General features: G+C 43.6%; 1 protein-coding gene and 1 pseudogene across 4 annotated transcripts; both read left to right on the top strand.

Annotated features, from left to right (window-relative positions):
• The first annotated feature begins 1,033 nt into the window (after positions 1–1,033).
• On the top strand, positions 1,034–6,293 carry LOC136398257 (zinc finger protein 211-like; annotated as a pseudogene).
• Positions 6,294–11,344: 5,051 nt separating this feature from the next.
• On the top strand, positions 11,345–29,898 carry LOC136399441 (zinc finger protein 814-like). Of its 4 annotated transcripts, none has more exons than XM_066374588.1 (4): positions 11,345–11,612; positions 11,817–11,902; positions 16,126–16,252; positions 23,773–29,898. In XM_066374588.1, the coding sequence occupies exons 3-4, from the start codon at positions 16,219–16,221 to the stop codon at positions 26,079–26,081; spliced, it is 2,343 nt and encodes a 780-aa protein (XP_066230685.1). In that variant the 5' UTR covers positions 11,345–11,612; positions 11,817–11,902; positions 16,126–16,218; the 3' UTR covers positions 26,082–29,898. The 4 variants fall into 4 exon arrangements, with proteins under 4 accessions (XP_066230685.1, XP_066230684.1, XP_066230686.1 ...); XM_066374590.1 differs by lacking the exon at positions 11,345–11,612 and adding an exon at positions 11,661–11,666; XM_066374587.1 differs by lacking the exon at positions 11,817–11,902.
• The last annotated feature ends 31,050 nt before the right edge of the window (positions 29,899–60,948 follow it).

The following is a 60,948-nucleotide window of genomic DNA, read 5'->3' as shown; positions in this document are numbered from 1 at the left end:
GTGGAGAAGCAGATGGGTGCTTCTCTTGTGTGCCCTGGCTGGGAATCGAACCCGGGACTTCCACATGCCAGGTGGATACTCTACCACTGAGCCAACTGGCCAGGGCTGTTCACTCTTTTCTGTAGTACAACAAACACCATGTAGTCTTGTGTGGTATCCTCCCCTCCCAGGCTGTGACTAGGTGTGATTGATTCAATCTCATCTCTCCAGAGTCAGATGTCATATATTTGGTTTCCCTAGGGCAGGATCCCACCTGCAGGAGTGTGGTGGAGTGGAGGTCATTAAATTATGGTAACATGGGGGGAGGATAGGGAAAGGCCTATGGCAGTGGTCAGCAAACCCATTAGTCAACAGAGCCAAAAATCAACAGTACAATGATTGAAATTTCTTTAGAGAGCCAAATTTTAACTTTATAATTTAAACTTAAATTATATAGGTAGGTAAATTGTTGTTAACTTAATTAGGGTACTCCTAAGCTGGCCTTTGCTAAAAACTCAAGGGGCCAAAGAGCCACATGTGGCTCGCGAGCCACAGTTTGCTGACCACTGGCCTATGGTATGGGCCGGTGAGATTGGTGGTGGCCGTGGGCATGTGGTGGTGCTGTCCAGAAATGTAATGGATGTGCAGTCTAAAGAACTGGTTGCACTTGGAATGGGAGTGTGTCTACTTATTCCAAGGCCCTGGCATTGACACTTGCGTGAACTTGGCCATTCCAGGGGAACTGCCTGGTAGGAGCTGGTAGAATTCTCTATGTCTTGTCCACAGCCTAGCTACCTATTTGTTCACCTGCCTCTTATTTCCAATGGCTGGACCTCAAGATCAATGAGTTCATGAGGAGACAACAGTGTCACTGGTACCACGGCCTGGCTTTTCCATTTAATTCGGGAGTTTGGGAGGAGAATGGGCGTGGGCCAAATATAAGGGCAAGGATTTATAGGTGCTTAGGAAGGAGCTGTCTTTGGTTTTATCTGTCCCTGTTATGATAGGGCAGGGTGACCTTTGAGGATGTGGCTGTGTACTTCTCCGGGGAGGAATGGGAGCTCCTGATGAGGCTCAGAGACGTCTGTACCTGGATGTGATGCTGGAGAACTTGGCACTTAAAACCTCCCCGGGTATGATTCTCGCACCTACCTCTGTGCTCTGAGCTAAGTCTCTGTCCAAAAGTCTGTCCTTCTCACATAGGGCAATGGCAATGGTGGGATTCAAATAATTTAACAACCGGTTCTCTGCCCTAATGACTGTTTTAAGTATAAAAACCCAGAAAGGTAGTATATTATTTCATCCATTTAATACTTGAGAACAACAAAAGAGTATAGAAAATTAGATTATGTTATGAGAAAGAATTTTAAAATATTAAATAATACCTGACAAAAAAAACAATAAAACTGTTAAGATATTTCCATATTGCTGCTTGAATTTTGGGTGTAACACAAGCTGAAACAGCCTGACCTATGGTGGCGCAGTGGATAAAGCATCAACTTGGAACGTGGAGGTCACTGGTTGAAACCCTGGGCTTGCCTGGTCAAGGCACATATGGGAGTTGATGCTTCCTGCTCTCCCCCCCTTTTCTCTCTCACTCCCCTTTCTCTAAAATAACTAAATAAAAAAATAAAGCTGACACAATAACAGCTTGTCACTGCCTGGTTGTTTGGTACTTTTTATGTTATATGATTGTTTACTGAAGTAACAAACGTGAGGGAATTAAAATGTGGTATTTCATCAAAGGTATAATGAGTTTTATGAAATGAATAAATAAATATTACAAGCATAGTTCTGTCAAATTTTTTTCCCCTACAGACAGAATGAACATGACTGCGGGTGCGTAGAATATGCTGTTGCGCAGATGAACGTTAAAAAAGAGTAAGGAATGTAGGTAAATTTGTGATGTCCACATTGGCGGCCCACCTTAGAGAGAACCCTGATGACAAGTGCCATTTTAATAACTGGTTCGCCAAGTGCAACAAAAAATCAGGTATCATTCTGCTGAACTAGTGCAAACCAGCTGAATCCACCAATGGGCCATGCATGGGCTCTGCTTTCTTCCACAGTTTCCTGGATCAGTGCTGTGGTTAGTTGGGCTGAATTGTATGAACTGCCCTCTTGAACATGCCTAACACCTGCTACCTGTAAGTCTGTCATGGAAGGTTCCAGAGTCAGTCATCTTGAAGTCACTGTTACAGATCCCACCTTTCTTGTTGTCTTAGCCAGGCACATTTTCCAGAATCCAAATCAACTCTCTGCCCAAGGCTTGACTTCTTTCCCCTTGCTAACATTTTTTTGACACCTGCCTGTGCTGGGAATTGTCATCAGTTACACTGTCACCGCTTGTGTGGACTATGGGCTATTCTTTCTTGTAAGACCCTCCTTGGAAGTTGTCTTTGTAGCATTTAGTTTTCTTTCCCATGGCTATCAATGTGCTCATGGCTGCTCATCTGTCTTTTACTTCCCTGAGGACTTGTTTTGTGTGGGTGCCGTGTCGTTGCTCCTCTTGGGAGTGGGGTGGTGGTTCTTTTTTTTTTTTTTTTTGAGACAGAGAGAGAGGGACAGATAGGGACAGGCAGACAAGGAGGGAGAGAGATGAGAAGCATCAGTTTTCTTTGCAGTACCTTAGTTGTTTATTGATTGCTTTCTCATATGTGCCTTAACCGGGGGGCTACAGCAGACTGAGTGACCCTTGCTCAAGCCAGCAACCTTGGGCTCAAACCAGATGAGCCAGCGCTTAAGCTGGTGAGTTTGGAGTTTCGAACCTGGATGCTCTGTGTCCCAGTCCGATGCTCTATCCACTGTGCACCGCCTGGTCAGGCCCCTTGGTAGTTCTCAGGATGGGTATGAGTCCACCCACAGTGAGATGGGCTCAGCAGGAGCCTGGTCCTGGATATTGGCACCCCACGGGGACTGCATGATGTCAGGGTTGTGTTGAAACTATATCAGCAACTTACTCCATTTGAGTCCTATTTTGTTTCCAAGACCAATCGTTAAACATTTCATTTCAGCCTTTCCATCCTCATTTTTGATTTATTTCTTTTTTAAAAATTTTATTTATTGATTATAGAGAAAGAATGGGAAAGAGACAGGGACATGGGTATGTTTCTGTATGTGCTCCCTGTCCATACAGGGGATTGAACTGGCAACCTCTGTGCTTTGGAGCAATGCTCTAACCAGCAGAGCTATCTGGCCAGGGTTCCATTCTCATTCTTGGCATTTTTCCAACTAAAATTTTTTCCACATGTCACTTCTCCTCTTATATCCAACCTGTGGGCTAATCCTCACCCCTCTGGACTCCACATCTCACCCTTTGTTTTTGCCTCTCCATTGGCAGTGCTCTTCAACATTGGCCTCTATGTATGGGTTGTTTTTTTTTTTTTGTTGTTGTTGTTTGTTTCTTTTTTTGAGAGAGGCAGGGAGAGAGAGAGAGATAAGAACATCGAGCTGCTCCTATACGTGCCCTGACCAGGGTATCGAACCAGCAACCTCTGTGCTCTGGGACTACACTCCAACAAAACGAACTATCTGGCCAAGGTTTAATTTTTACTGAGTTTTGAGAGGAAGAGTGTGGGGGAGAGGGGGATAAAGGAAGCATTTATTTCTTGTTCCTCTCAGTCGTGCATTGTTTGGTTGCTTCCCATGTGTGCCCTGACTGGGGATCGAACTTGCAACCTTGTCGTTTCAGGATGACACTTTTAAGCCACTTAACTAACCAGCTAGGGTAAGGCTCTATGTATTATGTCGCAACGTGCACACATATTCTTAGGTGGCCATTAAACACCAGCTGCTTTGGTGCATTTAGTTGGATATTCTTTATCCCAGACACACCCTTCACAGCACTCATGGGTCAGCTGCAGAGGTCTTGCTGAATGTTTTCAAATAAATGACCAAGTAGCCCTTTCCTTGCGATATCCTTGAGTATCACCTTGCGATATCTCCCACTGTGTTTTGTGCTTTTTGTAGCCTCATATTTTTCTACCCAGCCTTCCGATGGCTACCGCGAGCAGACAGGTCCTGCTAAAATTTGTTTTACAGAGAAGTGAGTTACAGGTCCTGTCTCTCCTCCCTGTGCTGTGTCCTTGGTTGTGCCCTTCACTTCATGAGGCTCCCCATCTTCTGTGATCTTATAGCCTGGTACTGTGCTAAGTAATCCTCAGCCTGAACCACCCTCCGTGGACTCTGCTGATGGTGTCAAACACGCACGTGTGTATAGAGACTGCCTTTCCCACCACAGCCAACATGCACTTGACCAGTATTTATTTATTTTTCTAGGTTGTTGGTGTGGGGCAGAGGATGAGGTCCCCGAGCGGAGTGTTTCTATAGAAAGAGTGTCACAGGTCAGGCTTCTCAAGGCAGGTCTATCTTCCCTGCAAGACCTTTCGCTCTCAGCTGAACACCAGGAAACGCATCAGGGACAGAAGCCGTGCAGTCTTGGCTCGTGTGGGAAACAAATATATGTCAGTGCAAACCTCGCTCAGCACCAGAATCAGAACTCTGGAGAGAAACCCTTCACAATTGATCTGAACAGTCTCCTTTGGAAACGACTGCATATTTCATGTGTCTGGGAAGCCTTTTACCTGCTGGGAGGTTGGGAAGGGCTTCCTGGCCACTTCAGGATTTCTCCATGTCAAACCACTAAAACTGAAGAGAGTTCAAACACCGGAAGCAATGGTGTGGCAGCCTTTCCCAGGCAGAAAACTCATTACTGCCCTCAAGAGATACCAAAGCTTTGAGGTATAAACACACATTTGTTCATCACCAGAGAGTCCTCAGTACAGAAAGATGTTACATGTGCAGTGAGGGTAAGAAATCCTTTAGCCAAAGGTACAGCCTCATTAGACATTGGAGAGTTTCTCATGGAAGAAAGGCCCTATGAGTGTGGGGAATGTGGGGAATCCTTTAGCAAAAGCTGTACCCTCCGTACAGCTCCTCCATAACCATCAGTGAGTTCGCACTGGAGAAAGGCCTTATTCATGTAGGGAATGTGGAAAAACCTTTACCCATAGCTCTAACCTCATGACACACCAGAGAGTTCGCACCACAGAAAGGCCTATGAGTTCAAGGCATGTGGGAAATTCTTTATCTATAGGTCCATTCTCTTAGAACACCAAAGAGTTCACACTGGAGAAAGGCCTTATGAATGCTATGATTGTGGGAAATCCTTTAGCCATAGCTCTAGCCTTATTAAACACCAAATAGTTCACAGTGGAGAAAGACCTTATGGGTGTGGGGAATATGGGAAATCCTTTTACCAAAGTTCTGGATTCACTCAACACCAGAGAGTTCACACTGGAGTCAGGCCTTATGAGTGTGGTGAATGTGGAAAATTATTTAGTAACAAGTCCAACCTCAATAAACTGGGGAGTTCACACCAGAGAAAGGCCTTAGGAGTGCTGTGAATGTGAGAAATCTTTTAGCCAAAGCTCTAGTCTCATGCACCACCAGAAGGTATGCACTAGATAATGGCCTGAACGATGGATATTAAGAGCTAAATGTTTATGTCCCGCAAAATTCATATGTTGAAACCCTATCCCCTCATGTGATAGAATTAGGTAGAGGTGAGGTCTTTGGGAGTAATTAGGATGAAAATTGGTAATGAGGGTAGAGCCCTCATGAATGGGATTAGTGTCTATATAAGAGTCGGGAGAAAGCTTGCTTCCTCTGTATGCTATGTGAGGACCCTATGGGAAGATGGTCCTCACTAGACATGAGATTGGACCATACGGGGACCATGATGTCAGATGCCCAGTCTTCAGAAGTCTGAGGAATTTCTGTTGTTTATAAGCCACTCAGTTGATCACAATATTTTATAAGTAGCCCAATCTAAGGCAAACGTGCAAAATATGGGTCATCCTTTAGCCAAAGGTACACTCTCATAGGAATCAGAACTCATACTGGAGCCAGGCCGTGATGAGTGCAGTGAATGTCACAATTCCTTTAGCCAGTCATCTGTCTTCATTCTACACTACAGAGTTCACACTGCCAAAAGGCTTTAAAATAGCAGAGAACATGATATTTCTGTGCTTAGTATAATTACACTGGGGAAGAACCTTAGTGAGGCAATTGTTTTTACCAGAATTGAACTTGGTTCATCTGAATTTCCAACATCAGGTGATTTCCCATACGTTCCAGCTGCTTGGAAAATGTTCAGAAGCTGCATTGTGCTTCCTTACCTCCCTGGATTCCTGGCTAGATTTAAGTTATTGCCAGTTTCTGTGGCAGAAGTCATCTCACCTCTGCCATCTGGCAGGTCCCCACAATGTACATCAGTCACCACCCCACATTGCACTGAAGGAAGCTGACCTGTGTGTTCTATCATTGCCTGTGGAAATAAGTAAACAGACCTCACAGGGCTGCTCATTGCCTTCTAACTTAGGGCATGGATGTGACTATGTTGGCCCAGCATGTCCGATCGGAGTTCTGGGTGGTGCCTTGCAAAAAAAGGCTACATTTCTTAGGAACATTGTTGGTGTCACATGAGGCTTGTGAAAAAATCTTTGCAGCTTCAGAGTCACCATCCAGGAATTGTGTGCCACATGTTTCTCTGGCTTAGGCAATAATAAAGACCTTTCAGTTTAATCACCTTGAATCTTGGGTGTTCTCTTCAATTTGAGGGGTAGTTTCATAGCAGAATTGAACTCTGTCAGCATGAAGGGATGAACAGATTTCATTGGATCTCAAGCTTCGTGTTGTAGAGAGGTCAATATAATTGCAAATGAATGAATGAAGGCTCTCCACTTTTTACTTTTTTTTTTTTTTTTTTTTTAGTGAGAGATACAGACCGACAGGAAGACAGAGAGATGAGAAGCATCTACTCAGAGTTGCATTACTTTAGTTGTTCATTGATTGCTTCTCATATGTGCCTTGACCCAGGGGGCTCCAGCCAAGCCAGCGATCTTTGGGCTCCTGCCAGCTACCGTGGGGTCATATCTATGATCCGACGCTCAAGCCAGCGACCTTGGGGTTTCAAACGTAGGTCCTCAGCATCCCAAGCCAACACTCTATCTACCGTGCCACCACTGGTCAAGCTCACTTTTTAGTCTTAACTTGCATTTTTTAAAAAATTAAGTGAGAAGCAGGGAGGCAGAGACAGATCCCCACATGTGCCCCGACTGGGATTCACCAGCAAGCCCCTACCAGGCAATACTCTGCCCTGCTGGGCCAAAGCTCTGTTGCTCAGCAACTGAGCTATTTTAGTACCTGAGGTGGAGGCCATGGAACCATCCTCAGTGCCTGGGTCCAGCTTGCTCCAATCAAGCCGTGGCTGCAGGAGGAGGAGGAGGAGAGAGAGAGATGTGAGAGGGGGAGGGGTGGAGAAGCAGATGGACCCTTTTGTGTGCCCTGACTGGGAATTGAACCTAGGACTACCACATGCCAAGTTGATGCTCTACTATTGAGCCAACCGGCTAGAGTCCTGAAAAAGCCTTTGTTGTAGGCTGAGTTGTGTACCCCAGAATTGATGTCAAAGTCCTAACACCCAGCACCTCCAAATGTGACTGTATTTGGATATGACATTTTAAAAGAGATAAGTTAACATGAAGTCATTAGGGTAGACTCTTATGAATTATGAGTGGTGTCCTTACAAAAGAAGTGAGGACACAGCCACAAATAGAAGGAAGACCACCCTCTGCAAGCCAAGAATAAAGGCCTCAGAGGAAACCAACCCTGCTGACACTTTCTTTTCAGATGTCTAGACTATGTGTGGGAAAATGCATGTCTGTTGTCTAAGCTATCCAGTTGGCGGTACTTTGTTATGGCAGTTCTAGCTGACTCATACAGTCTCCTGTGATACATATCGGGGCTTTGTGGTCTGGATGCCAGGATTTTTATGTGGGCTCCAAGGTCATCCTGAAGAGGGACGATTGTGACAACCACCAGTGCTTCTGAAAACACCATGAGTCTTTTGCTTGTTCATAGTTGATGTAATGCTAGGTCAAGTTGAGTGGACTCTCATCCCCCAGATCCTTGCAAAAGACCCATGTGCCCTGATGTTCAGAATTCACTTGTAACACTTTTTATAGGGTAAGATTCAGATAAAAACAATCTAGAGGTTTTTGGGGTCCCATTTCCCTTCCTGGGTTGTCCATCTCATCAAGGCCATTGCTGTGCAGATAGTAAAGCAAAGAGGAAAGAGAACATATAGTAGTCCAGGGATGTGGCTTTGGTGACCCAGCCTGTTGACACAAATGGAAATAGCCTTCATTGCTTGCCAGCTGCCACTGATACCAGACTGACCTTGCTAGGACATGAGGAGAGCTTGTAGAGTCAATAAACAGTTACCAAAGCTTGTTTTTCTGAAAAGAGAGGGAGTTCAAGACTTTTATTTTGAACACTTTTTGAAGGACTGCTGGGTATAATTGATATTCACTAAACATTTAAAATGTACAATTCGGTAACTTTTCCCATACATATAAACCTGTGAACACAACCTAACCATGATAATGAGCATCTGTCACTCATATATTTGCTTCTTATTCTTTTATAATCTCTCTCAATGCCTTTCCTGGTCTTCCCAGCAACCATTGATTTACTTTTTTTTTTTTTTTTTTTACAGTAAATTAATTTGCATTTTCTAGACTTTTATGTGATTCTAATAAAAAAGTGTTCACTCATTTTTTTCCCTCTGAGTTTCTTATGTGCAATCTTGTTTTGAGATTCATCAATGGTGTTTATATAAGCAGTTCATTCTTTTTATTGTCAAGTACTATTTAGTCTCTGGATACATCCCCCCCCCCCATTTTTTAGAGAGAGAGGCAAGGAGAGAGAGTTAAATAGACAGGAACATCGAGCTGTTTCTGTATGTACCTGGACTGGGGATCGAACTGGCAACCTCTGTGCTTTGGCATGACGCTCTAACCAACTTAGCTATCCAGAGACAGAGAGAGAAAGGGAGAGAGGAAAGGGACGGGGGTGGTGGAGAAGCAGATGGTTGCTTCTCCTGTGTGCCCTGACCAGGAATTGAACCCAGGATGTCTGTATGCCAGGCTGATACTCTATCCACTGAGTCAACCAGCCAGGGCCACATTTTTTTAATTTAATGATTTTAGAAAGTAAGAGAAAGGGAGGGAGGGAGAGACATAGAGACAAACAGAGAGGGAGAAACATCAATTTGTTGTTCAACTCATTTATGCAATCATTGGTTGCATCTTGTGTGTGCCCTGACTGGGGATTAAACCCGGAACTTTGGTGCACTGGAACAACGCTAACCAACTGAGTCACCCATCCAGTGCTATGGGATGATTTTTTTGAGAAGGAACGTTACTGAGAGCAGACAAGCAAGGACACATGGGGTGGGGGTCACTGCCCAAAGCAGCATGTCTTCGAACAAAGAATCAGATTAGTCTTTCTTTAGAGAAATCATGCATAAACATCAAGTTGAGTTTTTCATCACAAATATAGGTTGAGACATTCCTTCATAGGCATGTCTATACACACATGGAATGTTAGAAAAACTCCACCCCCGAGGGGAGATCTTTATTATATGCGGCTTAAGTGTCTGTTTGTCACCGATAGTTTATTGGTTGCTTGCGTAACTGTACTAGCCAATGGGATGAAGTTGCCACGGCATTCAAATAGTCCCGCCTTCTGGCATGCCACCTCACAAATTGAGGTTAAAGATTGGCGCAATTATTATGCTGTTAAGAAATCTTAACACCAGAAGAGGTCTTTGCAATGGTACAAGACTATTTTTCCAATTGAAAAATAATGTTATAATAGCTAAGTCTTTGACTGGATCCTCTAAAGGTGAAATATCAATACATGTCATTCCAAGAATTGATTTGGCTCCATCTCAAACAGGGTTGCCGTTTCAATTGAGACATAGACAATTTCCTGTAAAACTTGCCTTTGCTATGACCATCAATAAGTCTCAGGGCCAAACGCTTAAGCGTGTTGGCATTTTTTTTACCTGAGCCTGCATTTGGACATGGTCAACTCTATGTTGCCTGTTCAAGAGTTCGTGAAAGAACGGACGTAAAATTAAAAATAATTGATGGTCCTCTGCAAGGCGAGCTTAAAAATGATGGAAAGATCTACACAAGAAATGTTGTGTACAAAGAGATCTTTGACATGTGAATTAACATTTTATTATTTAAATCACCTTTATTTACTGAGCTAGCTGTGGCTCTTAAGAAATGTACCGCCAGTGGTTTCCTTCATTGCACTCTACTTTAAGCAATTAAGCAAGTAGAAGGGGGAAACCCCGTGGGCAGAAGCAAAGGGGCGTCCTCGACGCCTGCCCTGGGTAATTCAGTTTGAATTAGCAGACACCTTTGCACAAATCATTTTAATTACAATTTCTAATATCTAGAACAGCGGTCATTTCGTATGACCGCCGGGCTTTCTAGTTTTAGTATAACTGAAGGTATAATGAAATATGTTCATGAGGAGATTATAAGAGGGTCCTCCTTGCAGATTTGGCCAGTCTTAGGTGGTTTCCTCAGGATCAACCCCCTGGTCCTCTAAAACATCCTGGGCTTCCTGAAAAACAGCTGTGGCAAAATTACCAGTGTCAGGGGCAGCATTGGTATGGAAGGAAGTTTAACTTAAGTCTCAGACTTTATGTTAGAGTCTTGTAAAATTACAGTATATGGTTACACAAACCTTATAAAATGATCTAAATGGGTGATCTAAGTGGGTTTACAGTTTAAGCAAATGAAAAAAATTTTTTTTTTTGAGAGAGAGTGAAACAGGGAGATGAGAAGCACCAACTCATAGTTTTGTGCACTCACCGATTGCTTCTCATATGTGCCTTGACTTGGGGGGGGGGGGGGCGGCGGCAGGAAGAAGGATGGCTCAAGCCAGCTACCTTAGGCTTCAAGCTGGTGACCTCAGGTTCTCCAACTGGCCACCTCAGCGTCCTGGGGGAGGGTCTATCCACAGCGCCACCAAGGCTCAGGCAAGACTAGGTTTTATAATGCATAGCGATTGCTTCTTGGCCTTTTGCCTAAGAGCAAGTGTATATAATACAAATTAAAAAAATTTAGCCTGACCTGTGATGGCGCAGTGGATAAAACGTCGACCTGAAACCCTGAGCTTGCTGGGTCAAGGCACGTATGGGAGTTGATGCTTCCTGATTATCCTCCCTTCTCTTTCCTTCTCTAAAAATACATAAAATCTAAAAAAAAATTAAAAGTATATCCACTTTATTCCCGTCCTCTCCTCGCCTCCACGCTTCCAAATCTCACCATTTCTCAGGATCACTGAAGGTGCTACGTGGCCAATGCTCTCCGTTGTGGCCTTTAGCGCGCTGGGAACTACATTACCCAGAAGCCAACGCGCGAGACAGTGATGAGCCAATGACGGGTTTGTCTGACCCATTTCCGGCCTTCCGAATCCCGCCCAAGTGGGACTTCCGGTCTCTTCTAGGTGGTGGTCATTTTGCTCCTCAGTGGTCTTTTCATCTATCTGGTCGGAAGCCTGGGAGCGTTGAGTCTGGAACGAACTGCTGGAACCTAGAAGGCGGGAGAGTCTTGCTGTCCGCCGTACAGACGCGGGTCTGAGTTCTCAGCGGGGTCTCGCGCCTGTGCCAGAACCGGGACCGGGATCGCCGTGACCAGGGCAACCTCCCCGCCCGCCCCCGCCCGCAGAGTCCGATGGCGGCGGCCGCGCTGAGGCGCCCGGCTGAGGTGAGCGCGTCCCCCGGGCCCTCACCGCCTCACCCCTCCGAACCTGGAGCCCCGGTGCGGGAACCGGTCACGTCGGGCAGCCCAGGCCCCGGCGTCCCGGACCGTGAGGCGCTCGTGGGTGACACAGGGGAGGATCCAGACCCCTAGGGTCCTTCTTTATTTATCTATCTATATATCCATCTATTTTTATTTTTTTATTTTTAGAGAGGGGGGAGCAGGAAGCATCAACTCCCATATGTGCCTTGACCAGGCAAGCCCTGGGTTTCGAATCGGCGACCTCAGCGTTCCAGGTAAACGCTTTATCCACGGCGCCACCACCGGTCAGACATACCTAGCGTCCTTCTTAAGGCCCTCAGGGAACAGAGAGAGTGCGGAGCGATGGGACTTGGCCTAGCAGAGGTTATGCCTCCATGCTGAGGGTCCCTTGTAGAAAATTGGGAACCAAGAAGGATCGTCCAAGCGTTTTAAAATCTCACTGAGAGCCTGACCAGGCGGTGGCGTAGTGGATAGAGAGAGGGTCGGATTGGGACGCTGAGGACCCAGGTTCAAAACCCCGAGGTCACCAACCTGGTTTGAACAAGGCTCACCAGCTGGAGCCCAAGGTCGCTGGCTTGAGCAACGGGTCACTTGGTCTGCTGGAGCCCCCTGGGTCAAGGCACATGTGAAAAAGCAATCACTGAACAACTGAGGAGCTGCAATGAAGAACTGATGCTTCTCATCTCTCTCCCTTCCTGTCTGTTTGTCCCTATCTGTCCCTCTCTCTGTTTCTGTAACACATACACACACACACAAAAAAACAAAACTATGAGAGAATTGGCTGCCATGGGGTGATGAGAACAGGGAGGCCCAGAGAAGTTCCGTCCTTGTCCAGGTCACAAAGCTGGTCAGAGGCTGCGCTGAAGCCTTGAGTCCCAAAGAACAGACCATTTTGGCCTGAGGTCCCTGGATTCCAGGGCTGGGCAGGACTTACAGAGGAGACCTGCTTACCTGGAGATAATTGTTGTTTTTCTGCATCTTCCCACAGGTTCTGAAGGTTGAAAAACCACTTATGGAACCTGCACAAGGAAAGACAAGGGTGTCCCACTCTCTCTCTGGTCCTGACATTAACCTAACTATAGGGTGTTTGGGACTGTGATGCTTTGAAACTTTCACCTATTTTCACAGATACCTGAGACCTTTTAAGATACCACCACGGGATACCTGTCTGGGATTGTGGTGTCTTCAGACCCTTCCCTTGGTATTTTCCAACTGTTGGATGTGGGGGACCCTCGGATACCCCCAATTCCTATATCCTGAGTGCACGGTACAGGTGAAATGAAAGTCCTCCCATTTCTGGCAGGGTTAACCCAGGGCCAGACCCCAACATGCACATGCTTGGAGTTGTACTGAGCTGGGATTAGGTTCCACAGGTTTCCATTCTTTGTGTTCAGAACAAAGAGCAGGGTGGTTGGTAATCATACCTGCAATATGGCTGCCGAAAAAATTGGGCATCTATTATGGAGGTAAAAGGAATGTTTGGACAAGAGGAAGGAGTTGGTTTCTTCCTGATGTAATAGGCTCCTGTCTGGCTGCACTTGAAGAACAGATGATAGGGTTAAAGGGAGGAAGCAGGGAGCTCAAGGGAAGGCACCTGCTCTAATCCAGGCAAAAGTGGAGGGACAGGGATGGAGACGCCAGAGGTTGGATTCTGGGTCCATTTTTAAATGAAGGCCACGTAGATTTCTGGATATTGTAGATTTCTGGTGCAAATGTGGTCATTTTGAAGGAAGAAAAGGAGGAGTTGTGAACAACCCTAGGATTTTTGTTCTTAGCTGTTGTAGTGATGGATGCTCCATCAATTGGCCTGGGGAAGATGGTGATATGTTCATTTTACTTTGGGAAGTATCTTTAGATCCTGTGAAGACCCTGAGAACTTTCTTTTATTTTTGATAGAGACTGAGAGAGAGTCAAAGAGAGGGGTAGATAGGGACAGACAGGAAGGGAGAGAGATGAGAAGCATCCATTTTTCGTTGCAACACTTTAGTTCATTGATTGCTTTCTCATATATGCCTTGATGGGTGTGTGTGGGGGGTTACAGCAGAGCGAGTACACCTTGCTCAAGCCAGTGACCTTGGGCTCAAGCTGGTGAACTTCGCTCAAACCAGATGAACCCGTGCTCAAACTGGTGACCTTGGGGTTTTGAACCTGGGTCCTCCACGTCCCAGTCTGACACTCTATCCACTTCGCCACCGCCTGGTCAGGTGACCTCGAGACCTTTCAGAGATCATTGAGTGGAGGCATCCAGTAGGCAGGTGGACACACAGATCTGGACATCTGAGGAGGTTGTCAGTAAGAAGACTTGCAAAAACTGGCGGCTCTTGTATAGACCGGTACAGAGCTGTGAATTGGGAGATGAGGATCACACGTCAGAGGGGAATGCAATAGATGGTGGTAATGCTAATTAGCGGGTCTGATAGAACCCTTCACGATGATTATGGGAATGGTGTGGGAGGGAAGTTGATTTGGCAGGCGCCTGAGGCTTCTGTGGGAAGAGTGGACTGAGATGTGGAGGCAGAGGAGTAATTGTGAGATGACACGAGTGGACAGGGCTCCTGGTTATCCACTACTGTCTGGATTCACCAGAATGTCATGGTGAGTTTTGATGGGATCTGGGGAGTTTGAGTCTTAGCGGTGGTAAGGTCTGGTGCAGATGTGGTCATTTTGTGAATATACTTATTTTATAGATCAATAGGATTAGGCCAGTGGTCGGCAAACTCATTAGTCAACAGAACCAAATATCAACAGTACAACGATTGAAATTTCTTTTGAGAGCCAATTTTTTATTTTTATTTTTATTTTTTGTATTTTTCTGAAGCTGGAAATGGGGAGGCAGTCAGACAGACTCCCGCATGCTCCTGACCGGGATCCACCCGGCATGCCTACCAGGGGGCGATGCTCTGCCCCTCTGGGGCGTCACTCTGTTGCGACCAGAGCCACTCTAGTGCCTGAGGCAGAGGCCATGGAGCCATCCCCAGCGCCCGGGCCACCCCTGCTCCAATGGAGCCTTGGCTACGGGAGGGGAAGAGAGAGACAGAGAGGAAGGAGAGGGGGAGGGGTGGAGAAGCAGATGGGTGCTTCTCCTGTGTGCCCTGGCCGGGAATCAAACCTGGGACTTCCGCACGTCAGGCCGACACTCTACCACTGAGCCAACCGGCCAGGGAGAGAGCCAAATTTTTTAGACTTAAACTATATAGGTAGGTACATTTTTTTTTTTATCTAGATAGCGCCTGCATGTGGTATTTTGTGGAAGAGCCACACTCAAGGGGCTAAAGAACCGCGCAGGTGGCTCGTGAGCTGCAGTTTGCCGACCTAGGCTTTTAAGGAAGATTGGGTGGAAAGAAAAGGGTTGTGGCTTCTGTGATAACAGCAAATGCAGTGCAAAACTGGTCGAGGGGTTATTTGCATCTGAAAAATTACATGTGTTTCTGGATAGCTAATCTATCTATCTATCTATCTATCTATTTAATTTTAATTTAATTTTATTTTACTTTATTTTATTTTATTTGTTAGTGAGAGGAGGGGAGACAGAGACAGACTCCTGCATGCCGCCTACTGGGATCCACCCAGCATGCCCACCAGGGGGCGATGCTCTGCCCATCTGGGGCCTGTTCTCAGTTGCAACCAGAGCCATTTTTTTAACTGCCTGAGGCAGAGGCATTAGAGCCATCCTCAGCTCCCAGGGCCACTCGCTCTAATTGAGTCATGGAGGAGGAGAGGGGAGAGAGAGAGAGAGAGAGAGAGAGAGGGAGAGAGAGAAGCGAGAGGGGGAGGGGTGGAAAAGCAGATGGGCGCTTCTCCTGTGTGCCCTGATGGGGAATCGAACCTGGGACATCCACATGCTGAGCTGATGCTCTACCACTGAGCCAACGGGCCAGGGCCTCTGGATGGCTAATATTGAAGTAAAGATCAGAGGTAGGCAGGGAAGTCTTCAGAGCCTAAATTGGGATGTGTTCCTGCTGTGGGATCCATCAGAGGACTGAGGTTGTGCTGAATCCTGCTCGAATATGTTATACACTCTGGATGCCCTGTGCCAAGTATAAGGGTGAGTCAAGAGAGAGATGCTTGTGGTATGAAACAGGAAAGGGGCAGAGCTTTTGGAATGAACCTGCAGTCTAAAGTGAGAGAGTTTCAACTGACTAAATGATGTATATGTACATCAAGAGGAAGGTGAGCTGCGTGTGCTGTGTTTGGCTGCGTCTTGGAGGCACAGTGTGGGAAACCCAAGGTAAATAGTTTGTATGGAGGGATGCAGGCCAGGTTCAGAGCTTAGATGAGATTTACCTGCCCCCCCCCCCTCACTCTTCCTGTTTTTGCTGAGGGCTGTTACAGTGATTAATGGGCCTGTGAGCAGATACCATCACTGGCACCAGGGTATCTCTGTAGAAGGATGAGCAACGGGAAGATATTTCAGGACTTAGGAAGTAGATTCTCAGAGAGATGATGTTCATGGGTTCCTTTGTATTCATCCTGACAGGCTGGTGTGACCTTGGAGGATGTTGCCGTGTACTTCTCCCAGGAGGAATGGCGCCTCCTTGATGAGGCTCAGAGATGCCTATATCTTGATGTGATGCTGGAGAATTTTGCTGTTATATCCTCACTGGGTAAGACCCAACAGCCTCACCAGTGACCTGAACAAGTCTTTGCATTATTCATGCCTTTCTTTCCCAAGGTGGTGCTCTGTCCTCACATGTAGACTGTGGGCACTGCTTGCATCCCCGGGTTTCTGGGTGATTGCTTTTCTTGGTCGGGCTGGTATGTTTACACACCCTCTGTAATTTCTGCAGCCCCAATATCTGCTGTACTGAATGAATGCTCATAGGGAAGGATTTGAGGTCAGTAGTCTTGCAGGGAGCCTAATGAATCTATCTTGTTTGCCCTCTTTCTGGTTGGGTCATATGTCCACACAGATGTTACTTCTGTGTCCCAGTTTTATTTTTCCTCTTTTAAAAAAAAAAAAAAGATTTTATTTATTCATTTTAGAGAGGGGAGAGAGAGAGAGAGTGAGTGTAGGGGCAGGAGCAGGAAGCATCAACTCCCATATGTGCCTTGACCAGATAAGCCCAGGGTTTCGAACCAGTGACCTCAACATTCCAGGTCGACACTTTATCCACTGCGCCACCACAGTCAGGCATATTTTTCCTCTTTTTTATTTGACATTTCCTTGTGCCAGTCTGTGCTAGCAGTTACAGGTTTTGTCATGGTCATTACTGAACGGTACTGTGGACTCTAACAAGACTGTCCGGTGCAGTTCTGTTTGTAGTATTTAGGTCTTTCTTCTTTTTTCTAGCTTGATTGAGGTATAATTGACAAATAATATTGTATATATTTAAAATGTATAATGTCGTGGTTTACTGTGCACATATATTGTAAAATGAGTACAGTCAAATTAATTAACATATCTATGATCTCGTATACAGGGCTGGGTACTATTCATGGTTTTGGGCATTATACTGGGGGTCTTGGAACATGTCTCCAGTGGAAAGGAGGGGACTGTTGTTTGTTGTTGTTGTTGTTGTTACTGTTTTAGTGAGAGAGACAGACAGGAAGGGACAGAGATGAGAAGCATCAACTCATAGTTGAGGCACCTTAGTTCATTGTTTCCTTTTTTATATATGCCTGACGGGGCAGGGATAGCTCCAGCTGACCAGTGACCTTGGACTTCAAGCCAGCGACCATGGGGTCATGCCTATGGTCCTATGCTCAAGCTGGCAACCCTGTGCTCTAGCCAGATGAGCCTGCGCTCAAACCGGTGACCTTGGGGTTTTGAACCTGGGTCTTCAGGGTCCCAGATCAACAGCTTTATCCACTGTGTCACCACCTGGTCTGGCAGGAAAGAATCATGGTATTTATTTTTTTCATGGGTGAGATAACACTTAATATTGGATCTCTTAGCAGATTTTCAGTATATAATACAGTGTTATTAAATATGGTCTCCATGCTTTACATTAGATCCTCAGAACTTAATCTTAAAACTCTCCAACATCTTTCCATTTCATCCCTTACCCCAAGCCCCTGGCATTCTACTTTTTGTTTCTATGGTTCAACTCTTCTTTTTTTTTCTTTTTTCCTCTTTATTTTTAAGATTTTACATATAAGACATACCGAACAGTATTTCTTTCTCAGTCTGTCTAATTTCACTTTGAATTATGCCCTTTCGTTTTCTCAATTTTGTGACAAATGCACGATTTCCTTTTTTATGGGTGAATTAATTCTGTGTGTGTGTGTGTGTGTGTTTGTGTGTTTGTGTGCGTGCATGCATAAGGCTTAAAATTTTAATTTATTCTGGAGCGAAACACCAATTTGTTGTCTTATGTATGCATTCATTGGTTGATTCTTGTATGAGTTCTGATCAGGGAGAACCTTGATATGTTGGGATATCCCTCTAACCAACTGAGCGTCCCAGCCAGGGCTATACCAGACTTACTTTATTCGTTAATTTTAGACAGATATGTACGTTGTTTCTGTACCACAGCTGCTGTGAATAATTCTGCAATAAACCTGGGAGTGCAGATTTCTTTCAGATATAGTATACACAGAAAGGATTGTTGGACCATATGGTAGTTCTATTTTTAATGTTTTGAGGAACTTCCATACTGTTTTTAGTGGCTGTATCAAGTTACTTTCCTACAAACAGTGTGTAGACATTTTCTTTTCTTTACATCTTGGTCAATACTTATCATCTCTTGTCTTTTTGATAGGATTCATCCTAAAAGTTGTGTACATCATTGTGGTTTGAATTTCCATTTCCTTGATATTAATGATGTTGAGTACTTTTTCATATATTTTCTGTCCTTTTGTCTGTCTTTGGAATAATATATATACATCCTTTACTTATTTTTTTAAATAATTGTGTTTGTTTCTTTGTTTTTGTTAGAGCGAGAGAGAGGGAGACTGGCAGAGAAAGGGAGGGTTAGAAGCACCAACTTGTAGTTACTTTTTACTGTAGTTGTGCGTTGATTGCTTCCAAGGGAGGAGAGACAGCAAGAAGCACCAAATCGTAGTTGCTTTTGCTTTAGTTGTATGTTGGTTACTTCTAGTAAGTGCCTTGATCTGGGCCAAGCCAGTGTTCCCTTGCTCAAGCCCGTTACCTTGGGCTTTTCACGCCAGAGGCCTTTGGGCTCAAGCTGGTGAGCTTTGGGATCCTGTGGATGATTTCCCTGCTCAAGCCACTGACCCTGTGCTGATGAGCCTGTGCTCAGAGCCAGTGACCTTGGGGCTTCAAACCGGCGACCTCAGTGTTTCAGGTTGAGGCTTTATCCACTCTGCCACCACCTGTCAAGCTCCTTTGCCCATTTTTAATTGAATTTTGTTGTTGTTTTCAAGGTGTCTGAGTTCTTTATATATCTGGATATTAACCCCTTAACAGGAACATCTTTTCTAAATATTTTCTCTTCTTTTTATTTTTTTGTATTTTTCCTGAAGTGAGAGGTGGGGAGGCAGACAGACAGACTCCCACATATGCCCGACTGGGATCCACCCAGCATGCCCACCAGTGGGCAATGCTCTGCCCATCTGAGGCGCTGCCCCGTTGCAACCGGAACCATTCTAGCGCCTGAGGTGGAGGCCGTGGAGTCATCCTCAGCACCTGGGCCAATTTGCTCCAATCTGAGCCTTGGCTGCGGGAGGGGAAGAGAGAGACAGAGAGGAAGGAGAGGGGGGAGGGGGGAGAAACAGATGGGCACTTCTCCTGTGTGCCCTGGCCAGGAATCGAACCCAGGACTTCCACACACTGGGCCGATGCTCTCCTCTTAGGTTGCCTTTTTTGTTGATTGTGCCTCTGCCTGTGCAGAAGCTTTTGGTTTCATATAGTTCCACTTGTTTATTTTTGCTTCGGTTGTCTATGTGTTGGTTTCATATCTAAAAATTCATTGCCAACACCACTGTCAAGGAGCTTTTTCTCTACCTTTTCTTCTAAACGTTTAACAATTTCAGGTCTTTTTTTTTGTTTTTAATCGATTTTTAGGGAGACAGGTGGGGGGAGAGACAGGAAAAGGAAGAGATTAAGAAACATTGATTTTTGTTTGTTTAGTTCACTTATTTATTAATTGTGTCCCTTTTGGGGTTTTTTTTGTGACAGAGAAAGGCAGAGAGAGGGACAGATAGGGACAGACATACAGGAAGGGAGAGAGATGAGAAGCATCAGTTCTCTTCATTGCAGCACTTTAGTTGTTCATTGATTGCTTTCTCATGTGTTCCTTGATGGGGGGCTACAGTAGAGCCAGTGACCCCTTGCTCAAGCCAGCAGCCTTGGGCTCAAGCTGGTGAGCCTTGCTCAAACTAGATGAACCTGCTCTCAATCTGGTGACCTTGGGGTTTTGAACCTGGGTCCTCCACATCCCAGTCTGACATTCTATCCACTGTGCCATCGCCTGGTCAGGCATTTATTTGTTAATCGGCTGATTCTTGTATATGCTTTATCTGGGGAAACAAAGTGCAAGCTTGGCATAATGGGATGACACTATTCAACTGAGCTGCCTGGCCAGGGCATTTCAGAAAAATAAACTTTCATTACATTCAAGTTACTTTTAAATTTTGTAAATTATGTAAGATAGGGGGTCAGTTTCTCTTTTTTTTGCATTTGAATATCCATTTTTTTCATCATTTATTAAGTAGACCAGCTTTTCCCCACTGTGTGTTCTTGGGTTCCTAATCAAAGGTTATTTGACTTTGTACACGTGAATTGATATTTGAGCTGTTTATTCTCTTCCTTTGGTCTGTTTTTATGCCTGCAGTATAGTATTTTGATTACTTATATCTTTGTAATATTTTGAAATAAGTGTGTTACCTGCAGCTTTGTGTTTTTTGTTTGTTTATTTCAAGATTGCTTTGGCTGTTTGGGTCTTTTTGGTGCTTGCATATGGATTTTAAGATTTTTTTCCTATATCTGTGAAAACGGTCTGCAAGTTTGACATGAATTACATAGAATCTAAATCATACTGGGTTGATTACTTTGGGTAAAATGGACATTATAACAATACTTTTCTATCCAAGAACACTGGATATTTTTCTTTTTACTTGTGTCTTTAGTTTTTTTCATCATTGTCCTATAATTTTCAGAGTACAGATTTTTGTCTCTAGGTTAAATTTATTTCTCAGTATTTTATTCTTTTCATGCTATTTTGAATTTTCACATTGTTTTTTGTATATTTTTTATCTTTTTAAAAAAATATTTATTAATTTTAGAGAGGGGTGTGGAGAGAGCAGGAAAGAGACAGAAACATCCCTTCCTGTATGTGCCCTGACCAGGGATCGAACCAGCAACCTCGTTTTTTGGGATGATGCTCCCACCAACTGAGCTTTCTGGCCAGGGCTGTTTTTTATCTTTTATATTGAATATATGTTATTTTTCTAATTATGTTCATGTTTATAAACACAACTGAGTATTGTATATTGACCTTTTTATCCTGCAACTTTACTGAATTCATTGATTAGTTCTGATAGTATATTGGTGGAGTTTTTCGGGTATTCTATATTTAAGATGATGTCATCTGCAAACAGGTAGTTTAGCTTTTTTTGTTATAATTTGGGAACTCCTTATTTCTTGTGTTCCATGTTTACTCTGGCTAGGACTTCCTGTACTATGTTAAATGAAAGTGGAGAGAATAGGCATTCTTGTCTTGTTCTTGATGTTAGAGACAAAACATTTAGATTTTGATCATTCGATATGATGTTCGTTTTGTGGTAGCTTCTATACCTAATTTCTTGAAGGGTTTTTTTTTTCATGAAAGGATATTGAATTTTTTGAACTGCTTTTTCTGCATCTATTGATATGATTATATGATTTTTTGATCCTTTATTCTGTTACTCTGGTGTACCACATTTATTGATTGGTACATTTCAACCATTCTTACATCCTGGGGATAAATGCTACTTGATTGTGGTGTATGATTCTTTTAATGTTTTGTTGGATGTGGTTTATAGCTATTTTATTGAGGGATTTTGCATTTGTGTTTATCAGGGCTATTGGCTTGTAGATTTCTTCTCTTGTATTTTCCTTAAATAGCTTTGATATCAGGGTAATGCACCTTATAAAATGAGTTTGGATGTGTCCCCTGTTCAACTTTTTCAAAGATTTTCAGGATTCATAAGTACCGTATTTCCCCATGTATAAGATACTCCCATGTATAAGATGCACCTTAATTTTGGGGTCCAAAATTTCAAAACAAAGGTATTACATAAAGTTAGTGAACTCAAATTGAATTCATCATAAAATTCATACAACTCCTCATCACTGTCAAAACTCCCATCCATTAGCTTGTCCTCATCTGTGTCTGATGAAGAATCACTGTCTTCAACAATGAGCACAAAAACAAGCATGAAAACGTGGGAAATGCAAGTTAAAAAAATCTACAACCACTGTATAAGACACACCCAGTTTTTAGACCCCAAATTTTTTGGAAAAAGGTGCATCTTATACATGGAGAAATACAGTAACTCTTTATTTAGTAACATCACCAGTGTTTCTACATGGTACTGGGTTTTTCTTTCTTAGGAGATTTTTGTTGCTGATTCAATTTTCTTACCTACTATAGATCTATTTAGATTTTCTCTTTATGCATGACACAGGTTTTTGTTTGTTTTTTGTGACAGAGACAGAGAGAGGGACAGATAGGGACACACAGACAGGAAGGGAGAGAGATGAGAAGCATCAATTCTTTGTTGCGGCACCTTAGTTGTTCACTGATTGCTTTCTCATATGTACCTTGACTGCAGGGCTACTGCAGAGTGAGTGACCCCTTGCTCAAGCCAACGACCTTGGGCTCTAGCCAGCAACCTCTGGACTCAAGCCAGTGACCCTGGGGTCATGTCTATGATCACATGCTCAAGCCAGCGACCCTGCGCTCGAGCTGGTGAGCTTGTATTCAAGTTGGATGAGCCAGCGCTAGAGCTGTCAATCTTGAGGTTTCGAACTTGTATCCTCTGTGTCCCAGTCCAACACTATTTACTGTGCTACTGCCTGGTCAGGCTGCATGATACAGTTTTGATGGTTTATATGTTTCTGGGAAATTTTTCATTTCTTCTAGGTTATCCAGTTTGCTGGCATATAATTGTATCAAGTAATCTTTTCTGATTGATTATATTCCTGTACTAGCAGTTGTGGTGTCTTCTTTTATTTTTGATTTTGAGTCTTTTCTTAGTTTATTTAAAGGTCTGTCAATTTGTGTTTTTTTTTTAATGTGAGCTCTTACTTTCATTGATCTTTTCTGTCCGTTTTACTGTCTCTCTTTCACTGATTTCTCTCTGATCTTTGTTATTTGCTTTCTTCTGCTAACTTTGACCTTAGTTTGTTTTTTCTTATACCTTAGGGTATGAAAGTAGGTGTTTGTTGTTGATTGTTTTTATCTGCAGGAATTTATCACTAGAAACTTCTTTCTTACTCTTCCTTTTGCAGCATTTTGCATGGTGTATTGTGTTTCCATTTTCATTTGTATGAATATATATTTTTGTTGTCTTTTACCCATTGATTGTTCATAAATATGTTGTATAAATTTTACATATATGTGATTTTTCAGATTTCTTCCTCTTACAATTTCCAGTTACATGCCATTTTGGTTGGAAAATATACTTGATGTGATTTTAGTGTGTTTAAATTTTTAAAGACTTGTTTTGTGGCCCTGGCCAGTAGCTCAGTTGATTTGAGTGTAGATCTGATATACCAAGGTTGAGGGTTCATTTCGGGTCTGGACACATACAGGAGTTAACCAGGGAATGCCTAAATAAGTGGAATAACAAAATGATGTCTCTTTTTTTTTTCTTTCTCTAAAATAAAAAATAAAATAAAAGGACTTATTTTCTGACCTGTGGTGGCGCAGTGGATAAAACGTCGACCTGGGACGCTGAGGTTGCCAGTTCAAAACCCAGGGCTTGCCTGGTCAAGGCACATATGGGAATTGATGCTTCTTGCTCCTCCCCCCTTCTCTCTCTCTGTCTCTCTCTGTCTCTCTCTCACCTCTCTAAAATGAATAAATAAATAAAAATATTTGTTTTGCAACCTAACATGATTTGTTCTCTGACATAAGTTAACCCTGCTATGTTTTGGTTTTCATCTGCATGTTTGTGGTTGGGTTTCCCATTTCCAATAAAGTCAACATGTACTTTACCAGTATTTCTTTGCACTTAGGGTGCTGTTGTGGAGCAAAGGATGTGGAGGCACCATTTGAACAGAGCTTTTCTGTGGGCGTGTCACAGGCTAGGACTCCCAAGGAACCTCCATCTTCCCAGAAGTCTCACTCCTGCAAGATGTGTGGTCCGGTCTTGAGAGTTATCTTCCACTTGGCTGACCAACAGGAAACACAACACAGAGTGAAACGGTTAAGGTGTGGGGCATGTGCGAAACAGTTTTATTTCAGTGCCAGCTGTCAACAGAACCAGGAGCAGCAGCTGGGAGAAAATGTGGACAGAGCTTCAATTCCAAAGAACTGTAATTTGCACATGTCAGGGAAGCCCTTAACCTGTGAGGATGTTGAGAAAGACTTGCTGACCACCTCAGGACGTCGCCAGCAACAGGCCCCTCACACCAGAGAGAAGCCAAACAAAGTCTCCAAATGTGGGGTAATCTCTCAAAACATAAACACCCATCCTACTTCGGAAGAATGCAAAAAAGCGTTCAGCCCAAAACACACATTTGTTCAGGACCGGGGTGTGCACACTAAAAGACAGTGTTTTGTGTGCAATGAGTGTGGGAAAACATTCAGGTACAAATCCTCATTTGTTATTCACCAGGAAGTCCACACTGATGATAGAATTCATGTATGCGATGACTGCGGAAAGTCCTTTAAGGGTCGCTCAGCCTTCAATCAACACCGAAGAATTCATTCCGGGGCAAGGCAGTACAGGTGTGGCAAATGTGGGAAATCCTTTAACCAAAAATTTGTCCTCATTTATCCTCAGAGAAGTCACACTGGCGAAAGTTGTTACGTGTGTTGTGAATGTGCCCCATCTTTCAGTCACAGCTCCGTTCTTATTCAGCAACAGCCAGTTTATACTGGAGAAATGAGTTTTGAGTGTACAGAGTGTGGGAAATCCTTTAGAAGAAATTCTGACCTCATTGAGCATGGGAGAGTTCACACAGGAGAAAGGCCTTACGAATGTAACGAGTGTGGGAAATCTTTTACCTCTTGCTCTGCGCTTCGTTACCATCAGAGAGTTCACAGCGGAGAAAAGCCTTATAAATGTAGTCAGTGTGGGAAATCTTTTACATCCAGCTCTGGGCTCCGTTATCATCAGAGAGTTCACACAGGAGAAAGGCCTTATGAATGTAGTGATTGTGGGAAATCTTTTACTCAAATAAATCACCTCATTATACACCGAAGAGTTCACACCGGAGAAAGGCCTTATGAGTGCAGTGAATGTGGGAAATCCTTTAGCCACAAATCTTACCTGTCGCAACACCAGAGAGTTCATACTGGAGAAAGGCCTTTTGAATGTAGTGAATGTGGGAAATCTTTTACCTCTGGCTCTGCCCTCTGTTACCATCAGCGAGTTCACTCAGGAGAAAAACCTTATGAGTGTAATGAATGTGGGAAATCTTTTACCAATGGACCAATACTTATTCGACACCGTAGAGTTCACACAGGAGAAAGGCCTTATGAGTGCAGTGAATGTGGGAAATCCTTTACCCAAAGAAATCACCTCAATATACACCAGAGAGTTCACACAGGAGAGAGGCCTTATGAATGTAGAGAATGCGGAAAATCTTTTACCTCTGGCTCTGCCCTTCGTTACCATCAAAAAGTTCATGTTGGAGAAAGGCCTTATGAGTGCAGTGAATGTGAAAAATCTTTTACCTCTAGTTCTGCCCTCCGTTGCCATCAGAGAGTTCATACAGGAGAAAGGCCTTTTGACTGTAATGAATGTGGGAAATCTTTTAGGGATAGTTCCCAATTGAATCAACATCAGAGAGTTCACACTGGAGAAAAACCTTATGAATGTAGTGATTGTGGGAGATCATTTAGCCAGAATTCATACCTCTCTAAACACAGGAGAGTTCACACTGGAGAAAGGCCTTATGAGTGTAGTGAATGTGGGAAATCTTTTACTTCTGTCTCTGCCCTTGGTTACCATCAGAGAGTTCACACTGGAGAAAGACCTTACAAGTGCAGTGAATGTGACAAATCTTTTACCAATAGCTCGATACTTATTAGACACCGGAGAGTTCACACAGGGGAAAGGCCTCATGAATGCAGTGAATGTGGGAAATCCTTTACCCAGAGAATTCACCTCATTATTCACCGGAGGGTTCACACAGGAGAAAGGCCTTATGAGTGCAGTGAATGTGGAAAGTCTTTTACCTCTCGCTCCACTCTCCATTACCATCAGAGGGTTCACACAGGAGAAAGGCCTTATGAGTGCCGAGAATGTGGAAAATCTTTTAGCCGAAAATCAAACCTCTCTCAGCACATGAGAGTTCATACTGGTGGAAGGCGGTAGATGTAGAGGAAATTTACAGTTTCCTTGTTCAGTGTTAATAACACTGGAGGAAACTGAGATCTCGTTTGTCTGAACTTAATCTCATACATTCAAGTGTCCATGGTAGGGAGATTTTCCATAAATTTTATGTGGGAAGCATGTGTGTCTTTCACTTTTTTTATGTGTGTGTGTTTTTCTGAAGCTAGAAACGGGGAGAGACAGTCAGACTCCCACATGCGCCCGACCGAGATCCACCCGGCACGCCCACCAGGGGGCGACACTGCCCACCAGGGGGCGATGCTCTGCCCCTCCGGGGCGTCGCTCTGTTGCGACCAGAGCCACTCGAGCGCCTGGGGCAGAGGCTAAGGAGCCATCCCCAGCACCCGGGCCATCTTTGCTCCAATGGAGCCTCGCTGTGGGAGGGGAAGAGAGAGACAGAGAGGAAGGAGAGGGGGAGGGGTGGAAAAGCAGATGGGTGCTTCTCCTGTGTGCCCTGGCCGGGAATCGAACCCGGGACTTCTGCATGCCAGGCCGACGCTCTACCACTGAGCCAACCGGCCAGGGCTGTCTTTCACTTTTTAACCTGCCCAGGGCTCTTGCCTGATTTACATCACTGCCACTTTCTATGGTTGAAGCTTTTTCACTTTTACTACCTAGCAGGTTCCTACATTTGCATCCAGTCACCATCTTTATGTGCTCAGAGAAGCTGACTTTTTTCTCTGATTTGTTGGGAAAAAGCAGACAGCCCTGAGGCAATGTGCATTTTCTTCCCACTGACTGATTACAGAATGGACCTGACTCAGTGTTGACCTCAGAGAACATCATCTGAGTTCAGCTGGCAGCTTGCAGATGGACCTTCTTTTCAGGGATTTGGTTTCCCTAGAGACTTGTGAATATTTCTAGTGTTAAGTCACCAGTTCAAGAGCTGCCTGGTCCGTGTTCCTTTGGTTTGTAAAATACTGAAGGCCTTTATTATTTTGGTCCTCTTTAATCTTGGATGTTTTATTTACTCTGTGGGGTTTTTTTTATAAGCAGATTTGGGCTCTACAGAATGAAGAGGTGAAGTTTTTTTTCTGGAATTTCAACCTTTCACGGAGAGATGGTATGGTGGCAGAAATGAGCTCTCCAGTTTTTGCCAAATTTGCATTGCTGTCCCCCATCCTCCTGGGAAGGACTGCAGGGCTCTCTGGTCCTCACAGGGATCCTGGATGTTTTGTTTCAGGAAACTCAGAAAACACTTTTGGGAGGAGCAGGTGACAAGCTCATGTGCTCTGAGAGCAGCATGAACTTGTTTAATGTGGTGTATCATTGTTTTGGGTAGTATCTTCCAGATTTTATAAAGAGCCATGTGACCTGATGCCTACAATTCCATGGGAGATGGTCACTGGCTGTAGAATGGTAGGAGTTAGAAGAAACCATGATTGCTTCAGAAGTAATGGCCCAGTAGGGGTTGGAAGAGACTGCAGCCTGCTACATGGAATGTGCCTTTCTACACATGCATCCAGAAATGTTCTTGTGAAAAAGATGGCAGGATCAATATGTTCACAAATCTGAAGGTCTCCAGGCATGTTTATCTTCTGTGGCCAAAGTCATTCTCATCAAAAATAATGTTAAGATTTTGTGGCTTTCTGTAGGGGCTTAGATGTTTACATGAAGACAATGGGTTCCCAGGCCGGAAATCAAAGATAAAAAGAGTATCTGGGAGTATTTTGTGACCCAGACAGCATTCCTGTTGATTTGGGTGAAAGTCCTTGTTTGATCAATTTGCTGTCACCAAGGAAAGGGTGACCTTCAGTGGGCATGAGAATGTGGATTGAATATACAGTTGCCAAACCTATTTTTGAGGAAGAGTTGGACATACGCATTATTTTAAATCTTGATTCACTTTTAATGAGCTTAAGTATGGTATCATACATGTAGTAAACGACATACTTCAAGTATTGTATCTGATGAATTTAATCATTTGTGTACAACTGAAACCATAATCATAATCTGACCACATCTGTCACTCTACTTCATGGTTTTTTCCCCCATTTTTATTTAGAAAATTAAATTTAACAGGGTGATATCGGTCAGTACAGCACATAGGTTTCAGGTAAACATTTCTATACCATTTGAACTGTTGATTATGTTGTATACCCATCACTCAAAGTCAATCATGTTCTTTTATAATCTCTACCTACCCTTCACAACTCTCCAAGTAATAATTGATTTACTTTTCATTTTAATACATAACTTTGTATTTCCTAGAACTTGTATGATGGGAAAAAAAGTATCCCCCCCCCCTTTTTCCTTTTAAGTGAGAGGAGGGGAGATAGACTGCCGCATGCACCCTGGCTGGATTCCACACAGCAGCCCTATCTGGGGCCAATTCTTGAATCAACAGAGCTATCCTCGGACCCTAATCAAGCCACTGCCTGCAACAAGGGAAGAGAGAGAGAGAAGAGAGGGGAAGAGAAGCAGATGGTTGCTTCTCATATGTGCCCTGATAGAGAAATGGACCCAGGTTGTCCTCATGCTGGGCCAAAGCTCTATGCACTAAGCCAATCAGCCAGGGTGTCAGGGCTTGCCTCTTTTTTTTAAAAAAAATTTTTCCAAAGTTAGCAGCGAGGAGGCAGGCAGACAGACTCCTGCATGAGCCCAACCAGGATCCACCCGGCATGCCCACCAGGGGGCGATGCTTTGCCCATCTGGGGCATTGCTTCATTGCAACCGGAGCCATTCTAGCACCTGAGGGGAAAGCTCTGGAGCTGTCCTGTGGGAGAGGAAGAGAGAGAGAGAAAAAGGAGACTGGAAGGGTAGAGAAGCAGATGGTTGCTACTCCTGTGTGTCCTGGCTGGGAATTGAACCTGGGACTTCCACACACCAGGCTGACAGTCTACCTCTGAGCCAGGCGGCCAGGGCACTTGCCTCTTTTTAAAAAAAAAAAAATTTTTTTTTTTTTTTCATTTTATTAGAGAGAAAGGAAGGGAGATGGGGACATCAATCTGTTTCTGTATGTGCCCTATCCAGGGATTGAATTCTCAGCCTCTGGGTATCTAAATGATGCTCAAACCAACTGAGCTATCCAGCCCAGGCCAGCAGTATTTTTTTTTTTTGCTTTCATTTATGTTGCTTAAATACTTGATTTATTTAATGGTATATTAATAGCTCATCTTTTGTTACTGAGAAGTATTGTTTTGAATGCTTCATTATCCATTTATTGACATTAGGTTATTTCTAATTTTTGACTATTGAAAATAAAGCTGGTACAAACATTTGTGTGTAATTCTTTACATAGATACAGTGGTATCTTGAGATACGAGTTTAATTCGTTCTGTAACCGAGCTCGTAAGTTGGCCAACTTGTATATCAAACAAATTTCTCCCATTTAAAATAACTGAAATAGATTTAATCTGTTCCAGCCCTGTGAAACATCCCCAAACTATCCTAAATTATGAAAAAAAGACATTTTAATTATGAAATGCATATGTATACTTTACCAATGCATAACAAAATATATGAAATAAAATGTTATTTAGTACTGTATTCTTACCTTGGAGACAGATGAATGCAGCTAACTGGTGAATGGCAGAGGGGGAGGGAGGAAGGGATGCAGGCACTGTAGACATGTAAACTAAAACTGCACTTTCTTAACTAAATGTAAACTAAAACTGCACTTTCTTTACTTAAAATGAAACCACAAAAACTTAATTGTAAAAGAATGCACTTTATTAGCTTTAAACTTAACCTAAGCTTAACACGTATTTTTCATTTAATCATCACCCATTTTTGCCTTGTTGGCTGCACTTTTGGCACTTTGACTTGCAGGACTTTTGAATAAAAATCTATCCAAAGAGGTTTGCTTTTGCCTGCCTTTTAAAATGTTATGGAAATGTGACAAACAAGTGTCATTAAAAGTGCTGAAGCACAACCAGTTGAAACTTTTTCTGGGTGTTTCTTTTCAATGAAACTTGAAAACTTCTCCCACATTGCCAGCATGTCTTTAATTTCACTTGTAGAAATCACTTTCTCTGACTCTACCTTCTCCTCACTACTAATCTCTTGCAGAAGCTCCATATGTTGTATCATCTGTAGCTCCTTCAACTCCTCAGTTGAGAGTTCCTCCTCATGCTCCTTGACGAGCTTGTTTATGTCACCCTCATCTACTTCCAGACCCATCGACTTTCCGAGGGACACAATCTACTCCAACGCTTCTACCTCAGTCTTTTTATTTATTTAATTTATTTTTACAGAGTCAGAGAGGGATAGATAGGGACAGACAGGAACGGAGAGAGGTGAGAGGCATCAATCATTAGTTTTTCGTTGTGACACCTTAGATGTTCATTGTTTTCTCATATGTGCCTTGACCATGGGCCTTTAGCAGACTGAGTAACCCCTTGCTCAAGGCAGCGACCTTAGGTCCAAGCTGGCGAGCTTTGCTCAAGCCAGATGAGCCCACATTCAAGCTGGCGACCTCAGGGTCTTGAACCTGAGTCCTCCGCATCCCATTTTGACGCCCCATCCACTGCGTTACCACCTGGTCAGGCTCTACCTTAGTCTTGGTCTCTGGTTCAAATCCTTCGAAGTCCCTGCCTGCAGCAACATCAGGCCATAACTTTTTCCATGCTGAGTTCAAGGTTCTTCTTGTAACCTCTTGCCATGCCAAGTCAATAATGCGTAAACATATCATGATGTAGTGATCTTTCCAAAACTCTCGAAGGGTTATACTTGTATTTTCAGTCACCTCAAAGCAGTGGCAGAACAAGTGCTTTGTGTAAAGCTTTTTAAAGTTGGAGATGACCTGCTGATCCATAGGTTGCAAAATTGAAGTCATGTTGGGTGGGAGGTAGAGGACTTTCACAAATTTGAACTCATTGAGAATGTCATCTTCAAGACCAGGTGTGTGGGCTGGAGCATTTTCAAGGATTAGTAATGCTTTCATCGGGGGTTTATTTTCTTGAAGATATTTCTTCACTGCAGGACCAAAGACGAGATTTACCCATTCAATAAAAAACTACCGCGTAACCCATGCCCTAGCATTGGCGCGCCACATAACCTGCAGTTTTTCTTTAAGAATCTTGTGAGTCTTAAAGGCTTGAGGATATTTGGAATGATACACTAGCAGTGGCTTTACAGTCACTGCTAGCATTTGCACACAATGCAAGGGTCAGATGGTCCTTCATGGGTTTATGGCCTGGCAGCTTCTTCTCTGCGGTGATGAAAGTCCTCCGGGGCATTTTTTCCCCCAAAATAACCTGTTTCATCACAGTTGAACACTTGTTGGGGGATGTAGCCTTCCTTTGTGATAAGCACAGCAAAACGTGCGATGTACTCCTCAGCTGCCTTAACGTCAGCACTCGCAGCTTCACCATGCCTCACCACCGAGTGGATGTCAGATCTCTTGAAATTTTCAAACCAGCCATGACTTGCCTTAAATGTATCTTCTGCTGCCTCTCTTGAGGTTGATGGTTCTTTCTTCTTCAAGTTGCCATAAATAATACGTGCCTTTTCCCATATTACAGTCTCCGTCACTGTATCTCCTGCCAGCTCTTTCTCTTTCACCCACACCAGCAGAAGCTTCTCCATTTCTTCATGGATATTTGTCCTTACTTGGGACATAATTATAGTTCCTTTTGCTGGATTTGCGCTTTTGATGGCATCCTTTTGTTTAAGGATGGTACAAATTGTAGATGTGTTGCGGTCATACAGCCTTGCCAGTTCAATCACTTGTACACCATGCTCATGTTTTTCTATTATTTCTTGCTTTACTTCTATCGACATAATTTTCTTCTCATCACTGTCCTTTACACTCACTTTCTTCGGCCCCATGATAGCACACAAAAAAAGTTAGTAAAAAATGTAAAAATGATGCAAGAATGAGCACAGCGCACGAGATTCGACTTGGTTCTGTGGGTAACACGTGAGAAAGAACGAGATGCTGGTGTTGTGCTGCCGATACTGGATTCGTGTGCCAACGCACCAACTAGCGGCAGCTTCCCGAATCATGACTCGTATCTTGGAACTTTGCTCGAATCTCAAACAAAAATACAGACCGAGTCACAGCTTGTATCCTTAAAAATTGTATGTTTTTCTGTTCATATCTCAAGGTACCACTGTATATATTTTACTTACCTTTGTCAATAATACATAATGTAACGTTAGAGTTGGAAGGTAGGTGAAGGTTTAAAGAAATGAGCAAATTCTTATCTAAACTGATAGTACCTTTTTAGATTCTTCTAGCAGTTATGCGGATCCAGTACCTCCACATTGCAGAGAATATTTGGTGTAGTCAGTTCTTTATTTCAACCATTTTTATAACCTTGTCGTTTTACCTCACTGTTTGATTGTATTTCCCTAAAGATTTATGGTGAGCTTTTTTTCAGATGTGTGTTTGATAAGTCTGTATATATGCTAAAATGTCTGATCATACGTTCTGCCTAATCTATTAGTTTTTGCAGTGTTCTTTAACAAAAGGACACTGAAACAGCAAAGATGCTTGTTAGAATTTTATTTCAAGCCTTTTCAACTTTATGATGTAATTGATTTTATATTGGAATAATATGTTCTAACATTTAAAAAAATTTTATGCTAGGCACAACTTAATGGACACTTAATTTTAACCTGTTCTATAAATATTTTTCATCACTGTCAGAAGTTTAGATGGTTAGTAATACACTAAGCCTTTTCTTTGTATTCTCACATTTTCCTGGTCTGTTGCCATGGGGTACTTTGGTTGGAATGGGACTTTTTAAGGGGTCTAGATGGCATGAGGACAGGCATGCTGTTATTGAGTCACAAAACCACTGCAGGACGAAATAGGGCAGTGACCAGACTCCCCATGACCTGGGTGAGGAACCCTGGAATTGAGCCCGAGATTTCTGAATACCAGGGGGACTTATACAGGGAAATGTCCCTCACCTCTCTGTTCTGGGCCATCACTTCCTTCTGTGGAAGTAGATATAATGTAGTCTCCATCCCTGAGCTGTTGGGAAGAGGTCAAGCGTTAAGGTGCCCATTCACTGTGCAGTGGCTGTGCATGCAGCCTGCTTGTGCTTGGGAACTCCAGCTTCTGCTCACAGAGATGTCTCCAGGGCAGGCACCCCGCATCCCTCCAGTGCCATAAGGCCCTGTGTTTTTGTGTGCCTTTCAAAGAGAAATGGGGATTTCATGAATCCATTGACCTACTTTGAGCGAGGCACGTGCTTCTAGGTACTGAGGTATCAGTGTGGCATCATCCCCTCCCAGGAATCTTCAAGTGACTTGCTAGAGCGCCTGGAATCTCAGTTGGCTGAAGGTGACAGGTAATGATGGCACTTGGGCCTCTGAGGATTAATAAAAGGAAGACATTGAGGCCCTGGCCATTTGACTCAGCAGTAGAGTGTCAGCCCAGCGAGAGGAAGTCCCCAGTTCGATTCCCAGCCAGGGCACACAGGAGAAGCTCCCATCTGCTTCTCCACCCTTCCCCCCCCCCTCTTTTCCTCCTGCAGCCAAGGCTCCATTGGAGCAAAGTTGGCCCGGGCGCTGAGGATGGCTCCATGGCCTCCACCTCAGGCACTAGAGTGGCTCCAGTTGCAACAGAGCAATGCCCCAGATGGGCAAAGCATTACCCTCTGGTGGCCATGCCATATCCCAATTGGGCACATTTGGGAGTTTTTCTCTGCCTCCCTGCTTCTCACTTCAGAAGAAACACACACACACACACACACACACACACACACACACACACACACACACACTGAGTAGTTCATTGCTTGGGCTGGGATTCCAGGATTAGCTTGTTGAGTATTTTCTCTTTTCATTCTCAGAACCTTCTGAAAAGGGAAACTAATAGAATGGCTGAAAAAATTTAAGATCAGAGAAATGGAGAAGGCTTCCCAAGTTTATCCAGCAGACACGTGTCAGATTCAGGAGGCTGGGTTCCAGTCTGGGATTCTGGTTCCAGAGCCAGGGACAATCTCTACCACTGCTTATAAAGTCCTCACTGGAGGCCCTGGCCGGTTGGCTCAGCGGTAGAGCGTCGGCCTGGCGTGCGGGGGACCTGGGTTTGATTCCCGGCCAGGGCACATAGGAGAAGCACCCATTTGCTTCTCCACCTCCCCCCCCCTCTTTCCTCTCTGTCTCTCTCTTCCCCTCCCGCAGCCGAGGCTCCATTGGAGCAAAGATGGCCCAGGTGCTGGGGATGGCTCCTTGGCCTCTGCCCCGGGCACTGGAGTGGCTCTGGTTGCAACAGAGTAACGCCCCAGATGGGCAGAGCATCGCCCCCTGGTGGGCAGAGCGGTGCCCCTGGTGGGCGTGCCGGGTGGATCCCGGTCCGGCGCATGCGGGAGTCTGTCTGACTGTCTCTCCCCGTTTCCAGCTTCAGAAAAATACAAAAAAAAAAAAGTCCTCACTGGAGCCAGAATACTGTGAAGACCAGGAAGTCTCTGCTGCTGCTGCTGTTTTTATTCTTGGAATTACAATTTCCACCATTCCTCTGAAGTCCCAGGGCACTTAACATCTGCATTCCTCCCTACCCCTTCTTCCGCAGCGGACCACCATCATATATGTCATCGTCAGTGGTTTCTTCAGGGGAAGCTTCTTTGAACTAATCATCTTCAGAGCTTTTCCACCTAAATGACTGGTATTCAACACAGGCGATTTAATTCTTATTCTTGTCATCCTCCACAAATGGGTTCTGGCTAGGGAAGTTGTACCTCATTTTCCCCTCCTCAGGCACTGCTGGGGATGAGTGGTTGATGTCACTTGCTTTCATGGTCAGGTTGTGAGTGAGTTGAAGGAAGTACGTTCATCCTGAGGAGGCTCCTTGGTTGTCACTCACTGTCAGGAGGTCAGTCAGAGTTGTACTTGTCAAAGAAGAGCGTGGGCCCGACCCCCTAGACAACATTGTCTCAGGAATCCAGGGAGTGGAGGCAGCTCAACAGTGTCAGGGTCGTCTGTGGTGGTGACAATGTGAAAGATGGGCTTGTCGCTCCTCGTGGGGATGCCATCAAAATTTTTACCCTAGTGGCCTGACCTGTGGTGGCGCAGTGGATAAAATGTCAACCTGGAATGCTGAGGTCGCCGGTTCGAAAACCTGCACTTGTCTGGTCAGGGCACCTATGGGAGTTGATGCTTCCTGCTTCTCTCCCTTCCCCCCCCCCCCACTCTCTCTCCTCTCTAAATTGAATAAATAAATAAATGAAATTTTAAAATGTTAAAAAAAGTTGACCATAGTGTTCTAGGGCTCTACATCATTTGCTGTCCTGTGGCTCTGACACTTCCAGGCAGGTCATTTTCATTAACTGAGGAAAATTTTCTTCTCTTTCCTATCCCTACTTCAGTGTCTCAGGGTTTCTGTTCAGCGCAGCCCCATTTGTGCCTCCCTCCAAATTGTTTCTGGAATTTTTTTCCACAAGTATACACATTCACTCTGTCTCTGCTTGGCAGATCTTAGGCAGGATGTGCAAGTTCAACGGCTACCTGTTTTGTCAAATGTTGTCTATGTGGAGGTTCTGCCATGCAAAGACATCTGATTCCACTGGTAGACCATCTTCTGTGCGCATACTGTGTCCACCAGCTGGAACCAGTTTCATTGTCCTCGTGCACATAAATACTGACTTCCATCATAAAACTGAGAGAGACAGACTCCCACATGTGCCTGACCAGGATCCACCCAGCATGCCCACCAGGGTGCGAAGCTCTGCCCATCTGGGGCATTGCTATGTAGCAACCAGAGCCATTCTAGTGCCTGAGGCAGAGGCCATGGAGCCATCCTCAGTGTCCAGGCCAACTTTGATCCAATGGAGCCTTGGCTGCAGGAGGGGAAGAGAGAGAGAGGAAGGAGAGGGTTAAGGGTGGAGAAGCAAATGGGCGCTTCTCCTGTGTGCCCTGACCAGGAATTTAACCTGGGACTTCCACATGCCCAGCTGATGCTATACCACTGAGCCAACTGGCCAGGGCTAATGCATGTCCCTCTTAGTATGTGGCAGCAGTCCAGTCTGCAAACTTTGTTGGCTGATATCCTTTGGTGAATGCCTGGTAGGTCATACCCTGAAAGTGCTCCATAACCTCTCAAGGACCCTGACCTAGATCAGCGTGTCATGAATTTTGCTATCTTCTAAAACCTACAAGAACTTCACCCGGTCTGGATGGTGAAAGATGGTTTGAGATGGAGGTCTGTTGTATTCAAAAAAAGGAAAAAGGAATTTTTAATTTTTAAATAAGACAAAGCTTCTTATAGGATTATTGTTGATTTTTAATTAATTTTTTTTACAGAGACAGAGAGAGAGAGAGTCAGAGAGAGGAATAGATAGGGACAGACAGACAGGAATGGAGAGAGATTAGAAGCATCAGTCATTAGTTTTTCGTTGTGACACCTTAGTTGTTCATTGATTGCTTTCTCATATGTGCCTTGACCAGGGGGCTACAGCAGACTGAGTAACCCCTTGCTCAAGCCAGCAACCTTGAGTCCAAGCTGGTGAGCTTTGCTCAAACCAGATGAGCCTGCATTCAAGCTGGCGACCCTGGGGTGGCAACCCCGAGGTCTCTAACCTGGGTCCTCTGCATCCCAGTCCAATGCTCTATCCACTGTGCCACCGCCTGGTCAGGCGATTTTTAATTTTTATTGCATGTATATATACTGATAATTTTTAAGTATAATATTCCATGTGGGCCCTGGCTGGTTGGCTCAGTGATAGAGCGTCGGCCTGGCGTGCAGGAGTCCCAGGTTCGATTTCCTACCAGGGCACACAGGAGAAGCGCTCATCTGCTTCTCCACCCCTCCCCCTCTTCTTCCTCTCTGTCTCTCTCTTCCCCTCCCGCAGCCAAGGCTCCATTGGAGCAAAGTTGGCCCGGACGCTGAGGATGGCTTTATGGCCTCTGCCTCAGGCGCTAGAATGGCTCTGGTTGCAACAGAGCAATGCCCCAGATGGGCAGAGCATCGCTCCCTGGTGGGCATGCCAGGTGGATCCCAGTCAGGCGCATGCGGGAGTCTGTCTGACTGCCTCCCTGTTTCCAACTTCAGAAAAATACAAAAAAAAATATTTCATGTGATGTAAAAAAGATTCTGAGCTATACATAAGTCATCTTTCAGTATGACTATACCACTTCATTCTAAATATAATTCATGAATATGATACTAATCTTATTGCATTGACAATGCCATACATATCATCATCTTACCTATATATTTTTATTTATGTAGATTTTAGAGAAAGGAAAAACATTGATTTGTTGCTCCACTTATTTATGCATTTATTGGTCGATTCTTCTTCTTTTTTTTCAGAGACAGAGAGTCAGAGAGAGGGATAAATAGGGACAGACAGACAGGAATGGAGAGAGATGAGAAGCATCAATCATCAGTTTTTCATTGTGACACCTTAGTTGTTCATTGATGCTTTCTCATATGTGCCTTGACTGTGAGCCTTCAGCAGATCAAGTAACCCTTTGCTCAAGCCAGAGACCTTAGGTCCAAGCTGGTGAGCTTTACTCAAACCAGATGAGCCCGTGCTCAAGCTGGTGACCTCGGGGTCTTGAACCTGGGTCCTCTGCATCCCAGTCCAGTGCTCTATGCACTGCGCCATCACCTGGTCAGGCTATTGGTCGATTCTTTTATGATAAAACCTGCAATCTTGGCCAGGGCTTCACATATAAATCTTTAAGTATGTCTAACTCAGAAGTTATCTTTTTATTTATTGACTTTAGAGAGAGAGAGGAAAGGAAAGAGATAAAGAAACATTGATCTGTTTCTCAATGTGCCATGCCTTGGGATCAAACTGGTGACCTTTGCAAAGAAATGTTGCCCTAACTAACTGAGCTATCTGACCAGGACTAAAGTTCTCTTTCTTTATCGCAATTATGACATTTTCTTTCTTTTTGTTCTGAAGCGAGAGGCAGGGAGGCAGAGACATACTCCTGCATGTGCCTAGACCAGAGGCCATTTGGCAAGCTCCTTACCAGGGTATGCTTGGCCCATCTGGGGCTGCTGCTCCATTGCTCAACAACCGAGCTATTTTAGCTCCTGAGGCAAGGCCACTGAACCATCCTAAGCACCCGGAGCCAACTGCTCAAACCATTTAAGCCATGGCTGTGGGAGGTAAAGAGAGAGCAGAGGAGAAGCAGATGGTTGCTTCTCCTTTGTCCCCTGACTGGGAATTGAAGCCAGGACTTCCAATACCAGGCCGATTCTCTACTGCTGAGCCAACTGGCCAAAGCTTACATTTTCACACTAACAAAAATACCAGTAATTAGGCTTCAAAATGAATTTTCTCCATTTTCAAAAATTTATTTTTCTCAATTGATATATGTTTTGTTTATGTTATTCATCTTAGCTTTTTTATTTCAAATGTTTGTCCTACATTATTGTGTTATATTTTTCATATGTATGATGGTGTAACTAGGTCAATTGTTTAGTAAAAATTTCAAGATTCACCAATGTGGATATGCATTGCTTGATTGTGATGTGTTCAGTTGACCTTCACAGATAACACGTTTTCATAAACATGAAGTCAAGACACTCCATCTGCAACATGATTTTAACTTAATGAAGGCTCAGATGATGGTTTGCATTTTTAAGAAATAAATATTTTAATCAAAGTACGTACATTATTATGTTTGACATAATGCTTAGGCACGCTTAGTAGGCTATAATACTGTATAGTGTAAACATAAATTTTATACGCATTGGAGAACCAACAAATTAGTATGGCTAGCTTTATTACCATTATTCACTTGGTTGCACTGGAACAAAACCCGTATCGTCTCAGGAATGTTCATAATTTCATTTCTTTGATGTCCTCAACATGTTCCCCATTGTATGTAATAAAATAGAGGCAGAGGCCTCAGATCAAATATAGGTTGACTGTAGCCACACTGCTGAATATGCAGAGCTGAGAATTCTGATAGCATCAGGATCAGATGCTTAAGTATTAGTGTGTGTTTTGTGACATTAAGTTTTCATAGTGGGCCCAACTGAGGCAGTACACATATTGTTAGGTGTTTTTTTTTTTATCAATTTTCCCCATGATGTTCTGCTTGAAGGAACCAGACCTAGATGGCCTGATAAACAAGAAACAGGACAGGGTGCCTGACATCAGCAAGAGCAGATCCTGAAGAAAAGTATGCAAGAGCATCTGCTAAAGAAAGTCACACGTGCACACCATACACAACCATGCCCTATAAATAAACCCTGGCCAGTTTGCTCAATGGATAGAGCATTATCCTGGAGTATGAATGTTCCTGGTTCAATTCCTTGTCACAGCACACATTAGAAATGACCATCTGATTCTCTTCCCGTCCCTCTTCTCCCACTCTTTCCCTCTTGCAGCCAGTGGCTCAGTTGTTTCAAGTGTCAGCCCCAGGCACTGAGGATAGCTCAATTGATTGGAAAAACAGCCCCAGATGGAGGTTGCTGGATGAATCCCTGTAGGGTACATGTGGAAGTCTGTCTCATTCTCTCCTTTCCTCACTTAAAACAATTACCTCTACAGAAGGGCATTAGAAAGCACTTAATATTTTTGGTGTATTTTCGTAGTATATGTCCCAATATCCACACTGGGCAGACCAGAAACTGAGAACAAAGCCCATGCACCAGGCTGGAAGCCACAACTGTTCTTAACCTTCTATATCAATCTATCTCTTATGTTATCTGCAAACAAAGCAGTATAAATATCCCAATCCCTTACTCCATCTGACCACTCATTCTTGGGTGAGCCCACACCCCTTTGTTCAATATGTACTGTATTTCTAATAAACTTTCACAATGCTTGTTTCTGCAGTTGTCTTCTCTGTGAATTCTTTCTCCAAAAGAACACAAGACTGGAGGGTTAAGGTTTAAATTCACTTTTGGAACTGCCCTGACCTGAGTGAACTGACAGTACAATTCTTCTTAGGGTTTTGCATCCAATGTCATGTTTATCTAATGGGCTTTTATCTATTGTGCCAGCTGTCAATGAGGGTATTTGGTTGAAGTAATTGAATGATGGTCATTTATTAAATTCATGACTTTTTGTACTGTTTAGATATGCCTGCATTTTACCTAATTTATTTTATTTTTTTATTTTTCTGAAGTTGGAAACGGGGAGGCAGTCAGACAGATTCCCGCATGCACCTGACCGGGATCCACCCAGCACGCCCACCAGGGGGCGATGCTCTGCCCATCTGGGGTGTTGCTCTGTTGCAACCAGAGCCATTCTAGCGCCTGAGGCAGAGGCCATGGAGCCATCCTCAGCGCCCGGGCCAACTTGGCTCCAATGGAGCCTTGGCTGTGGGAGGGGAAGAGAGAGACAGAGAGGAAGAAGAGAGGGAGAGGTGGAGAAGCAGATGGGTACTTCTCCTGTGTGCCCTGGCCAGGAATCGAACCCGGGACTCCTGCACACCAGGCTGACGCTCTACCACTGAGCAACCGGCCAGGGCCATTTTTTCTAATTTTATCAGAACATCTGTGTTTATTACATAGAAATTAACTGTAGAGAAGAAAATTTCCTAATTAAATTTGTTTACCCTAAATAGCAGTCTGTGCATCAAAACAAGGAAAGAGGTTGACAACCGCACATTTTCTGGCCATTTTCTAAACGATTTGGACAGGAACTCCTGAATTTCCTGGCAATACACCTGCTGCAGTACTGGCGTCAGCTGCCAGAAGACAGAATCCCCGCCTTGGACTGCAGAAACTACATTACCCAGAAGGTGCTGCGCAGACAACTGCAGATTAGGCTAGAGAAGGCTGCGAAAAGGTGTTTCCCTCAGGCTTAAGGCTTAGGGGCGGGACTTCCGTGGTTATTTGGGCTAGTGGTTGGTCTTCTCTCAAGATCAGTCAGGGCTTTCAGAGCGCTGATTTGCGGTGGAGAGAGGACACAAATAAATAAAATTAGAAATGAGAGTGGAGAAATAACAACCGACATAACAAATACAAAATATTGTAAGAAAATACTATGAAGAATTGTATGCCAAAAAATTAGACAACCTAGGTGAAATGGACAGATTCCTTGAAACATATCATCTTCCAAAAATCAATCTGGAAGAATTAGGAAACCTAAACAGACCGATTACAACAAACGAGATCGAAACAGTTATCAAAAAGTTCCCCCCCCCCAAAAAAAAACTCCTGGGCCTGATGGCTTCAGTGGTGAATTCTACCAAACATCCAAAGAAGAACTGACTCCTATCCTTCTCAAGCTATTTCAAAAAATTCAGGAGGAAGGAACACTTCCAAGTTTCTTTTATGAGGCGAGCATAATTCTGATTCCAAAACCAGACAAGGACAACACAAAGAAAGAAAATTATAGGCCAATATCCCTGATGAATTTAGATGCTAAAATCCTCAACAAAATATTAGAAAACTGGATCCAGCAATACATGAGAAAAATCATACATCATGATCAAGGGGGATTTATTCTGGGGAGGCAAGGATGGTACAACATTCATAAATCAATTAATGTAATTCACCATATAAACAAAAGGAAGGAGAAAAACCACATGATAATTTCAATAGATGCAGAAAAAGCATTGGATAAAATCCAGCACCCATTTATCATCAAAACTCTTAGCAAAGTGGGAATACAGGGAACATACCTCAACATGATAAAGGCCATCTATGACAAACCCACAGCCAACATTATATTTATAATTAATGGACAAAAATTAAAAGCAATTTCCCTAAAATCAGGAACAAGGCAGGGGTGCCCCCTTTCACCACTCTTATTCAACATAGTACTGGAAGTCCTAGCTACAGCAATCAGACAAGAAGAAGAAATGAAAGCATCCAAATTGGAAAAGAAGAAGTAAAATTATCATTATTTGCAGATGATATGATACTGTATATAGAAAACCCTAAAGTCTCAGTCAAAAAACTACTGGACCTAATAAACTAATTCAGCAAAGTGGCAGGATATAAAATTAATACACAGAAATCAGAGATATTTTTATAAATGAACAATGAACTGTCAGAAAGAGAAATTAAGGAAAAAATCTGTTCACTATAGCATCAATCATTAGTTTTTCGCTGTGCATTGCAACACCTTAGTTGTTTATTGATTGCTTTTTCATATGTGCCTTGTCCGCGGGCCTTCAGCAGACTGAGTAATCCCTTGCTTGAGCCAGCGACCTTGGGCTCAAGCTGGTGAGCTTTTGCTCAAACCAGATGAGCCCACACTCAAGCTGGTGACCTCGGGGTCTCGAACCTGGGTCTCCCACATTCCAGTCTGATGCTCTATCCACTGTGCAACCACTTGGTCAGGCATGAGAGAGATTTCTGTTTGGTATTTATCCTTATTATGTTCCTATTAAAATAGCCCTACGTAAGATCAAGAAGGCCATGTTCTAATCTGTATAATCCCGGGTTTCACTCTCGGTTTGTGTGATTGTATGTGAAGTCTTTGTTTAATGTCTAAATGTGTCTGTTGTTAAGGCCTGAATTAAGTTCTTGCACACAAAAATTGGAAATGCTGGCTTTAATATTGAAAACATAAAATAATTTTATTCCCTACAAATATATCATTATAATTGAAATAAATAAAGCACTCTCATTTAAATTTAAATAAAATCTAATGTAGATCCTAAATACTTGCTAATTTAGCCAGGCTGCTCCAAGCTGCAAGCTGAAAGGCTTGAAGTAGCATAGATTTGCATAATAAAAGTGTAAAGTTTTTTTTTTTACTATAAGAAAATAATGAAAGTCATACTGGAATTTTCCAGCTTTAATATATACTCTTTAAAGTGCCTGTTAATTAATGTTAAGAAAATGTTTTAATAAGTATGGTAATATTGCTTGAAAATGCATTTACTATATTTTGTTAGAAGTTAACTTAAAGACAAGTATTTCTTACAATCTTTGAAGTCAAAATATTATAAAATGTGCTCAACAAATGCTTAAAGGTCAATTGTAAATAATATATATATATGAAAAAGGGGGAGTCATATCCTAGAACTCCTGCAAATCTATCTTATCATACTTTTTACTTTCAAAAATTTCTTTTGAATGCTGATGTACAGGAAATGCCAAATATCTTTCTCCTGCAAACTTCTACCCTCTTTTATTTAATCCAGCTAATAATGCTGTTTTGTCTTTTTCCAAATAGCTCCAGATATATGGAAAAAGTTTATATAGGCAGATGACGACCCTCAAACCCCTCAGTGAGATCTTCTGAGCATGGCTTTTAAGGTCTATAATGACCAAGAGGCAGACAAAGCCCAAAAAAGATCAAGCAAAATACCAACTCTTGGCATATGCCCATAAAGTCTCCAACGCCCTGAAGGGGCCTCATAGGACTCCATCAGGGCCCTGCTTCAAGAGTGGAAAGAAAGGTCATTGAGCTAAAGCCTGCCAGGTTTCTCAGCTCCCACCAGGGACATGCCTTTGCTTTGGGGAAAAAGGGACACTGGAAGGTAAGCTGCCCCCTCGCTCCTCTAAGAAAGGGTTGAGTCTCTTCCAGCCCTGCTCCAGCCACCTGTGACCTAACCTTGCCCATCCTGCTGGGACTTGCCACTGAAGGCTAAAGGTGCCCAGGGCCATTGGCCCCATCTCATGTCACTGTGGACGAGCCTAGGGTATTTCTTCCAAGTAGCAGGTAAACTGATCTCATTTCTTATGGACACAAGGGCCACTTACTATGTCTTACCTGAATATTTGGGTTTTTATTCATCCCTTGAAGATCTCTGTTGTGCATGTTGATAGTCTTATTTTCTACTGCTTTGTTTAATATATAGTGTCTCCTTTAATCTTCTTGCCTCAGTGCCCCTCAATGGTCCATTTTACGTTGGGACCTGCTCCTAATTTAGATGAATTTACCTTTGCCGCCCAGCATAATGTATCCTAAGTTTCTCCTCACTACCTCCACAGCTTCAAAACTCCAGGAAAGGGCCCCCTGGTCTCATCTCTCCAGGCTGAAGAGAACAGGGGCTCCATCTCCACACATGTTTGCAGATGGCTTTTCCAGTCTACCTAAATCATTACCAGCTAGAAGCAGTGGTCATTGGGACTTGGATTCTAGCTACAAAGTGTAGAAATGTGACAAAGATTCCAGTGCCATGAAGACTTTTCCTGGATGTGTTGCTGGACTCCTGGACTTTTACTGGATTACTGGATTTATCCTGGATGTGTTTCCTGGACTCCTGTTTCTTGTGACAGCCCTTAATGGACTGAACTGGGATTGGGTTGCATTTTCAGGGAATGCGGAATGATGATGTGTCAGCATGGACTTGGTGAACATGTTAAGGACATTCAAAACAGAAAAGACTCTTATTATAGATCCAGTTATATCGGCTAAGAATTTGCTTAGAGGCTTTAATCTTTGTAATGTATTAAGACACTCGTTTCGGTTTCTGTTAACATTGGCTATGCTAATTTTCTGTTTATTCTGTATTTTTTCTATCTGCCTCTGTATTAGAATCTGGGAAATCAGATGAGTGCAAATCTCAGCACATGAGCTAAATTTAAAAAATATGAAAAAGGGCCTGACCAGACAGTGGTGCAGTGGATAGAGTGTCGGACTGGGATGTGGAAGACCCAGGTTTGAGACCCCGAGGTCACCAGCTTGAGTGCAGGCTCATCTGGTTTGAGCAAGGCTCACCAGCTTGAGCCCAAGGTCGCTGGCTCGATCAAGGGGTTACTCGGTCTGCTGAAGGCCCGCGGTCAAGGCACATATGAGAAAGCAATCAATGAACAACTAAGGTGTCGCAATGAAAAACTAATGATTGATGCTTCTCATCTCTCCGTTTCTGTCTGTCTATCCCTCTCTCTGACTGTCTGTCTCTGTAAAATAAAATAAAAATGAAAAAGGGGCATATGTGGGAGATGGGCTGTGGGCTGGTGGGGTCGTTTTAACCTAAGGCTTGGTTTGGGACTGAGCCTTTCCCATTCTCTTAATACTAAGATCTCTTAATACAAGATCTTTTAATACTAAGATCTTTTCAACACTAAGCTTTTCTTTACACCCTTGACCAGGGGTCCCCAAACTTTTTACACAGGGGGCCAGATCACTGTCCCTCAGACCATTCAAGGGCCAGACTATAAAAAAACTATGAACAAATTTCTATGCACACTGCACATATCTTATTTTAAAGTAAAAAAACAAAATGGGAACAAATACAATATTTAAAATAAAGAACAAGTAAATTTAAATCAACAAACTGATCAGTATTTCAATGGGAACTATGGGCCTGCTTTTGGCTAATGAGATGGTCAATGTGCTCCTCTCACTGACCACCAATGAAAGAGGTGCCCCTTCTGGAAGTGAGGTGGAGACTGGATAAATTGCCTCAGGGGGCCACATGCGGCCCATGGGCCGTAGTTTGGGGACCCCTGCCCTTGACTGTTGCAAAATGTAAGGTGGTGCATTCTTATGAGGAATCCAATTTATGCCTCAGATGAGTGGCTTTGTATCAGAGACTTTCCTATTTGTATATTGGATTAAAGCTTTAATTGTCTATGCTATATAATAAAGCAAAGATGGGGGGTTTGCTCTCTCTGATATTGCCATCAGCATTGAAGAGGCCTCTAGATCCCACCTTTTTTCTCAGTGAGTCTATTTTCTTAATTCTGCACCGTTCTCCCTCAGGACCTGGAATTACCAGTTGTGCTGGTTTGGGGCAGAAGATGTTCCATAGATAAGAAAAAACTAATACAATTTTCTTGTTTACCTTTTGGCTGAGTGTCAGACCACTTATGTGACAATTGTGCCATTTTCAGGGTACTAGAGATACTTTAAAATTTTTTGGAAGTTAGATTTTATACTTCCCAGTAGGACTTGAGATTTTTATTAAACTTCCATTAGCTAATTTTAATGTTTTTCAATTTTTGTTTATTTTGGTGTAATATTTCCTCAAAAAATTTAAATAGGTTTTGTGCAGAATCATTGATTTTGTGTGTGTGTGTGTGTGTGTGTGTGTGTGTGTGTGACAGAGACAGAGATGGACAGAGTCAGAGAAAGAGATAGATAGAAATAGATAAGAATGGAGAGAGAACAGAGCATCAATCTTTTCTTGTGTTTCCATAATTGTTCATTAATTGCTTTCTTATATGTGCCTTGACTGGGGGGGCTAAAGCAGACTGAGTTACCCCTCACTCAAGCCAGCAACCTTGGGCTTAAGCTAGCAACATCACGATTTTGAACCTGGGTTTTTCTCATCCTAGTCCAATGCTCTGTCCACTGTGCTACCACTTCTTCAGGCTCACCACACATATTAAATGTTTGAACAAACTGACTACTTATGGCGCAGTGAATAGAGCATTGACCTGAGAGTCTGAGGACCCAGGTTTGAATACCTGAGGTAGGTGGCTTGAAGCCTAAGATTGCTGGCTTGAACCCAAGGTCACTGGCTTGAGCAAGATGTCACTGGCTCAGATGGAACACCTGGAGGCTTGATATCTCAGCTCCAACCTCTTGGTGTCAGCATTAGCAAACCCTTCAAAGCTGCCATGAGAAACAAATGGAACCAATGGATGAAGTCTTCTGGGGACAATTTGAGACCAGCAGGAAGAAGGACGAAACCAAATATAGGAGACGTTTATAACTGGGTCAAAAGATCCTGGGATAATATCAAGATTGAGATAGTTGTCAAGTCATTTAAGAAGTGTGACGTTACAAATGCCATAGATGTAACTGAGGACAAAGCTGTATATGAAGAGAGTGATTCGTCATCAGACACAGATGATGACAAACTAATGGGTTGGAGTTTTGACAGTAATGAGGAGTTGTATAAATTTTATGATGAATACAACTTGAGTTCAATAACTTCATGTAATACATTTCTTTCTCAAATTTCATGCCCCAAAATTAAGGTGCATCTTATACAAGCGAGCGTCTTATACATGGGTAATGTACTTTTTAAATTCCTGTAAATGTAATTTGTGACTATGTTCCTAATATTATCACATTGACAATGCCATACATATCATCATTTCACCTATAAATCTTTAAATATATGTGTAAGTCACAAGTTCCCTTTTCTTATTATAATTACAAAAGGATTTTTTAAATTTATTGATTAGAGAGAGAGAGAGACAGGATGGGCGAGAGGTAGGAGATGAGAGAGGGAGAAGAATCAACTCATAGTTCATTCTCTTTTAGTTATTCATGTATGTGACTTGACTTGGAGTGGGGGTGCTCAAGCTGACCCAGTTACCCCTTGTTTAAGGCAGAAACCCTGAGCATAAGGCAGTGACCTCATGCTCAAATTGGGAAGCCTAGTCTAGCTGGTGACCATGTGATTTTGAACTCTGGTCCTCAGCGTTCCAGGTCATCACTTAATCCACTGCACCAACACCAGTCAGACACAAAAGTATTTTCATACTGATCAAAATACCAAAAACTTTGTCAGCATTTAATTCCTTCATTTTTTCAAAAATTTATTTTTCTTAATTGGTATTTGAATTATTATTAAGCACACTCTCATTTATGCTTAGACTCTGCATCCTGTTTTTGTTTTTTACAGAGACAGAGAGAGAGTCAGAGAGAGGGACAGATAGGGACAGACAGGCAGGAACAAAGAGAGATGAGAAGCATCAATCATCAGTTTTTCGTCGCGACACCTTAGCTGTTCATTGATTGCTTTCTCATATGTGCCTTGACTGTGGGCCTTCAGCAGACTGAGTAACCCCTTGCTCGAGCCAGCAACCTTGGGTCCAAGCTGGTGAGCTTTGTTCAAACCAGATGAGCCTGCACTCAAGCTGGTGGCCTCGGGGTCTCGAACCTGGGTCCTCTGCATCCCAGTTTGACACTTTATCCACTGCGCCACTGCCTGGTCAGGCTGCATCCTGTTTTTTATTATTTCTAAAGTTTGTGGCTCTGGACAGTTGATGCAATGGATAGAGCATTGAACCAGCGTGCAGATGTCCCAGGTTCAATTCCTGTCAGGACACACAGGAGAAGTGACCATGTACTCTGTTCCTAACCCTCCCCCCCCCACTTGTCTCCCTGTTTATCTCCTTCAGCCAGTGACTCCAAAGTTGGCGCTGGGTGCTGAGGATAGTTTGTTGGTCAGATCGTCAGCCTCAGACACTAAAAAATAGCTCAGTTGATGCAAGCATTACCCTCAGACAGGGTTGCCAGGTGGATACCAGTTCAGCACATGTATGAGTCTGTTGCACTATCTCCCTTTCTCTCACTTAAAGAGAAAGAAAAAGAAAGAAAAGAAATTGTGCTACATTCTTGTGTTATATTTATTGTATGTATGATGGTGTAAGTAGATGATTTGTCTAGTAAAATTTCCCAGATTGTCTAATGCAGTCAAGCCTTGCTTGATTGTAATGCACTTTATTAACCTTCACAGATAAATGCATTTTCTAGAACATTTAGACAAGACTGTCCACCCACAAAAACATTACATCACAAGAAAGGACAGATGATGGTTTGCTTTGGTTTTTAGTCAGTAAAGTATTATTTAATTATTTTTATTTTGAGAGATAAGCTGGGAGAGACAGAGAAACATTGAGCTGCTCTTGTATGTGCACTGACCAGGGAGTCGAACCAGCAACCTCTACGCTATGAGAGAGGGGGCAAGGAGAGGGAAAGATTTGTTGTTCCACTCAGTTTCACATTCTTTCGTTGCCTCCCACGTGTGTTATGACTGGAGATCAAACCCACAACCTTGTTATTTAGAGACAATGCCCTTAAATGATTGAGCTAACCAGTCAGGGCCTAATAAAGTACTTTAAAATGAATGTATGTACATTACTATTATTATTATTATTATTATTATTTATTTTTATTTTTTTTTTTACAGAGACAGAGAGAGAGTCAGAGAGAGGGATAGATAGGGACAGAGAGACAGGAACGGAGAGATGAGAAGCATCAATCATTAGTTTTCATTGCGACACCTTAGTTGTTCATTGATTGCTTTCTCATATGTGCCTTGACCGCGGGCCTTCAGCAGACCGAGTAACCCCTTGATCGAGCCAGTGACCTTGGGTTCAAGCTGGTGAGCTTTGCTCAAACCAGATGAGTCCGCACTCAAGCTGGGGACCTCAGGGTCTTGAACCTGGGTCCTTCGCATCCCAGTTCGATGCTCTATCAACTGCACCACCGCCTGGTCAGGCTACTATTATTCTTTTTGTATTTTTCTGAAGTGAAAAGAAGGGAGGCAGAGAGACAGACTCCAGTATGCACCCCACTGGAATCCATTGGGTATGCCCACTAGGGGGTGACACTGCCCATCTGAGGCATTGCTCTGTTGCAATCAGAGCCTCTCTAGCGCCTGAGGTGGGGGCCATGAATCCATCCTCAGTGCCCAGGCCGAGTTTCCTCCAATGGAGCCTTGACTGCAGGAGGGGTAGAGAGAGATAGAAAGAAAAGAGAGGGAGAAAGGTGGAGAAGCAGATGGGTACTTCTGTATGCCCTGATTGGGAATTCAACCTGTAATATCTACATGCTGGGCCAATGCTCCACCACAGAGCCAACCCACCATGGCTTGTACATTACTACTTTTTGATATAATTTTATAATACACTTAATACACTACACTAATATATGTTATACACATAAATTTTATATGCTCTGGGAAATTACAAATTAATGAGTCTAGTGTTAGTGAAACCCAACAAGCATTGACTCTGAAATGCTTGTAATTGCATGTCTTTGATGTCCTCAACATGTTCTTTATTGTTTAAAGTAGATTAGAGGCTGAAGCATCAGTTCAAATCCAGCTTAATCCTAGCCACTCTGGCACAGGCAGGGCTGAGACTTCTAATTTCATCAGAGGCAGATGACCTTAAGTATTTGTGTCTGTTTTGTGACATTAAATTTGCATAAGGGTCTGAACTGAAGCAGGATAGATAGCATGAACAACTTCAGCCACCTGCCCCAGTGACATTCTGCATAAAAAATCCTGATGGCAGATGGCCTATTCGTTATAAAACAGGATGCCTTGCAGTCAGAAACAGGACATCCTGAAGAAAGAAAGGCAACACCAGGAGGCAAGGGCAGCCACATGGGAGCATCAGTGACAACCATGCCCTAGAAATCACTTCTACCTGCGATGCTAGAGCACACTTAGTAGTCTGAATGTATTCTCGGGAAGTATGCAGTGGTGAGATTCAGCCGGTTTGCACCACTTCAGCAGAACCTTTATCTATTTTTTTGTTGAGTTTGGTGAACCAGATGTTAAAATGTCACTTGTAATCAGGGTTCTCTCTAAGGTGGGTGCCTGGGCAGCCACCCTATGTGAAAATCACAAATTTACTTTCCTTACTCTTTTTTTAATTTTAATTTTAATTTTCTTTTACAGGGACAGAGTGAGAGTCAGAGAGGGATAGATAGGGACAGACAGGCAGGAACAAAGAGAGATGAGAAGCATCAATCATCAGTTTTTTTGGACACCTTAGTTCATTGATTGCTTTCTCATATGTGCCTTAACCACGGGCCTTCAGCTGATCGAGTAACCCCTTGCTCGAGCCAGCGACCTTGGGTCCAAGCTGGTGAGTTTTTTGCTCAAGCCAGATGAGCGTGCGCTCAAGCTGGCAACCTCGAGGTCTCGAACCTGGGTCCTTCGTATCCCAGTCCGATGTTCTATCCACTGCGCCACTGCCTGGTCAGGCACATTCTCTCTCTTTTTAAATGTTCATCTGTGCAATAGAATATTCTACGGGCTTGTAGAAATGTTCATTCCATCCATAGGTGAAAAAAATTGCAAATTCTGATGCCAATCAAGAAGCAATATGGAGGCTGACCAGGCAGAAGCACAAGAGCATCAGACTGTGACAGAGAGGACCCGGGTTCAAATCCCTGAGGTTGGTGGCTTGAGCGTGGGCTCAGCAGCTTGAGTGCAGGGTTGCTGGTTTGAATGTGGGATCATAGACACGACCCCATGGCTTGAAGCCCAAGGTTGCTGGCTTGAGCAAGGGTTCATTAGCTCTACTGGAGGCCATTGGTCAAAGCACATATGAGAAAGCAATGAATGAACAATAAGGTACCACAATGAAATCTGATGCTTCTCATCTCTCTTTCTTCCTGTCTTTCTGTACCTATCTTTCCCATTCTCTGTCTCTATCTCATTAAAAAAAAGAAGAGGGAGCAATATGGAAATATCTTAACAGTTTTATTGTTTTTTTGTCAGCTATTATTTAATATTTTTTCATTATATTTTAAAACATAACGATCTAGTTTTGTGTATCTCTTTTTATTGTTTTTATTTAAATATTAAATGCATGAAATAATAAACTACAGTTTGTATCTTTTTTAATACTGAAAAGGGTCTTTAAGGCTAAAAACCTTAAGGTTGAATCCCACCACTAGAACTAGGCCCCCAAATCCACTCTTCTAGCAGGCTAAAAAATAAGAGAATCCCCTATTTGGAATGTAGGAATGAAATTACCCAGAATGCTCATTTCCAGGTGGGCAGTACCATAGGGCGGGACTTCCATTGCCTTTCCACCGCCATTTCCTCACCTCCGTGTATTTTTACTGGGTCAGGAGCTACCAGTGATGGTGGAATTGGAAGCAAAAGGCAAAAAAAGCAGAGTTTCCCAAGGAAGTGTGTGGGTGAGCCGCGCCAGGGCCAGACAGCGACCACGGTGCTGGTGCTGGGGCCGCCTCCTCGCCTTCCACTCTCGCCCCGCCCCATCCCCAGAGTCCGATGGTGGCCGCGCTGAGGCGCCTGGCTAAGGTGATCGGGTCCCGGGGCCCTCACTGCCTCACCCCTCCGAACCCGGAGCCCTGGTGCGGGGGCCAGTCATGTCTTGCAGCCCAGGCCCCCGTGTCTCAGACCGTGAGGTGCTGGTGGTGTTGTAAGGTACCAAAAAGCTGAGAAATTAATATTGATATTCTAGGAGGTAAGGTCAGGTTTTCTTGTCCCATCCTTCCTGTGTGGAGGGGAGGGAGAAAAATATAGAAGTTTCTGGCTTGCAAGAACAATAGGCCATTTAGTTTTAAATGTAAAATAAAGGTTAACCGAGAAACTTTTTCTCTTTCAATGGGAGTCATAATTTACATACCACCTTAAATTGATTGTAGTTCCTCCCCCTTCCTGGAATCTTGAGAGTAAAATACCTCTAGGCTAGTGAGGAAAGATGAACCCTAAAAGATTTGTAAACATCTTTGATTGTGTTACCTTGAAAGTCTTAATGTTTCTGTATATCCCCTAAACAAATGTTGTCAGCTTGTGCCTGATAGATATGTGAATTACAAACTGCCCTCTTGATGTTTTGCTTATCTGTCAGACCTCACCCTTACTGGACTATTGCCCCTGAGACAGAGGAATTCTAACCTGCCCCAAGAAGGAGCATTCCAGAAAGCTGAAATCCTAAAACTGTAAAAGGGAACATACCAGAACCTTTGACTCAGTATCCTCTCAGGCTCTCCCAAACACTATATAATTCGCCCCTAGTCTGTAACTGGTGCCCTTCTTCCTGACGAGGTGCCCTGGTAGGTCTTTCTCCTCTTAACAAAGCCTGCACATCTGATGTTCGAGTGCTGTCTCATTCTTATATTTGGTGCCAAAACCTGGGACAGGGTACTAACTGCCTGGACGATCCCTCTTTGCCATCCAAACTTACAACCAGGGAAGGAATGGGCAGCGGCAGCTCATCCCAGGCTTACTCTCTGATTCTGCTTGGACGTGTAATTGTAGGTTGATTGGCCAGCAGTCTAACCCTGTCCTGAACCCCTGCCAAATCAGAAAGGTAAGGAGTTTCTCCCTTCCCCTTCCCCGGTCAGCTTCTCTTTTCCACAAAATTTTCTCCAGTCGGACTGTTTTCTCTGACACACCTCACGTTTTGACGGGTTTGACTTTCAGTCTCAGTAGACTGCATGAAAGACTAGGCGCCTAGCCAAACCTCTCCACTCTCTTGGACTTCTTGTCCTCAGAGCTCCCTGACAGGTGATGATGACCTCTATCAGGGACGACTCCCCCACACAGAGATACTCTCCTCTTGGGACAGTGACAAAAGGTGGGGATGCCCCCTCTTGCTCACAGGTTTCCACTATGGGCTCTTCAGAGTCTAAGCCTTCTGACCAGACCCCTCTAGGATGTCTCATAAAAAACCTCACTAAGTTGGGCCTCTGTTGGGCAAATAAAATGTATTATGCTCACTTTGTTAAAGATGGCGCTGCCCACGTGGAGGCTGTTGCCCAGGTGATATTAATGTGTGTTGGGGGCGGGCTGTGGGCAGGCAGGATCCTTGGAGCCTGGGGCTTGGTTTTGGGATTAAACCTTTCCCACCCTTTTTGATGTGGGGTGGTACAATCCCATCATGCCCCAGATAAGTGACTTTGTATTAGAGACTTCCCTATTTTGTATATTGGATTAAAGGTTTTGATTTCTACACTATAAAATGGGGGCAGAACAGGAGCTTGCCCTCTTGGCTCCTGAGATTAGACTTAGAGAGCAGAGAGCAGAGAGCAGAGAAAGGCCACGTGGAAGAGGCCAGGAGAGGCAGCCAAGATGGCGGAGTGTTGAGTGAGAAGCCAGTTAGTGCAGTTTGTGCAGGGAGAAGGAAGGAGATCGGGAACAGAGGTGAATAAGTCTGGTGAGCTAGAAACCTTTGATTCTAGGAAACTTGGATAAGTCAGTAGCTTTGTGAGCACTGAATGTGAGTGGGTTTTGGAGCCCAGTTTGTGTTTTTTGCTTGCCCGCTGGGTGCAAGCTAGGATTAAAGACTATGGCCCATCAGTTTTTGGCTCCGTTGTTTCTTTACCAACTGTCCGAATCCAATGCAAACCTGCACTGGCCAGGCTGCTGTGATAGTAGCCCTGGCTGCTGGCTTTACAGCCTCTTACTGTAAGCCAAAAAAACTCATTTTCTTCTGTAACATGGAGTGGCTCCAATACAAATTAGACAATGACTCCCATTGGCCTGAAAACGGGACATTCGATTACAATATCCCAAGAAATCTTGACAATCTTTGCCACCGGATGGGAAAGGCTTCTGAAATTCCTTACAAGCAGGCTTCCTTTTCCTTTTGCTCCTGTCCTTAATTTCTGTGCTGCTTGTTCTACATGCAGGCTGTTTTTGGCCAAAAAACCCTCACCTAAAACCTCCGCTTCTAATCTTTCCTTTTCCACAGACTCCCAACACTCTTCCCCTCCTGCTTGACCCCGGGAACACCCCTCTCTCAGGACCCCTCTCTGGTCCCTCTGCAAATTTCTTTCACTCGAGTCTCTTCCCTCCAAGAGCCCCCTCCCTTCGCAGAAACCTGTTTCTTATTCACCTGCAAATACCACACTCTCTTACTCCTCCCCTGCTGGCCAGGGGCCCCTCCCTTCTCCACTGTGTTCTTCATGCCCTCCACCCTCCTTAGAAGCTGTGGCTCCGGCTGCAGTGCCTGTCTGTCTTCTTCGACCCCTCCCACCAGCTTCATCTACAGCTATGCCCTCCTCCCCCTCCTCTTGCAGATTCTGACCCTTCTTCTTTCCATCCAGCTGCTCACACTGTCCATCCGTCTGCTTTTTCTCTTCCTCCCCTCTATGCTGGCAACTCCCTGCTATCTCAAAACACTTAAAAAAGCAGAATTATATATTAAGCTATGTGAGTAAGTAATCTGTCTTGTCTCTTTTTTGTCAGAAAATATCTCTAATATAGTTTAAATTGAAACAAGTAAAGCACGCTCATTTAAATTCCTTAATTCATAATTTATATATAAAATCTTTGTTTAATGTGTAACTATCTTTTTCTAAGGCCTTAAACCAATAATTAACCACCTCTTAAATCAAGGCTTACTCATCCCCATGGACTCTCCCTGCAATACCCCCACCCTTCCTGTTCAAAAACCTTCAGGAGCTTATCGCCTCATACAAGCCTTACACCTAATCAATGAGGCAGTAATTCCCTTCCATTCAGTAGTCTCTAATCTCTACAGGTTACTGTCACATATTCCCTCAAACATCACTCACTTCAGGGTCCTAGACCTCAAGAAATCCTTCTTTATCATTCCTCTACACCCTGACTCTTACTTTCTGTTTGCATTCACCTGGACTGACCCAGACACTAATACAGCCCAGCAATTCACATGGATTGTCTTACCCCAGGGGTTCAAAAACAGCCCACACCTGTTTGGGCAAGCATCAGCTCAGGATTTAACAGTATACAATCTCAAAACTAGTACTCTCTTACAATATGTAAATAACTTACTCCTTTACAGCCCCTGCCTGCCTGCCTCAAGGAGACATACCACCACCCTTCTTAACTTCCTCACTGTAAAGGGATATTGTGTCTTCTCTGCTAAGGCTCAACTTCACTCTTAGTCCATAATCTAGGCATCACCTTAACCTCCACCACCTGAAGTCTCACCCTAGATCAAACTCAGACCCTCTGCAGTCTCCAACCACCTACCACTGCAGACCAAATCCTTTCTTTCCTCGGTCTAATAGGCTTCTTTAAACACTGGATTCCCAATTTTTCTCTCTTAGTCAAGCCCCTCAGTGAGTTCTGAGCATGCCTTTAAGGTCTATAATGGCCAAGGAAGTAACAGAAAAGGCAAATAAGGCCCAAAAGAAGTCCAGAAATACCAGCTTTTGGCTCCAGTGCCCTAAAGGGCTTCATAGGATTCCATCAGGGCCCTGCTCCAGAGTGGAAAGAAAAGTCATTGAACTGAAGCCTGCCAGTCTTCCCAGCCCCATCAAGGGACACATCATTGCTGTGAAAAGAGGGACATGAAAAGGTAAGCTGCCCCCTTGCTCCATGGAGGGAGGGTTCAATCTCTTCTAGCCCTGCTCCAGTTACCTGTGACCTGATCTTGCCCAGCATGCTGGAAATTGCCACTGAAGGCCCAATGACATCATTCATGAGCCTAAGGTATTTCTTCTAAATAGCAGATAAGCTAATCTCAGTTCTTGTAAACACAAGGGCCATCTACTATGCCTCACTTGCATATTTGAGTTTTATTTATCCCTTGAAGATCTCTACTGTGGGTATTGACAGTCTTATTTTCTTACTTTATTTAATGTATAGCATCTCCTTTATTCTTCTTGTCTCAATGCCCCATGCCTATTGTAGGCTGGGACCTGCTGCTAATTCCAGCTCAAAGCAGTGGTCACTAGGACTTAAACTCTAACTGCAAAGTGTAGAAATGTAACCACCATTTTCCTAAGTACTTGCAGGATTTACAGGTTACTCAGCAAACTTTTCAAAGACTATCAAAGAGGCACTTCCAGCATTACATCACCCAGGGACTGACTTTCACATAGACAGGTCCACACCATGATCCTGACAACTCCCACTGCTGCTAAGGGTGACTCTTTCCTCCATCCTGACCATCTGGAGCTCAGAAACAGAGAAACAAAACTGACCCCTTGTCCTTCTATTCTCTATTTACCTCTCAGCCTGCCTCACCCAATCAGGGGATGTGGGACCAACACCTATATGTGTCTCCTTACTAACTGGATAGAAACCTGTACCCTAATCTATCTCACTTCAAATATCAACCTAATCCCGCCCCATGAGCCTCTTTCAGTTCCTAGTACACTACCCATCAATCTAAGGACCAAACGAGTTATACAGGTATTCTCTCTTCTTGTTGCTTTAAAAATTTCTATAAAAGTGGGTTTAAGGGCAGAGGGACTGGCCACTTCCCCATCTTATTCCTACTTTCTCTCTCTCTGCAGCCCAGCAAATTTGTATAGATGGAATCAGTGGTTTCACACAAGCTGGGTGTCTTGACTAGTGCCTTTCATTGGTCCACTCACTCTCCTATTTATTTTTCTAACTTTTGGACGCTGTCACTTATGTTTGTTCACTAGTTTCTTACAGAACCACATGCAGACCTTCGCCAATCAGAAAATTGAAAAAAATCTACCTAACCCTACACACCAACCCTGAAACCTGCCATGTGAAACAGAAAAACCTGAAACCCTATATCAGCAAACCTCCTAAATCCTATCTTTCAACCCCTGAAGGTCCCCTAACCCTAGAGCTCTCCCATATCCCTAAAGAACTAGGAGAATGAATAGCATTCACCTCTTAATGCTTCTCAGTCTTTTTACCCTTCACATAATAAGGGGACAAGATCGCTGGGTCTTCTTGTCTGAAGAAGAGCCTACAAACGGACATAACACATTTCTTTTAGCTCAAACTAACTGCTCTCTCCAGGGCTGCCAGGAAAGAATATCTCTACATTTACCATGGAGGAACTTTCACACCACTATACAACCCTCCTTATCCAAATACTTGTCCCCTTCTTTATCAAATTCCTAGAGGCCAGGATGAGAGAAATCTCTAGGATTACCTACAATCAAATGTTCCTACACTCTTATTCCCCAATACCCCAAGGAGAACTTCATGAGGGAAATATCAAATAGGTAGGGATGACAGCAGGAAGAAGCTGCCCCTCAGCCCGAGAAGTTCCCTCCTGAATGTTCTCCAAACCCCCTTCCTTTTAAACCACACATACTCAGCCCTTCTAAAACTTACACCAACAGGTTCCCTGTCTCTAAAAATCTCCACATGTCCTTCCATTCAAGAGGAACCAGACCAGCACGTCTTCTCATGAGGCTTATCCAGGAGACCATGTATCATCATGTTACCCTGTCCACTCGGCACTCACAGCAAGCAATTCACAATTATTACCTCGCAAGATTTTTTTAATTCCTCACTCAGGTTTCCAAAAACATCACCTGGTTCAGACCTCACAGCACGAAAATTGACGACCTCCTTAACTGAATGGAGGACTTGGCTTGGCAAGGTTCTTTTCTTGAGTTCTCTCCAGAAGAAGCAATAATTTTTCAATTTTTTCTCCTCGTCACCCCTCACCATATAGTATAAAATTAATAACTGCCTTTCTTTTATATGTGACCACAGAGTTGAGAAATGATAGATACATGAATTCCAAACTGCCCTTTTGATGTTCCACTTATCTGTCAGACCTCACCCTTACTGGACTATCACCCCTGAGACAGAGGAATTCTAAGAAGCTGGTCACCCTCCCCAAGAAGGAGCATTCCAGAAAGCTGAAATCCTAAAACCGTAAAAAGGAACATACCATAACCTTTAACTCAATATCCCCTCAAGTTCTCTCAAATACTATATAACTCGCCCCTAGTCTGTAACCGGTGCTCTTCTCTCTGGGAGAAGTGCCCGGCAGGGTTCCTTTCTTCCTTTTAATAAAGCCTGTTACTCTGGTCTTTTGGAACTCCCATGGATTCCAACAGTGCCATGATGTCATGCTCTACCCTGCCCGTGTGTGATCAAGGGTATATAAACAGCCCCTGAAATATTTTTGGGGCTCACACATGATTTGGGTCTGCAAATGCCCCATGTCAGCCATATGTGGCTGGCATATTTAATAAATCTCCTCCTTTAATAAAACTCTTCAAAATTCATCTGTACTTGGTGTCTCTATGTGAACCCACAAAATTGAGGTATGGGTACTTTACAACAGTGGGTGGGTGACACACGGTGTGATAGGGTGACAGAGGTGACAGTCTGAGGTTCCACCGACTGGGGAGAGACCCAGAAGACTGGTTCCTCTTCTGTCTGCATGAAACAGTCTGAGGTGCAGTCAGGTCTTGATTAGGAAGTAGAGGGATTGTGCCTTTATTTGGGGCGGAATCCTTGGAGTTATGAAAAGCGTTGAACGGGTGGACACAAGCTGTTTTATGATTTTACAAAGTTTTAAAATCCTGCTGAGAGTCTGATCAGAACCCAGGTTCAAGAGCCGAGGTCGCCACCTTGAGCATGGGCTCCTTTGGTTTGAGCAAGGCTCACCAGCTTGAGCCCAAGGTTGCTGGCTTGAGCACGGGGTCACTCGGTCTGCTCAGCCTTCCCATCAAGGCACATATGAGAAAGCAATCAATGAACAATGAAGGTGCCAAAACAAAGAATTGATACTTCTCATCTCTCTCCCTTCCTGTCTGTCTGTCTCTTTCTGTCCCTCTCTCTGTTTCTCTCTATCAAAAAAAAAGAAAAAGAATCAAAAGGGAAAACGTAAGTGGGTTATATGAAATCTATTAATGATAGAGCAGGGAGGCCGGAAAAAGCAATGTGGGGATATCTCTGGGGTTGCATAAAAACTGAAAATGAATAGAGATATAATTCTTTTACATTAACAGTGTTTGTGGATGAAGACATGTAAAAGTGGTGGCTCCTTTGTGCATCAGTGTGGAGCTGTGGAGAAAGTGCAGGTTTTAGTTGCAATGGTTAAAAATAGCCCATGTTGAAGAGGGGTTCCTTTTTTGTCACCTAATAGGCGTTGCTAGTCATCACAGGCACATGTGAGGGAGAAAAGTAATAGTGACATCACAATGAGAAAGATGGCGATTTGTCCAATGGCCAAAGTTTCAATGAGTTTATTATAACAGCTGTCGAGGCAGACAAGGAGTAGAGGTAGGATGATACCAAGGGCAGGGCTTTGCTTCACCTTCAGAGTTTTGTGTTGTGCTTCTGTGGGATCTGTCTGGCTTCAGTCTTGCTGGTGGATAAGATTGTGGGCAAATGTGGTCATTTGTGAGTGTCACTCTGCCTGAAATAGAGACCAATGGCAGTGGAGTTTTTAAAAAGTTTGAGTAGAGGGAAGAATGTTGTGACTTCTGAGGGGACAGCAGTACAGTGCAGAGTGGAAAGGAGTTATCCATATGTGAAATTCCCATGTGGATCTGAGTTGCAAATATTGGAGCAAAGATCAGAAGCAGGCAGGGAAGATCTGAGTCTCCTTTGGGTATTTCCTAGCTGTGGGTGCCCTCAGAGGATTGGGGTTGTGCTGGACCCTGTATGCATATATCATGCACTCTCTGGGTGCCATGTGACAAGTATATGGGTGCCTTCAGAGAGATCCCTGTGGTGTGGAATAGGAAGGTAACTGAGATGAGGAAGTGAGCCTGGTGTCTGAAGATATGAAGGAAGTAGGGATACTCAGTGGTGTGCACAACTAGAGGAAGTTGAGCTGATGGTCCTGGGTACCTGATGTGGGGACTTAAGGGTGAAGGGTAAGCTCATGATTTGCTATGTCTTAGAGGCATGATCTAGGAGATAGTATTGGATGTTCTTGGCAAGGAGGATGGAGCCCAGGAAGCATGACCCAGAACTAAGGTGTCATTTTTTTAATAAATAAATTTTTATTAAATTTAATGGGGTGACATCAATAAATCAGGGTACATATATTCAAAGAAAACATGTCCAGGTTATCTTGGTATCCAATTCTGTTGCATACCCATCACCCAAAGTCAGATTGTCCTCTGTCACCTTCTATCTAGTTTTCTTTGTGCCCCTCCCCCTCCCCCTCTCCCTTCTTCCTTCCCCCCGCCCCCCGTAACCACCACACTCTTGTCCATGACTCTTAATCTCGTTTTTATGTCCCACCAATGTATGGAATCCTGCAGTTCTTGTTTTTTTCTGATTTACTTATTTCACCCCATATAATGTTATCAAGATTCCACCATTTTGTTGTAAGTGATCCGATGTCATCATTTCTTATGGCTGAATAGTATACCATGGTGTATATGTGCCACATATTCTTTATACAGTCTTCTATTTTTTTTTACAGTGATTAAAGCCTTTAAGCAAACTCTTGGCCAATATAGCAAGAATCCATAAAAGAGTAGTGTCCTTAACATGTTCACCAAGTCCAAGTTGGCCCCAACACCATGCCAAATCCCTGAAAAATGCAACCCAATCCCAGTTCAGTCTGTTATGAGCTGTCACAAGGAGCAGGAGTCCAGGAAAAGTCCACATCCAGGAAAAGTCTGCATGGCACTGGAATTGTTGTCACAATTCTATATTTTGCAGCTCACGTCCAAGTCCCAATGACCACTGCTTCTAGCTGGTAATGATTCAGGTAGACTGGAAAAGCCATCTGCAGCATGTGTGGAGATGGAGCTTCTGTTCTCCTCTGCCTGGAGAGATGAGACCAGATTGCTTTTCCCTGGAGCTCTGCGACTGTGGCTTGGTAAAGAGAACTTTGGGATACGCTAAGCTGGGTGGCAAAGGTAGATTCATAATAGAAGTTGGCAAAAGGGGGAAAGAGAGCTCTAAATTAGGAGTAAGTCCCAGCCTAAAATATGAGTGGGGC

The sequence above is a fragment of the Saccopteryx leptura genome, chromosome 3 (genome assembly GCF_036850995.1).
Source record: "Saccopteryx leptura isolate mSacLep1 chromosome 3, mSacLep1_pri_phased_curated, whole genome shotgun sequence".
NCBI classification, from domain to species: Eukaryota; Metazoa; Chordata; class Mammalia; order Chiroptera; family Emballonuridae; genus Saccopteryx; species Saccopteryx leptura.
Note: the sequence above shows the minus strand (reverse complement) of the source record. Positions and strands in the feature narration are given on the sequence as shown.

Coding starts and splice junctions, on each gene's coding strand:
- LOC136399441 (XM_066374587.1), top strand. CDS start 11,580: ATGGCGGCGGCCGCGCTGAGGCGCCCGGCTGAG. Junction 11,613..16,125: donor CGCTGAGGCGCCCGGCTGAG/GTGAGCGCGTCC, acceptor TCATCCTGACAG/GCTGGTGTGACCTTGGAGGA. Junction 16,253..23,772: donor TGCTGTTATATCCTCACTGG/GTAAGACCCAAC, acceptor CTTTGCACTTAG/GGTGCTGTTGTGGAGCAAAG.